Source organism: Trichosurus vulpecula, chromosome 5 (genome assembly GCF_011100635.1).
Source record: "Trichosurus vulpecula isolate mTriVul1 chromosome 5, mTriVul1.pri, whole genome shotgun sequence".
In the NCBI taxonomy this organism is placed as follows: domain Eukaryota; kingdom Metazoa; phylum Chordata; class Mammalia; order Diprotodontia; family Phalangeridae; genus Trichosurus; species Trichosurus vulpecula.
In genome coordinates this window covers 285,023,875-285,095,963 of record NC_050577.1, presented here as the reverse complement: position 1 = coordinate 285,095,963, position 72,089 = coordinate 285,023,875, and the positions used below count along the sequence as shown (strand labels likewise).

Here is a 72,089-nt window from a genome sequence, read left to right as displayed (position 1 = left end):
AACCCTTTTTTTTATTTGACATCTATCACATTACATCTTTGCCTTATTGCTTTGTCTAACCATTTCCTCCTTTTGGAGGATGTTATCTCTGTATAATTTCAATTTTTATTTGGTCATGAACATAAGTTAAAGTTGTAAGCTATTCATTCCTGCATCCTATTATAATAACTCAGAGGTATTCCAATATTCATCTATTACCTAATAGATTTAGCATTGTGCTTACAAAACTTCTTGATAATAAAAATTTGCTATGAAAGAAAAGAGGGACAATGTCATATATCTGTAGCCAGAATGGACTTTGTTTTCTTTGAATGACTCAGCTTGCCTCCTTGAGCTTCCCTGGACGCCGGGGCTTGCTCTTCCGGGGCAGGACCAGAGCTTCCTGTGTGATGAGTCGTGGCGCTGGCTGAGGGGAGATGTGTTAACGTGGTCTACGCTGGGGGAGGGGCCAAGTCAAGAACCAATCTGCCCTGGTCCTTCAGGCGGCGCTTGATGATGTCAAAAACTCTATAAGAGGGGAGAGGACAGCTTGAAGATTCTCCTTTCCTTTTCCGGTTGGAGCCAGAGACACCTACAGCCGAAGCTGAGCTGCCGGTAGCAGAGCTGACTAGAGGCTAATGGGTAATCTTCTTACCGTAGAGGGGAAGCATGTATACTATTTTGCCTTATACCATCTCGCTTCTCTGTGGCCTCCTGGTTACCCTTATAAGGTGGACTTATTGAGCCTGGAAGCTTTTGATGAAAATATCAAAATGGGGATGCTGGTTTGTGGGCTTGTTATTGTGGAGTGTAAATACATGCTTTAGTTCTCCTGCCTTCTGCCTAGAGAATTCCTTATATCCTGCAGTTCCGGACCTTTTAGGCACATATGAGATTCTCTTTGAAATCATAAATTCTGCCCTTCCTAATATAATATCTTAACAGAAGGAAAGAATTTCTTTAGCTCTGTTTGATTCCAGGCATGAGTCATATCTGATAGCCAATCATATAGTCACTAGGTGCTGAAAGCAGAGCTTAGGAGTAATAGGTGGGGATTTTCCTTTTCAGAAAGGAAATAGCAGAATTGGGAAATAGAGTCAAGAAGATCCTACCTAGGCCGTGTCCAAGGTTGTCTTCAAAACTTTTTCCCAGGCACAGATATCCACCTTTAAAGTTCTCGGCCTGTAATGGCTGCCATTCTAATACTGGCTTCATGTGACCTATTCCTGTAATCAGAGCTTAAACGATATTAAATTGTAGTCCCATAAAATCTTAAACAGCAAATAAATATCTTTCAGATAGGACTGTTCCAAATTTCATGAGCTAATAATTATCAAATCAAGCTACATATTTTTCCCATCTTCTAAATACTTTCTCATGCTCTTTTTCAACTTACTTAAACCATCTGAAACTAGTATTGTCTCTGGACAGGAGAGGCTTAGCTAACTCCCATTGGTCCCCACACCTTCTTATCTGCCTTTCATATTTCCAATCAAACCTTTATTTACCTTTCCAATATCTTTCAAACCCATTATTCAGTCTTCCTTTACGTTTCAACCATAAGACAAGATAGCTCATAAATTAATACTTTTTACTGACAGAACCGTCTATACTGGAATCCATTCCAGCTTAAACAAAGCAAAGAGGTTAATGACCAACCTCACAGGTTGATAGATTTATGTCCCCTGTTTACTCATTCTGGAGGAAAGGGACACTTCAGGAATTAAATCTCATACACATTGATAAGCTCTAACTTTTGCTTAAAATCACGAAAACATTTTTCAAAACATTTCTAGAATTATTTTCCTTCCTCAAAAACAGTTTAAAATTTATCCTGATGTTAAAAGGAATACTCACTAAACTTTTCTGAAGACAATTATTTAGAAGGTTTTAAAATGATAGACATCTCCTTCTTTCTCCTTACAGCAAATTAACCCTTAAACACTGGAATTCATTAACTAATTTGGTGCCAAATGTCCTCATTCTGAAATATTGCACAGAATTCCTAGATATTACAAAGTTCCTTAGTCAAAAAGGTGTTGTAACTGTGGAGGACACTTAATTTCTATAAGTTTACCCAATTAAATTAGCCTTATCACAATAATAAAGTTTACGAGGACTTTAAAAACTTACTTCATAGGAATTCCTCTACACAGAAACTTTATACAAGATTGATAAGAATTCATGACTAGATGGTTTCAAAAGTCCTCAATTTCTTAATTAGGCACAGTTCTCAATCTAATAACATCTAGATTATAAGAGTAATTATTTTTCTAACAGCATAGGTAATGCAATGTTAACCAAGTCACATAATATAACAAAATTAGAAATATATGTACACCACAAGCAATTATCATGTATTTAAAATTTGAAACAGACTATAACTTAGTTGGATAAGCAAATCAAATCTGAATTCATAATCACTAATGGTAACATTTTAATATCTAAGGCCCAATACTCTTAGCATTGTAAAAGAAAAGATTATTGTCTATAAAACCCCATTTTTTCAACATTGCTGATACATCTGTTTGCCAAATTACACAATTTAGAAATGTAACAATGCCCTAAACATAATTATGCATTTTAAAACTTGAAACAACCCATTTATCAATTTAGGTGAACGCATTTCTAAATCTCCAAGCACAGAGAATATTTCGTCTCGTCATTTGAAACTATAACTGTAAATCACCAGACATATTCTCATAATAGAAAACTTTTTTACATGGAAAGTCTGTTCTCATGGTTAAATATTATTAATTATTTCTTGTTATAACCACATATAACAGTTCCAAATTTTATCACATCCCTTTAAAAACCCAATTCACATATATCAAAATCAGATTAAAATTGGTATAATATCATTTCTTACCACACAATGGTCTTCTCAGATTTCACAATCTAAGAGAATTTTAGAAATACAAAGCAATTTTAGAAATACAGAAACAATAATTTTCAGATGACATCAATTGTAATTCCAGATTACCACATATAGAAATTAATCAGCTTATTACTTTTGGTATTTGAAAACCACTTCAAATTAACAATTACGTTAAATCAGATAATAATAATGTTGTATCCCAACATATACTAGACTTTATGTTAAACATTTTACAATCATTATGTTTTGATCCCATAACAACCATCATTATTATTTTCCCTTTACAAATCAGGAAACAGGTCAAACAGAGATTAAAACACAGTTTTGCAATTGGAACAAAGAAGTGTGAAGTTACCAAGAACAGAAGCTGGTATCCCAGTGGTGACAATTCTGGGAGGCAGAAAGTCCAAATCCATCTACCTCATCCTTTTCCCACAACTGAAGAAGTTACTGAGCCTAGGGCAGTTTGCAGCTGCTGGGGACAGAGTGGGCAGAATGCATAGGACCTGGATGACATTTCCAAGCTTTGCCAAAAAGGATGGGCTACAAAGGTACCAAGGGGGCACAGGACTGTCATGATACTGTCAGTCTGTAAATTTCTGTCCTTCTCCTCCTTTTGCCAGGTGGGGAAGGGTGATTTAAGTTTTCCCTACAGTTCTCCTGCATTCTCTTTTCCTAATCTGATCTGGGACAAAAGGAGTTTCTTTTAGCTGCTCAAACTTTTGCTGCCACCCTGGCTCAGTCAGAGACAGGACAACAATAGCGAAAGATCTCAATGATTGTAACTCAAGTAAACTTCACCTTTTGTCCACTTCTTAAAAACCTTTTTGCACTTAAATCTAAGGGAAAAGATTCCTTCTTAACTTTGAGGAGGGAGTGGGGAATGATAAGTGATCACCATTAGGAAGAGGTGTTTCAGCAAGAGTGAGCTCCTGGAGTGATTTTACAGTGTCAGGAGTTCTCCCCCAAAATCCAACTAACCAGTTTCCAAACTTTTAATGAATAATCAAATCCCAGAATTTGCTAAAATGTTTTAGCCTCATTTCCATTGCAATTCCAAGTTAGCCAGGCAAGGAACCACAAGGAAAAGAGTCTTTGTTTCCCTAACTGCAGCCTTAGAATTCTCTGGCTACCTGCGTTTCAGATTTTACATGGTATAGACATAGAGCACACGCTGTCACACAGACAATTAACAGACAATTAACAAAACAAATACAGAACAAATACAGACTAAGCTCAGAGTTTCAACAGCAGAGAATTAGAAGTTTTCAGGAGTTGGCTATTAGCACCCCTATGGTCTTTGGGGAAGCCTTGGTGTTCCTGATTTTTCTGACTCTCCATATCCTGTCCCTTAGGAAGGGGGAAAGGGGAGATGGAGGAGCACTAGGGCAGGTGAGGGAAGGCTAGGAGTAAGGATAAAATGCATTTATCCTCCCCATAATCAGAGCCTTTAAGGGAAGGAAGCAGGAGTAGGGCAAAAGGCAAAAACAGACCCCTTAAGGGAAGGGGGAAAAGAGTGGGGGGAGGGAAGAGAGAGAGGAGGCAACAGTAGCAGAACAGAGTTACCTCCCTCTGGATCAGAGCCTTTCCTGGGAGGCAGAGGGGGAGGGGGTAACAGCAAAGTGCAGTTTTTCTCCCCTGGCTCCAGGCCTCCAAGGAAAGGAAGGGACGGAGGGGGTGAGGAATAGGGTGGAGGGAGTGGAAGAATGGTTGGACTTCTAATTCTAGTTTTTGACTGATCCATAGCTAATTTTCTAGATCAATCAGTGTTTCCAGGGGATCTATGTGCGTTTGCCTGAAGATCTGTGTTTTACCACAGATTTGATCCATGCCCCCAGAGCTAGCTTAAATGGAATTTTCGAACTTCAACCAATTTTATGGGAGTCCTTTTTGGAAGCTGGGAAGAGAGACAATTTACCCCCACCTTGTCAAGGCCAAAATTCCAGGAAAAATTAGTCCTATGGCGCCCAAAGTGTTGGCAAGGTTGGGCTGCATTTTCCCTTTTCCATCATTTCCATCCGAGTCACAGTACCATAAGTGTTAAACCTGAAAATTTGGTTGAAGGAAACAACAGAGCTAGGTGATAGAAAAATCCATGTTGTTTATTATTCTCCCTTAAAGCATAGCTAAGCTAGCTTACTTGTACGTACAAGGAGTCAGAGCATAAGCTCTGGCTGTCTGAACAAAGGAAGGAGAAAACTTATATACATTATTTTAGCAGACCCAGCAAGCCTGTATTACCTCATGTTTATGACCCCCATGTATGTTTAACCATGATACAAGAAGAGGATTTTCCTTAGGGTTGTAAAGAATGTTGACAAAGTTCAGTTAATAGTCTCTCTTGGGGTTTGGTTGTTATCCTTTAATGGCTAACAGGGGTAAGAATGTCCTTAGGTCAGTCTGATCTAGCCTTGTTGACAGAGATAAGGGTATTTCCTGAGTAAACGTTTAGAGAACAAGAAGCCCAGGTCCTGGATCTTCTTCCAGTTACTCATTAATTCAGGCTCTGGGTCTGGTTGAAATAAAAAATGATATAAAATGATATAAAATGATCCACAGCCAGAAGCTCAGGAGCACAGATGACTAGGCAGGTTAGAGCCAAGAGATCAAGATGCCTCTTTACCTATTTACTTGAAGCACAGGTTGGTGTTAGACAGCCACCACCAGCTCTGGGACCTTCATCAATACTCTGAGCAAAACCTGTCCCATCCCACCTGAAGGCTGGGTGTCTGAATTCAGCCCATAGTGATTTCTGATTGCATCTTTGGAGCAAGACACAGGGCAGGATATTAAGTTTTTCCTACTGTCAGCCTCCCATCACTAGCTCAGAATCCAGAATTGGATTTACTGTAGCATGTTACTCTACTAAAATTTTTAAAATCTATATGTTTACACAAGAGAAAATTTCAAACCATAATTCCAAGCCAGTGTTTGGGGTGGATGAACTCTGGAAATACAGAATATGGCTGAGATAGTAGGCAGTAGGCAAACATGCTAGGGACATTGGAACTCAGATTCTCTTGTTTGAATTGCTTCCCTGCCTCCCCACATACATGATATCATTTAAGAAGGACCATAAAGCTGGGCATCTTTAGCATCCTCCAATATAAGCTGGGGCTGAGAGTGCTTGGTTAGTACTCCATGAGGGAAGGGAGACATGGAAGGAACCCTCGGACTCAAGTCCCTTACAAGGCAGTTGGTGTGAGGGTTCCACTGGAAAAGTGTTAAGGGAGATTAAGAGAGAGAAAAAATACATATAGACCAGCTTATTTCATTCATTTTTTAAAACAGGTTTATAATAAGCCTAAAAATAAAGATAATCACTTCCTTTGAGCAGCCCTAATTCTTTAACAAATGTTACAGATTTAATTTTAGTGTCATATGAACTGGAAAGAAAGGGATCTTTGTGAACTGTCTTGTCTTCCAGTAGAACCATCCCCCTGTGTCCCTCCCTTTCTTAAGGCTCTATCCCCATGCCTATGTATATCATGCCCCTTGGGAGAGGCTGTTTCTGCCATCAGATGTCTACATGACAGAGAAGGAATGAAACCACAGCCACCAAAAGAAAACACACTTCAGATCCAAAGGAGAAAAACTGGAAAGAAGGAGAGAACAAGAGATATGGAGAGAGAAGGGCAAAGTCAGGACTCTCCATACACTACCTGGAAAGAACAGTAGAGAGGGTAGATCAGGAGAGAGCATGGATGGAGCCAGACCATAAGAAGAGGAGAGTTCGGTGAATACAAAATCCTTGCAGAGATCAGGGACCTTCCTCTCCTGGCAACAGAGCACACCAGACTGTGGAGCATAGAATGTCCAATATCAAACTCAGGCAAAGGCCATTTCTGCCAGGGTAGTCAAAGAGATCAGTTTCTTGGGATAGAACAGATCAATCTCCCACAACCTAGGTCCTAGTCTCCCTAAATTGACAGCGGAGGGTGCTATGGCCTCAGCTAAGGGTGGGAAAGGGAAAGTGGTCCAAAAAATCTTATTGTCTGCACCTTTCAGATGCCTCCACCAGCTCAGCAAAGAACAGACTCATGGAAAGGAAGAAGAAGGAAGAATGGTAAACAGCATAGGAGGTCTGGTTTGGGGGTAGAAGGTTACCTTTGTTGTGATTTTCAGGGGCTCCTAGTTTTTCACCTCTTTGAACAAGAAAGAAAAAAGCAGGGCTGGGGACGCTCTGATTGTGTCGTTGAAGGACCAAAAGTGTCCTTAATATGGTGAAGGCTTTGCCTGGGTCAAGAAGCACAGCAAGGTGTTGGGCAGAACATCCTTCTCCAGATTATCAGTGTTGGGGAAGGAGACAGGGGGGCCAAAGGAAAAGAAACATGCTATATATACCTGTTTAGTAGGATCCCTGGGATACCAAGCAGGCATCTGTGCTTCCACACATGTACACGTACACACACACACACACACACACACACACACATTCTCATCCAATCCTTCTTCAATAATAAGGCTATTGGAACTAAAGGATTCCTGGCATTCAAGAAGAAGGGCAGAACTGGCAGGGGGGGTACCTTCTTCTTTACCTACCCAAAGGGATAAAATATTTCTGAGTTGGACCAAATGATCTTGGAGATCCTTCTAACTCAGGTTCTATTCTACGATTTGGCTTAACAGTTATTACAAGAATCTTTGGTTAAGCCCACAGAGTGCCAGTCCATGAATTTCTGATTCCTTGCTTAATTGCAGGTACCATCAGAAGAAAGCACACTGGGTTCTGAGACACAACCCAGAGAGCATGAAAATGGCTCCCAGGATGTTAGGCTGTTTCCCCTTCACAAAATGTTCAGACTCTAAAGGTTCCTGTCCAAAACCAACCAGAAAAGACACCAAAACTCAGGACCCTCTAATACCATAGCACCCTGGAACCTACCCCTGTTACCCAACGCCCTCCCCATAGTCTTAAACCTCTCCAGGCAGACTCTTTTCCAGTATGTTGAGTGTGAATGGGATTTCTAAAAGAGGCATGTGAGGTCCGGTTTCAGTGCATTTTGAAATCCCCTCCACTGCCCCACCCCCCAAATTTTTTTCCCGTTGGAATTAAGTGAACTCCAGAGAGAGAAGTGGCTCTTGCTCTAGGGATAAAGGCCACCTTGCCTTGGTTCCCTGCTTCTGATCTGTCCTGACAGCCTAGAATGCTTGAGTGCAGGCAGTTCCTTTTTCCCCTGAGTTTTCGTGAGGCCTGGACGGTTCATGCTGAGGCCTGGCTAGGGAAGAAGGACAAAGGGGATGGAGAAAAGAAGGCAGGCAGCAGAGGCTAGAGCCCCCAGCCAACTTTGTTCCTGGTAATTGTTAAGAACCTATCATCTCCACCCACCTGCATGGTAAATCAAGGCCACAGAGCAACCCATTTGGAAGGAAACCTATAGGCATGATCTGGTCTTCATGAATGTTCCCTAGGGAGTCCGAGATGGCTATACCAAAATGATTTCCCACACTAACTCCAAAAAGGTCTTGGGCTTTTTAGAGGGGATGAAGTTTGAAGATACCTGCTTGTGTCTCTCCATATCTGTAGAGTTTGCAGACAGTCCTGAAGAGAGGAAAAGGGGTAGTTAAAGAAGAAATAAAGATGCTAGAAGGAATTATAAGAAAAAAAGGCTCTACCTTCCCCCAACTACCTCTCTTCCTTGACCCGTACAAGTTACAAATTTTCTGGGTTGGAACATTCTTTAAGAAGTCAGTTTGGACTATCACCCTATTTCCTCCTAGACAAGGGTGCCAAGAACAGGCAAGGCCTACTCTTCTTGGCTTGGATAGATTAAAAAAAACTAATAATGTAAATAAAACTAATAATGGGGTTTCGTCAGCGCTTTCCAAAGGTGTATATCCAAACTGAGAGCACTGTGGCATCAATGGAAAACTGGCTTCAGAGTCAAAAGTCTTGGGCTCTAGTCCCAAGCCTGTCCCATTCTGGCCATGTGACCCTAAACAAGATATTTACCTTCAGTGCCCCCAGGCAACTCTTTTGGACTGAGCTGCTGAGCAAGTGTTGATCTGTATTGGTACAAGGTGCTTACTTAGACAATGAAGTCACAGTCCAAAAACTCCAAATTATTGTTTGCATCTTCTCAAATGTCCTCCTGACAACTCTGAGGGGACACAAGAAGCGGGGGGATATATCCTGATTAGGGCCTAGGGTTCCTTCCACTAGACTTCCAAGGATATTAGATGTTCTGGCATTTTAGGTTCTAGTTCTGGTCTTTTCTCTCCTCATAGTGGTCCCCCTTCTCTCTTTGAAGAAGATCACTGGGATTATTTAGGTAGAAGTGAAAAAAGGAGTAAAGGAAGGAAGAAGGGGTAGTTTGGGATTGGAAGGATCCAGGCAATTTCCTGAGGCCAGGTAGCCAAAGGCAGAAATTTTCAGTCCCTCTTCCCAATGTCAACAGCCCCAATGCCAGGATGAAGTGGGGAGGGGGTGTTAGAATTTAACGTGGCAATTAATGCCACTTGGTGTTCAACAGTTTATTTATGTACCACATCATATAAACAGCTAGCCTTTACAGTTTCCCTGAAGCTGAGTGTGGGGGCAACAAAGGTGTCCAAGACAGCACTGAAGCACAGGAAGGGACACCAGTGTGGGATGAAGTCCAAGCAATTGTGGCCAGTAGAGAGCCCTTGGTATAAGGCCTCTGGAGAGAGTAAGGGGCAATGATGAAAGTCTACACATGAATAGCTCCACTAAGATGTAGGTGACTCCTAAAAGCATGTAGGTGGATGAGTAGCTGGTCATTTCTACTGAAAGAATCAAAGGAAATGATCTTAAATTTGACCTAAATATCTCCTACTACTGAGAAAGAACTTTGAGAAGGAATTTTGCAAAAACATCAACTCACCAAAACACACAAATTAGGGAAGAAAAACCCCAAACCTCTCCATAAGGGGAGGCTACTTCTAGCTGTGTGACCCTGGACAAGTCACTTAAACTCTCTGTCTCAGTTTTTTATCTGTAAAATGAAGATGATGATGATAGAACTTACATCGCAGAATTATGAGGATCAAATGAAATAATACAGATGAAGCACTCTATAAATTCTGGGCTATTATTATTATTGTTGCAATCATTAGTTATCACAAACTAGATTAAATCTGATTTGGCTCTATGACGTTGAGAAGCTGGTGCCAAGGAGTAGTGAGAAAAGTTAATAATAATAATGATAACAGTAGCTGGCATGATAATCTTTAAGGTTTGTAGGCATAATCTCATTTTATTTTCACAACAACTCAATAGAAATGCTAGCTATTATTATAAATTCCTTATTGCTTCAGGTCAAGAAGCATGGGCAGAGTGGGATTTGACTCACAGGATAAGTAGAGAATGTGGGTGTTTCCCTGCAGGCTCCTTGTCTCCCTCCCCCTGAGAGGTCCAGTTCCCAGTAGGAAAAGAGGATATCAGCCTGGGAAAATAATGCTGAAGGCAGAGATCCTACTGCCAAAAGGCAGAGCCTAGCTGAGTCTCTCCATGGAGGCTCTGAGATAGTAGAGCCCTACGAAGTGGACTCAAAGATTTGGAGCTCTTCTGATGATCCTCAACATACAGGGCTCACAGGATAAAGGGAAGTGAGTGACACTCACAGATCACCAAGGATAACCAGAATGTCAGACACTTGTTCCTAAAAGGAGGAAGTCCAGAGTCATCCATTGTCTTAAGGCCACCTAAGCTGGTCTTGGTTGTGAATATGAAGCCAGAGAACAACAAAGAGAATCTAGCTACCCAAAGAGTAGCCCCAGAAGAAACTTAAGGGAAGTTGAACCTGTGAGAATTGGTGGAAGCAGAATGTAAGTCAGGTGACTGATTACAACTAGTTCTAATCGGAGTGGTCATCTAGGAGAGATCAGGCTTCTGGTCAGGTGAAAGGTTAGAGGCTTATACCCATGCTTAAAGGAGCCATTTGAGAAGGGCATGATGTAGGTAGTCAGGGAGTCGCCAATGAAGAACCTGGCAGGAGATTCAAATTGGGAAACAATAAAAGGACTGGTGGCCCTCTGAGTCCTCGTACTCCCCTTACTCTGTTCAAGGTACATACCCATTTATTCAGACCGAATAAATGTAAAATATAGTTAAAACATTCTCAGCTTCTCAACAAGTATTGTTTATTCCTAGACAATGTGAGTATATTTATAACAAACCCATCTGAATTGCCCTCATAGGAGAAGAGACCAAGATGTGTACTGCATTCACTACCTGTCTCTGTCCCTCACTTTAAAACCAAAAAGTGTTTCTCTAGCAGAATAAAGATGGAGGGATCAGAAAAAATAATGAAGAATTCTAGAACACAGAGTCTTGTAAGAGACTTAAGAAGTCATCTGATCCAATTCTTTCAGTGTTGAAATGGAAAAAAAACTAAGAACCCCAAATATTCCTGTTACATATTTTAGGAGGAGCAACAGGACAAAAGTCCCCATGAGAGACCTAAGACCAGAACTTGCTGGTGCTCCCCTTCACGATGTACACAACCCTACTTCATCTCTAATTCCTGCTTTATCATCTCCATTGTTAAATCACCTTGGGTTTCTACCTTAAAGAACCTAAGTGGATTTTCCAGTTCCCAGCAAGCCCAGTGTAGGGGGGAGGGGAATGCTGGAGTTGACTTGGGAACCATGTGGGATTAGGAGCTGGGCTAGTCTCTGACTTTGGAGTTTCCATTTTAATTCTTCCTTCCCCAGAGAAAGTTTTCAGTTCCTGATCTCAATAGCTATAATTTCACACACACTCTAACCAGGAGCAGATTTTAGCTTCTGATCTCTGCAGCTGCAAAATGCACCTTCACCCTCATCCACATCCACACACATGGTCCTCGAGAGTAAAGGAAGGGAGTTTTTCAAGGGTCTTTTTTGCATAGGGAAAGGGTTTCCCCTGGATGAACACAGAAAGAAGGAGAGAAGGAAAATCTCACTCCCAAGAACCTTTGGAGAAAGAGCCCTAGATCTGGATCAGAAGTGCCACTAGCTCTGAGAGTCACATTGAGCACATGGGTTGGGAGAGACAAAAAGAATGTGTTAGCTGTGAAATCATCTCCCCTACCCCATCTCTTCAACAGCCTTTGTGTAGGTCCCTGATGAACTGGGAGAAGGTTAAGGCACCAGTATAAAATCTGTGTCTGCCTTGTTGGTACTCAAAGGCTGGAAAGGAAAGCTGGAGCCCAGCCATAAATGGCCCATCCCCATCGAGGAAAGGCTACTCTCCTTCCCTCCTCTTGCCTCCCGAGAACGAGCTGCAGAAATAACCCATTCATACTGGTTAGGCCCCCTGCAGACATGGTGTTAGCATAGATATCATGAGGCACTTCCAACTGTCTGAGTTAGAGCATTTCAGATGGCCTTAGCACGGGAGGCAATGGCATCTATTCCCCTGGGGATTTAAGAAAGGTGCCTGAGATGGTTTCAAGTTAGTCTTATTTGCAAAGACAGGGAAGACCAGATCTCAAGATCTATAACCGAGCAAAGTATATTCTATTGTTTTTTGTTTGTTTTTATGAAGCAATCAGGGTTAAGTGACTTGCCCAGGGTGTTAGACACCCAGCTAGTGTCTAAGCCATATTTCAACTCAGGTCCTCCTGAATCCAGGGCCAGGGCAACACCTTGCTGCCCCTCAGCAAAGTATATTCCAAACTGGGAAGTAGGTAATAGATGTCTTCCTAGTGCATCATTTGAAAGTTTCAAGGGACATTTCACATGGAGGAATGATAAGCAGTTCTAGGCTCGGGTCTTCCTTTGTCAGTTAAGAAGCAGAAAGGAGGTGATGTGTTCAAGGTCACATAGCAAAAAATGGCTGGGGTGGGGTAGGGGTGGGAATGGTTAGTAATCTTTCTTTTCACAGTGTCCAGAAACTAAGCCCTGGGAGTTACATAAGACAACTTACCCTGAATTTGAAGTAGTGAATCACCTTTTACTTCTTTTTACCACTATTTCCTAAAATCCCAAACAGTGCCTCAAGAAGGAAAGTGGTTCCTCCCACTGGAGGTCTTCAAGTGGAAGCCAGATGGATAGAGCAAGTTGTTGGGGAAGCTGTGGAGAGAGTCTTGGTTAGGTGGTGGATGGGAGGGTTGGACTAACTGGAGAACCTCTGGAGTGCCTTTCAGATCTGACATTCTGGGAATATGTGGGTATGCTTTTGCATGTTTGTGGGAGCTAAGACCAGTCACATTCTGTAAAGCTGTATGTGTATATGTGTATATACATGCGTGTTCTCTCGTACTCATGTATCCACTGACTTATTTTGTTATAACATTCCCTAGTACTTGAGCTTGTTTAAAAAAAAACATTTCCAAGAGGAGCAGAAAGGAAGTCTTCCCTTATTCATGATGTAAGAAGATTTGCTAGTCCAGAGATGTGGCCCTTGGTCATAACCCAAATGTAAGGAAGCAGCAAGAGAGTTGAAAAAATCTGCAGAGATTTCTACTGGGACTCAAAGGAATGTAGTTTGCAACATGTCTAACTCTGGGGCTAGAGATTGAGAATTATGGTAGTAATTCAGGTGGGTAGGGTAGGTAGGAATTCACAGTAGGCTCAGGAAGGCCTAGGCACAGCCCTGTTCCTCAAGGCAACAAAACTCCTATAACTCAAGAGTCCTTATGTTGAGGGTTAGGGAACCATATGTTGAGGTTAGGGGTTTAGGGGACCCCAAAATACCAACGCACTGAATCCTGCCAAATGAATTTGATCCAAGCCTTCTTACAGCCAAAGAAAAACAAAGTTTATTAAAAATTCTCCATATTGGGTGCACTCTAAAGATTCTGAGCATTTGTGATGATTTTAATACAAGCAGGCCAGATTGAATCTGAAGTAGATTGAATCTGAGCACCTTTCTGGAGGCAAGATGGATCTTATATACAGAAAGGTTGTGGGAGGAATCTAGGGTGGTCAAGTAGTCTAGGGTCACTGATGGGAGGAGGGGTTTAGGGAGTTCTGGGGTGACTGGAGGACTGGGGTGAGGTCAGACTCCGGGAATGGGAATGGAGAGCTAGGGTAAAAGACTTGGATATAGATATTTTGATATGATCAAGGGTTGGAAATGGCCTGAGGCAATCTAGAGGTAAGCAGACAATGGGGGTAACAGGCAAGGTTTGGGCATGAAAAGCTGGACCAAGTGGGAAGATTTCAGGGAAGGTTCAAGGGGGTTCCCACAGTCTCTACCCCATCAGTATCAGTCACCTATACCTCATCACTAATCCTTAGCAGTTTGAGGATTTTTGGCTGGGCAGGCAAGGAAGTGAAGACAGAAAGGAAGGGATAGGAAGGAAAATACAGAAATAGGTCACTCAGCACCCCAGGGCAAGGAGAGAGAAACTGTTCAAAATCAGATACCTTAGTTTCAAAGCTAATCATATATGATTTTGGGAGTTTCCAAGATCTGGTATGGAGTCTCTTTCAGAGGAAAGGGAGGTTTAGGGTATAAAAGAAAGAAGGAAAGGGCTGTTTAACTCTCATTTAGGACTTAACTGACCTTTCCTATTTTTTCCACTCCATCTCTTCTCCATTCACCACTGCATTGTCTATGCCAACTTCCCCCTTATGTTTCCCTTACCAACTCTAAGCCTGTTCAAGTTATCCCTGCCTCATTCATACAACATAGCTCCTCATGCTGTTGCAACCAATCTGTCTCTTCCATTCCTCACCCCTCTCCCCCACCCAAGCCATTGTTTTGGCCTGAGTCTCCTTTACAACTTCCACTATGTCTAATAAATGCCTTGTTGGCCCAGTTGCCTAAGACCCCAGAGTTTCATTCTCTTTTCTCCTGCCACAAGTTCTCTTTCTTCTCCTGGAGTATTGAGTAGAGTATGGCATAGGCAGGACACTCTTCTCCCTGATAATTCCTGTAGCAAAGCCTCAAATGAAGTCCTCAGAGGAATCTGAGGGAGGAAGTGCATGATGGTAGAGGGCATGATGAGGAAGGAGCAGGTAGCAAAGCTCAGTGCCTGGCAAATCTAAAAATGCATAGGGTTCTCAAGAACTCCCAGCCAAGGTCATATCCAGTCTGTCTTTACTTGTCCGGAACATTAGCTATTTCTCGTCTAGTGTGCTCTCCACCAAATATTCATTCCCCTGGGGACTAACCATAGCAGAAACTCCCACAACTATCGAAACCATGATATGTGCCCAGGTCAGCATTCACTCTCCCTGTGGAACCAAGAATAAGGGGTGGGGGAAGGGAAATAAGGCTAGAGAGCGCAATTGACAGATTTAGCTCCAAGGACGTAGAGAAAAACAACCAAAAACAAGAAAACAATCCCCCATATCTCAAGATACCAGACTTGATTAAGCTTTCTTACTTCCTGTGTCCTACTTCTGAAGGTAAAGTCCCTAAATCTTGTAAGGTTGGTGCCCAAAAATGTCAAATGCCTTCAGCCTGCAGGGTACCCAACATTCCTGATCCCTTTGGATCTTTGCCTCACCAGATAATAACTCTCACACTGATGTAACACACCACAGGGTTACAAAGTGCTTTTCTCACAACTCTGTGGGAATAAGGAATACAAACAGAAGCATCCCTATTTAACTGAGGGAGAAGCAGAGACTCGGTTTTTAGGTGGTTTGCCTAGTGTTGCATAGCAAGTAAGTATCAGAGCCATGTCTCAAACCCAGGCCTTCTGACTCTGAGTCCAGTATTTTCTCTACTTCAGGGCTGCTGGAGACAAGTCACGAAGAGGGGAGGAGGCGCTGGGGAACCCAAAGAAAAAGTTCATTCCACAAATAGTCAACTCCAAATAAAATGGAAACATTCTTCTCTCTTCTGAGGGGAGCCTCAGTGCTACTGGATTACACTATTTATTAAAGGTTCCCCCTCTCCATCCTTTCTGGTTCTAGCCCAGGATACCCTAAGGGCCTGGCCCAACTCCTACTCCGAAAACACCATCCTTAACTTTTAAAGAGGTAGTAGGCAGTACACAGATGGCTCACAACAGGTGAAGGAAACTGGGAAGTTAAGGAAGAGGAAAAGAAAGAGGAAGGGCTGAAAAGAAGAGAGAGGGAGAGAGAGGGAACAACAGGCCTGATGTCATTGGCAAAGCACTTCCATTCTAGGCATCCTGGACTTGGCCACTATTTCTTCTCAAAGCAGGGTCAAAATTTAAAAAGGAGGATTGAGCTGAAGCCTTGGGATACTCTGGAAAGCCTTTGAACTTGGAAGAACAATGGAAAGGTGCATCTAGCTTCCTACTTTACTTTTGGTTAAAGTGGGTATGGGAAAGGGAAGGGCAGTTAATTTAAGCTTTTCATTCCAAAATTCCATTTTTTTTACAGGAAGTTTTCTCTAACCTCTCTTAATTCCAGTGCCTTCTGTCTGTTAATTGTCTCCTTTCTATCCTGTATAAAGCTTGCTTTGTATTTATTTGTTTGCTTGCTGTCTCCCACATTAGACTGTGAGCTCCTTGAGAGCAGAGACTCTCTTTTGCCCCTTTTTGTATCCCCAGAGCTCAGCACAATGCCTGGAACATAGTAGGAGCTTAATGTTTATTGACCGATTAAAAATAAAGATGGGTTTGAGGGATTACCTATGTCACTGCACATGACATAGTGCTGGAGTACTGAACCTTGGCAGCAAGAACCTTAGGGTCTTGGGTGTATCTGAGAATCAGAACCTTTATGTGAAACTGGACAAGTCTCCTTCTCTACTGGGGCTTCTTTCTCTGTAAAATAAAGGGATTGAAGTAAGTGATATCCAAGGTCCCCTTCAACTTGCAAAATTTGGGTGGAGTATTCTTATGGGCTTCCGAAGCCTCGTAACTATACTCGGGGTTCCCCCCAAGCCCCAGGCCTTTGCCTAAGCAAAGGACCTGATCTCGCGAACAATGAACGGGGCAGGAGCCGAAAGATGGTGAAGGACTCCGTTTATTATTTCAGCAAGCGGCACATTTATATCTTTAGTGATGTAGGTACATTCTTTGGTTACGTGAGTGAAGGACAGGTAAAACTCTATACATCTGGGTCCTAGGACAGCCCCGACTCCGCCTACTCTCCTCCCCTTCTCTTCCCGCGCTACCCGAAGCTCCCTGTGGGCAGGCAGTTCAGGCAGCCAGAAGTTCCACGTGGTCAGGCAGCCGAACAAAGACCTGGAATTGCTAGGGAGGCAACAAAGGCGAGACCCCTCCTCCTGGCTCCACCCACATCCCAAAGCCCTGAGTTTATCTCAGCAGGCCCCTGGGGCTGGAGGTCCGAGGAGGACAGGGCTTGGCTCTAACTCGGCCCCTAACAGAGTATTAGAACACTTTTGTGGTTCTACCAGGAGCTTCCTACAGTGGAAGTCATGTATCTGTTATGATGTATCCTAGAGGGTGTTCGAACAATTAATTCTCCTCATTCCATGATAAGTTTGGTGAGAATAGAGATACAGGGAAAGGTGGGGGGAGGGGAGAATTTCTGATTTTTAATTTAATTTTAATTTAATCCCAAGATTAACCTTTTCTACCTTATCACACTCTAGAGCTCCCAAAAAACAGACTTCAAAAATTAGGTAGGTTTCTCTATTGTTATTATTGGTCTACAATGGCCTCCCACAGGTAACACTGGACACCTCAGCTCCATCTTCTGTGAATGAGACAGGCTTTTTATAGCCTCATCTCGTTGGGACTCATGAATACTGATGTTCTCAACTGTCAGCCCAACTGTCAGCTGACAGCTCAACTGTAGAACAACATTCCTTTTTGTTTCCTCTTGAGAAGAGATCCCTGCTGCCTGGCTTCTCTTTGTTTTCTATTCCCACTCCCACCCTTACTAATAGAGGGCTTAGGAATCTTCTAAAGGCATCTTTTTTTATGGGATGTATAGAACACATCCTTTCTAATTTGGGCTGATCAGCTTTACTGTAGGCTCTAAATTAAAGCAAAGTGAACTCTTTTGAACCTAGGTAGGCTGAAAGCTGGTAGTAAAATATGCCCGATAAAATATGCTCTTTTTAGGTGGAAGCCCTATACGTCAATGTTCTGTTGCACTGAGGGTACTACCTGGTGGAAATAGTAACTTTCAACAATGAGGGTAAAGCCAAAGTGAAAGAAAGTCACCCACTGGCTTTAACTTGGTCCTTAATTGTTTAACATCCATTGTCTTCTGGCTTTTGGAACAGGACCTCTTTGGGAATCAGATAATAGGCAGTACTAGCAGTGAGCAAGGCTCTGTAGAAAGTTGGAGATGGAGAATCTTATTCTATTGGGAACTCAGGAGAATTCTAGCTGATCTACTAGGCCTACCATGGCACAAAGGAAAGAAGCCAGGATTTGGAGTCAGAGGACCTAGGTTCAAATACTGTCTCTGCTAATTTAACCTCTTCATCTGTAAAATGAGGGGATTGGACCAGATGACCTTTAAGCTTCCTTCCAGCTCTGATCTTTGTGAAGAATAGGTAGTCAAATATTTGCCGAATGAAATTATCAAGACTCCCACAGTCTTCTTTGTGATGGGAGGATCTGGTCAAAAGATTCAAGAGTGGTGTAGGTAAGACAAAGCACAAGAAGAATCCCAAACCCTAGAGTTTTGCAGAGTAACTTTATCTCCTTGAGAAAAGATAAGAATAGTGTAGTAGGGGGTGAGGAAAAAAACAGAAGCAAAACTTTGCAGCTTTCAAAACAACACAAGCTAAGAAAAGTCAAGATGATGACTGGTGAAAGGGAGAAGGAAGGCAGTAATGCCCCAAAGTGCATCTCTGCTAGGCAATGAGGGTGAGGACAAAAAACAATTGTCAAAAGGGAAAATGGTCCATAGCCCCACCAGTTGTCTGCTTAATAAGAGAAAAGATTTAAAAAGCTGATAGTAACCCAATCAAAGGCACCTTTCCCATGCCTGCCAGGCTCAACGTCTTCCAAGTACTTCCAGAAGTAGAGGCATGGGCAAAGTAACAGCACAAGGGAAGGAGTCAGCAAACCTTGTCCTATAGAAAAGAGGCATTTAGGACATCTCAGTCAAAAAATAGGAAAATCCTAAAAGCAATAAGAAAATAAGATCTAAGGATAAAAAGAAGTATGTTAGCTTTGATTTTTACCCCTCCAAGGAGATCTGACTCTGAAGTCATTAACAGTGGCCTGAGATCCAAAATTCTTGTTATGGAATTTGTGGCCTCTCAGGAAGGCTCAAAAATGAGGAAGCTTAGGAGACTCAAGATCCCTGTAGAAGAGAGTGAAGATCTTGGCTCTTTCCCCCCTTCTCATCTAACTCCACTTTTCCCTGGACATTCAGGCCTGATTACTTAAGCCTCTTCAGAGGCTGCATTCTAGGCAGAGCCTTGCCCTATCCTCCATGTCTCAATCACACAAAACCTCTTATAAGGCAAATGTTTCCTAGTCTCAAGTTTCATTGGGCATTGGGATCACATAAGCAAGAACAAGCTGAAGTCTATCCTAGGAGGGGTTTGAGAAGAAAAATGCTGACAATTAAACACAAGAACGTGGCATAAAGAAAAATTTCCCACTGATCAAAGGTGGCAGAGAATGGCCCCAATACACATTATGTAGTAAGCTATTCATCAAATTAGGGGCAGCTAGGGGTTACAGTGGATGGAGCACTGGGCCTGGAGTCAAGAAGACCTGACTGAGTTCAAATTTCACCACAGACACTTACTAGCTGTGTCGCCCTCAGCTGGTCATTTAAGCCTGTCTGCCTCAGTTTCTTTATTTGTAAAATGAGCTGGAGAAGGAAATGGCAAACCACTCCAGTATCTTTGCCAAGAAAATCCCAAATGGGGTCATCAATAGTTGGGCATGACTGAAACAACCAAACAACAACAATTTTCCAATTGTCTTTATCCAATCATTTACCTAGAGCTCCTTACTTGCTGACTGTTCAGTGTCTCTCCTCAATTTCCCCACCCCCCATCCCCCAGCCAGGGCTCTAAGCTCTATGTTATGGGGTAATGTTCTTTTGTGGCTTATAGCCAAGCCAAGCACACACCAGGTGCTTGAAGAGCAGCAGTGAATGCATATGGATTTGGGAGGGGCACAGAATTAAGTGCTAAGGAAATGCTTTACAATCATTAGCTCATTCAGTCCTCACAACAACCCTGTGAGTTAATAATAATAATAATAATAAACAACAATAGCTAACAGTTAGATAATACTTCCTTTGTGTCAGGCACTGTGCCAAGTGGTTAATAATAATAATAATAATAGTAATAGCTAACATTTAGATATATTCCCAGAGTCCTTGGCCATGGCCGTAGCAACCACTGAGTTGGTGAGGTGGCTCTGCTTGCCCTTCCTCATATTTCTGGAGGTTGTTATTGTGTTTGTCCTTCATTCTCGAAGAGGACCATGACGTCGGGGAAATGATGACATGACTTGCGGTTGACTTGGATTTGAGTGAGGGTGGGCTGTGCAAGGTCATCAGCCTCACTTTCTCCTCCAGAGCCACCTGGGTCCAGGAGCCAGATATTCATCAGGATGACTGGAGATGCCCAGGCTACAATGAGAGACCCTGGCCCTTTCAGGCTAAGGTCTTTTCAGACTGAATGCCCAATGGGCCTCTTTAAGAAGTTGACCAAGGGACGGCCCCTTTAATCAAAACTCCAAAAAAAAAATCAACCTGGGAAGGGAAGACCCTCAGGGTTCCTGGCCAAAAGAGAAACAGTTTCTACTTGGTATTTACATTCACTCTGTGCTAGGAAGGCAGGAATCTATTGTCCAATCTATGAGCTATTTCTAGGGGACATGGCCCTGGCTGGGGTATGGTAGTAGCAGGGGCAGGACACAGGCTTGGCTCAGACCCAGGGTCCCGGACCCCCTTCCTGGCTGCTGGGGTTGGGGCTGGGCTCAGCTGGGATCTGGGGTGAGGGAAAGGGAGAGGTACTGGATAGGCCAGTGTTGCAGAGATTGGCTTCCCTAGGCTTCCCTAGGCCCAGCTGACTTGACTTCCTGGGAGCCAGGTACAAACAGGGTGTACATGTTACTGTGGAGGCATCCTTGGAAATGTTGCAGTCCAGCCTGGGATAGAGGGATGGGGGACACAGGTAGGGGAGCAGATCAAGATGAAGCAACCCAGGACCCTAGAGGTCATCTAGTCCAACCCTTTCAATTTACAAATCAGGAAATGGGAGTATAGAGCAGGCAGTGAGTTGCCCAAGGTCACACAGCTATTGAGTAAAAAAGTTAGGATTTGAACTCTGGTCTTAGCAGTCCAACTCCAATGTTTTTTGCTACTAAACTCCACTGCTATTTGAAGCAATCAAAATATTAGCTCAGAATCGTGGCCTGGTCCAGCTAAGTTCCTTCATTATTTTAGGGACTATCACCTTTTTCCTCATCAAAAGGATTCTTCCAGTCTAGGAAAAAGATAGCCTCTCAGTTTGGTGCACTGGCCTGTTTTCCTCCCCTGGCCCCCTTCCCTAGTCTGCTAGGAATCAGGAAAAGTTCTCATCTCTTGATGGTATCTCCCTTTTCCCCCTGCCTCCCTGCCCCACACATACACCCCACTTTCCCTACCAGAAGGTTATTGAATCTGGTTAAGATTAGAGGTGGGAATGTAAATGGATGTGGGGAGAGGGAGCAGCAGGACACAGGGAGCTAGGGCTCCAGGCTGATATAGTGCTGCAGACAAGCCTGTATGGAATAATGAACAGCTATATTCCACCTCTGGCCTCCCAGCAGCAGGCATTGAGGGGTTTGGTAGAGGAGAGGGCAGTAGTAACCGCAGGCTTTCCTACTCATTGGCCCATGCACATTCAGCCTGGAACTTCTTTAGGGGCAAGCTGGACATATCCCCGAAAAGCTCCATGTCATCAGGCATCTGTCTGTATATCATCGTCTCTGCCATGCTGAACATGAATAAGGAAGGAAGAAAAGGCAAGAAGGGTATCAAGCCCTGTTTCAACAACCCAGCTAGCAGCTGTTGTGGGGGTGAAAGACCAACCCAAGCCCAACAACAAGAATGCTACCAGCATGCTGCAAAAGCCCAGGTTCTTTTAATCTGCTTCACCAAGCAAAGCGATGTTAAGGGGTTGACAAGCTTACTTTAATTCAGCATACAAATACCTTAGTTCAAGGGAAAAAGCCAGCACCCTGAGCTTTGGAACAAATACAAACAAATCACAAACATTGACAGACAGACCTTGTCTGATTCAAATCCCAAACCAGAGTTTAACAAAGTCTCAACATCCAGGTTATGAGCTGGAGGACTCTTAGCTACACCTGCCTAGAGTCTCCATGCCAGCAAGGGTGAGAGCCCTGTGCAAATGGCTCTGTCTTCTCTTCTTATAGCATTTCAGATGTCATCAAACATCATCTGAATGACCAGAACTTAGGCTCCTATGATTGGCTCTTGAGTTAGCACCTCTCCTTAGTACCTTGGGAGCTTCACACCCACATAGGCTTACCCTAATAGGGGTCTGGGCCTGGGGCTTAGCACCTAGTAAGACTCAATGAAATACACTGAATTACTCAAAGGAAACAAAAGCCAAACTCTTCAGGGGCACTTGGTTGGACTGAGTGCTAAGAGCCCATTTTGCTTACCAACACAAGCCCAAGCCAGATAGATGAAACCTGACATCTGTATGCTTCAGGACTGCTTTTAACCCCATTCCTTTTTCTCATTTGTGCCCATAATGTAGCCCTGTCCTCTGTTAGGTGTGACCACTCGTGTTAATCCCTAGATGTTTCTACCATCTGTTTTGGGCAGAGAGATAGAAGGGAAGAAAAGAGGAGGCCCTAGAGGTTGCACTCTTACAGCTTGTTAGGAAGGAAGGCCCAAAGAAAAACTGTCTTATGGAGATCTTAGGGGACATACATAGTCCCCCAGATTATTCTAAAGGGCATGGTCACAGCCAAACCTCTCCTTGCTCTTTCTGGAATTCCAGAAAATGTAGCTTCTTCCTACATCAGAAGGCACTTGGCCCTTCCTACACAACCTATGCAGGATGCCTAGGAGAGATTGCCTGGGATGTTTTAATTTTACTCATTCTCAAATGAGCTACCCACCACTAACCTCAGCTTGGAAAACCTCATGGATATAGAGAAAGTTTCTTTCACTTGATATTCAACAAGGTAGCTTGGAAAATCGCAACCTAGATCATCTCCACCATGATGCATTACTAGTGGTATGTCCTAAGCTCTTACTTGGAGGTTCCAGAGGTTTATTCTGGACATTCTTATACTTCTAAAATGAAGACCTTCCTGAGGACAGGAAGCTTATAACCTAGAGACAGGTATACCTGTCTCTTTGCAGACATTTCAGTGCAATGCCTTTCTTGGACACAGCATGTCAGATTTGAGAGTTAAGGGGCTGGGAATTCCTCATCAAGAATTAATATTTTGTTACAGTGATTAAATGATCCAGAATGAATGTATGCTGCAGTATCAACCACTCCCCTTCCCCCCCATATGAAACGACTCATATCCCATAAATAAGTGGAAGTAGGCTACGTAGTCTCTCTATTCTTTGATATGGTTTTGCTTATCCTCCTTTTCTCTAGGCACCTTTGGGCATGGTTAAGGAAAAACCTTAGTGCCTGACCATAGAGGGCTGATAGAAGAAACAAATCCACATCATCAGTGCCAAACAGCAATCGGTCTACTTTGCTCTATCCCATGTCATAGTGGATTCATTGTCCAGGCTCACACAGAGTTTTTGTGCTAAAGGCCACCCTGACTCCACGGAGATGACAATTTTACTTTTAGTCCTCTGAGATTTTGCACCCCAAAACAGTAGACTCCATCATTCTGTAGTTAAGTGAACACATAGCTGGGACAAGGTGACTTCTGGTGACCTGATATATTGGACATTAAGCTTGCCTGGGAACACTTCCAGAGTGGCAATGCCCATAGCTTTTCCATATCTGTTAGCAAACAGCAGCAATGACCATGTACGAGAATTCTGTTCGATGGTGCTAATGCCACTCACTCGTTTTAACTTTTATGTACCTGTTTCTGGGCACTGCAGGTATATTTGTGTTTGACAAATTTAGAAGCAATAAATGGTTTGTATATTTAGACCACAGAGAACCATTTCCCCTAAAACTGTAGATCCATATTTTAAATTAGGTAATGCCTGGAAAAGGGATGTTAATTTGGTAGTGATATTTTAGGATATTTTAGCCTTGAAAAAAACTCTATTAATATAGGAAGAATTTATAAATTTGGATTCTCACAGTCAATCAGTTTTTTGAAAGGGTTTTCTCCTTAAAGCCAAATTCCAAACATAGTAATCATCACTGCCTATGAATATAGAAATGACACTTAAAATATATAGCATTCTTTTCCCTTCCAAGACAGGATGTTTTCTAAGTAGAAAGCAAAAATTCACTAATATGTGCATTTGCAACTTATGCCCACACATGGCCCTCACTGTGTGATGGTGCTTCATACCACCATGTCAAAGTATCCTGTCATAGAACAAGAGGCACTTTGAGATGAACAAGACAAACCAATGTTCATTTTCCTTTTTTACAGAAGAAACCACTATTGGTCTTCCTCTGTGCACTTTCACACAAGAGTTTGAGAAAAGGGACCTGAAAGCCCTGAGCATCAGCATCTGAGATCCACAGGAAAGCACCACTTTTAGCATTTTTTCATGACTTATTCATATGGGTCAGATCCCACTCTATTTGGAAGGTGATGACTGCCAAAAGATGTACTCCCCCCAGAACCCACAAATAGCCTCAGTCCTTTTCTTCTGCACTGGAGTCCAGGCTGGAGTTTGACTTTGCAAATTTTTTTCAACAATATCATCTGTCATCCACTCTGGTAGCATCAATGCATGTTTAGTTGAGATTCCACAGGAATCTTGCTTCAGAGGGTGCCTATTGAATTTCTCTTATGATTCATCACATCTTGTTTAATGGGTGTATCAAAATTAAGATCAACTACTTTCTGTTCAATGTCATCACATGGCTCTGGGATACTTTCAATACCTGTTGATGTACTTTCCACTGAAACATTTCTCTTGTGGCAGAGGTCAGAGAAACTAGATGACCTGGAGTGACATGTACTATAACCTGACACTTTTGGTTGCTGGCTTGCACAGCTTGATGTTCTGGAATGTCCACAGGCATCAAGTTCATCTGGAACCAAGGCACTCTCTGCTGATAGATATGACAGCCCAAGGTGGATTTTGAGAGACTCTCCACTCTTCCAATCCTCATGTAGAGATTCAGATTCACTGGCAACTGGTATATACATTGATGAGGATGGAGGACTTTTAAAACATGGATCACCAGACATGAGCCACATACTGATTAAGACTTTAAGAATAGAATTATCTTGTCTTTTATTTTTGGTATCATAACCTTCTAGCAAACAGCAATGAGTAGTATTTCCTGGTCCAGCAAACTCTGCTAGGTTTAGATCTGCAAAGCCCAACTTTGCATAAGCCTTTCCTCCTTTTAATTCCTTCCTCACAGAAACCTTGTACATGCAGGGATCCAGAACACCCTTAGTAGAGCTTGCACTCATTTTACACATAAATGAGAACTTCTTTCTCCAGTGAACACAGTTTGCTTGTACCACCTCCCCGGAAGACTCAGCACTGAAGCTGTCCCTGTCCAGTAGCCGCATCTTGCAGAAGAGGATCTCATTGCCAAAGGGCACCAAGGAGAGCTCCTCCAGCTCCAAGTCCACCTTAAACTTGAAGTTCTTCATCATCATGAAAGTATATGCGTGCCCAGAGCACTGTCTGGTGTCAGTATGTAGCTTCTTAAAGTTCAGAGGGGTTTCATGGGATGAGAGAGCCTAGCAGATCATGCACCAATCCTCAGGGGGCACTGGTATGCCTGGCCGCTCCAGCTACATCATGACTCTTCAGCCCCTTGCACCTCCCCCAACACTGCAGCTATTAACTTGTTAGGAGCTAAGCACAGGACTCTGGGGCCTAGTTACAGTTCTCTCCATTTAGTTGGTGGGTTGAAGGTTCTGGCAGTTAAATATACTGGATGGGTCTTTCTTGAGAGGTGATAGAAAAATCACGGAGTTATAGAGACAGTGAATTTAGACCCTCACAATAGGGATAAAATGTTTATCAATTTCAATATGCATGTGCAAAGGGCCAAACTAACATCAGCAGGGGGTGGGGGAATGGGTTGGTCTCAAGTGCTTTGGAATGAGCACACCCAAGAATTCTCAAAAAGTTCTTAGTTCAGTAATTCAACCATAGGACACAACCATGGTATGTGTATGTAAAGAGGGCACTGCAAGTCAGGAGACCTAGGCTACGAGCTCCAGCTCTGTCACCTGCTAACCCCATGTCGTCCCCACCCTCCCCAAGGCAAGTCATTTCACCTCTGCATCACAGTTTATTCCTTTTGAAAAGGAGATTAATACATACCCTTCCTACCTTTTAATGTTGTTGTGAAGAAAGTGCTTTGTAAATAGGAGACACCTATGTAAATATAAGTTATTATAATAACATAATATTTTTCTCCAAGAGACAGGCAGAGTAGCAGACTTCCCCAAACACCTAAGTTAAAAATTGGCCATGGGATGGAAGCCAGACCTCCTCAGCCTCGTTCTTGAAGCTGTATTTTTCTGCTGGAGATGTTGCCACACATCAGTCATTTAAAGCTGAAGCTGCTTCCCTCTTGCAGAAGGGAAGCCCTGCCCCAATTAAATGATTCTAGGCTGATTACAGTTCAGACACTGGAGAAGGAAGCCTTGCTTACCCTTTCTCTAATAAGGCAATTACACCTTCATAAGAATAAAGTGATGGGATGCCTGTGCTTGGACCCCAGTTCCAAAAATCACAATTTTCCCTAGCCTCAAAACACTGTCTCAGGAAGTTTCTCTCCAACTCAAGGGCAACATGCCCTAGCAAAATACTTATCTCTCTTCCTGACACAGTAGCAGCTACATCTATAGGATTTATTGGTTTGAACCAGCTGTGTACTGGCTGAACGGGCTGTGAACTGGGTCATAAAGATATTTACTACTCATTGACCTAGCATATGTATCCTAGACTTAGATCTTTGTAATACTCCCTTACATTTATCTTGTCTAACAAGACATTGATGGAGGCAGCCTGGATATTTCTCAGTCAGCCCTGACCTTTTGTTGACTTAGTGACTTTTCAGGATTAAAACCACACCTCCATGTAGCCCCTCTGTGTGCTATTTCCCAGTGAACTCTGGGTAAAATACCTACTTGGTAGATACAAAAGGTGCATGTTCCTTTACGAACTGACCACTCCTTAACCACTCCCTAATCCCACCTTGAATCACCTAATTGGCATACTTTATTTGGTATTTTATTTTATGATTTAAAAACACAATTATAACAAGAGGTTCATAGGCTTCATCAGACTGCAAAGGGGTCTATGATACCAAAAAGGGTCAAGAACCTTTGGTTTTATTGCCATCTTTCAAACCCTTGTGTCTTACCTTACTTTCTTTTTCAGTGCCTGATGGGGGTGGAGGGTGGGATTGTGTATCAGCAAGGCAATAATCACAATAAAGATGATGATTGTCAAAATGCTTATGTGGTTCTGTATTGAAAAATATATGAGACTCTCCACGTAGAAGGTAGAAGAAGTAAGCCATTTATTCAGACGCCAGAGGACCAGATACCATAAACCATCAACCCAATCCATCACAGCAGAAAAGAATTCAATATACAATATCACAGCATGGAGCCTTTCCATCCCCAAACCATCCACTCCTGGGGCTTTCCCAAAAAGCTCACTCACAGTCACCACAGCAAGTCTGCTCTTTCCCTCAGCTCTAACTGGCATAACTAGTCTCTCAGCATTTCCTGTGACACAATTTCCTTTTCCTCTCAGCAAGCTCCTCCCACCACATGTGACTTAGGCTTCCTGTGATGTAAGCAGGGTACAGGGGCTATTAATGGATGGGAAAGATCTTCAAATCTAAATTGCTAATACATTCAGCCCCAAGATCTTTCTTATCCATTACATAGGGCAATGGAAGTTTTGAGATAACTAGTGTCAACAGAACTTTAAACAACAATATGACAGGAATAAAATAAGATAAGCATAAAAACAATGTCATCATTCCCCCTGTGAACAAATGGGGCTCAATACCTTGGGGTAAGGGGTGAAGGTCTCCTCCTCCATAGCTTCTTCCTGCTGAAATTGGACCTAGAGCTGTCCCTGTCACAAGAGGCCAAGAGTCTTATTCAAGAGGTCAGTTCCTTAGCTGATATCCAAAGCTCAGGTGACGCCAGGTCCAGGGATGACACATCACAGTCATGGACAGGTCCAGAAGTGACATCCGAATATATCAGAGGGTGTTATTTGGCTTAAGCAATCAGGCATCTGCAGGTGTGAGAAACACATCTCACAAACAAATTTAACAGACAAAAATTAAAACAGAAACAAAAAGACTATCATAGCCTCATTCATGATAGAATACATGAATCAGGGATACAGTTTCATAATCATTTTCTTCTGGATGAACAACTGTTACAGTGTTATCTTTCCCATGGGCTATAATTTCTGCAGCCTTTGGAACATCTTCCAGCTTCTGCTTTACCCGTACTTTCGCTCCCAATTTTATTCTATCAGTAGAACCAAATCCTTCCTTTCCTCTGCTAGTTATTTTGGAAGGAGGGTCAGTTTTCACAAGTGGTATTGTTTCACAAGGAATAATAATCAATTGAACTATTCTATCATTTTTACAAAACTATATAGGTTCTTTACCCAAATTCTGGAATGTTATAATAATTTTTCCTTGATACTTAGGATCTATCACTGCAGACTATACATATACTCCCTGAGCTTGTAATCGTAATTTGGGTAATATCTGTCCAAAATGATTCTCAGGGATTCTCATACATATCCCAGTAGAGATTTTTCTCATCTCTTTTCCATCCAACCAAAAGTCCTCTAAGCAATGTAAATCATATCCTGCTGAACCAGGTATTCCTGGATATGGAGGTGGGACATCTTCCCTCACAGTCCAATACTCAATATTTTGGATCTTATGTGTTTGCTGTTTTCTGATTTGCAGATTTGGGGTCATCATTCTGGCTAGAGGTGTACTTCCTCCCAATGGTCTATTTTTCAAATTACATGAAGCAGAGGACAAATTATTCTTCCAATGTTGATATGAATTATTAGAACTTAAATTTCTTAACAATCCACTCATACATTCTATCAACTCAGATTCTTGTGGATAATATGGAATATGATACATCCACTCCATACTGTTTAACAAACAATATCTCTTCATTTCATTTCCTTTGAAATGTGACCCGTTGTCACTTTGAACCTGCATTGAGGTTCCATAATATAGACTTATAATATATATAGTTTTACAGGTGTTTTTCTGGGTTGCATTCTTATAAGGATGAGCCACTAGTACACCTGAATAGGTGTGAACACAAGTACATATGAATTTGTGTCCTTTATCTTGGGGTAGTGGTCCAATATAATCTGTCTGCCAAATCTGGGCTGGAACTTTTTCCCTTGCTATTTCCCCAGTTACTAACCAAGAACAGTTCATTTCTTTTCCAATTGACATATATAACATTCCTCTGCTACTTGCTTTAACAATGAATAAGTGATACTAATACCTTGATCTTGTGCCCACCAATGTGTGGCCTGGATTCCTAAATGGCCAGCAGTTTGGGGGAACCATTTTGCTGGTGTTAGGTCATCAGTTGGTGTTAAGAGTAGGGACAATACGTTCAGTAGCAGTCTTCCCTGACAGGTCAGCATGTGCATTGTACACACATTCTGGGGTAGTGAAGGCCACATGAGGGTCTACATGAAAAACTGACAAATTAGTAACCAAAGACATGTCCCATATATCTTCCAATAATCCTTTGTCCCAAACTTGTTTACCATGAATTTCCCAATTTTGATTTTTCCACATTGGCATTCTTGTAGCTAACCCATTAGCTACTGCCCACAAATCAGTGAATATATGACACTGTCCTCCTTTCTCTGTTTTAATAGCTTGATGTACTGTCATAAATTCAGCATATTTACTACTTCCACCAATCCCAGTACTTTCCAAATTTCTCTTAGTATATGGGTTATAGGCTACTGCTTTCCAATGTCTTTTATGGCCCAAATATTTTGCTATTCCATCAGTATACCATGCATGTTTCTTCTGCTATTCAGTCAATCCATCATATCCATCATTCCATTTTGCCAAGGACTGTACCACCTGTTATCTTCATTCAGGGGATTTGTCATTTCCATCGGGGTCTATGTTTGCTATAGATTCATGTAGAGCAGAAACTCCACTTTTGCCCATTTTCAATCTATTCTGAATATACCATTTCCATTTAATTATGCTAGCCTCTTGTGCATGTCCAATTCTGTGAGACACTGGGGTACTCATTATTCAAGTCTTAATAGGTATTCCAGACCTTAATATCACTTCATGGCCCAGCGTCAGTTGTTCAGTCTCAATATACAATAACTTGAGTGGTTGCAGGGACTAACACTCCTACTTCAACATATTCCTTGATACTATTGGCAATTTCATCTTGCCCACCTGCCACATGATGCTGCTTCAAAGTAATTTCTTTAGAAGGTTCAGGTAAAGTCATTGGGTCTATTTTTATTTTTCCCACTAAAACTGTATTATTTCCTATCTTCCTTACTGCAAATTGATATCTCCCCTCAGGAAAATTCAGTCATACCTTTCAATATATCTATTCCAATGATGTATTCAGGAATGGGTACAATGACCAAGGCATATTCTTTCTTATGCAATTGCCTAATTTTCATCATCAGTTTGACTTGTCTGGCTGATATTTTAGCCCCTGTTAGGGTTGTGATGGTAATAGGAGTTCTATGCTTAAATTTTTCAGAACTTATATAAATCAAGTTGGCCTCTGCCCCAATATTGATCAATGTCCTAATTATAGTATTTGATCCATTTTTTCCAATATATTGTCAGATTAATCTGGAGTCTGTAATCCATTCTGTGTGTTTCTTTAATCTGAGCTGGGGCGGGGCTTATTTCCTAGTTTCCCTGAAGGTGTGACTCACTTGGATACAAGGTTTCAAGATCTGTAAGATTTGTAGGGACAGTTGTTACTTCTCTATTCATCTTGGTACATTTTGTATAGCTCGTTAGTTGCAATACCATCTATTCTTCTAAAATCTACCCCTGCTCTGAATAGAGTAGTAAACATGTCTTTCCTTGTCACCCTGTTCTGACGTTGAATCTGCTGATTTTTTTACTCTTCTCTCTTGAGGAAATTTATCTTTTCTCCAATCTCCTAAGTCACTTACCTGTGAAATCTTATCCAACATCTCTGAAAGAGGGTTTGTTCCCTACTTCAGCAATTAGGAGAGTCAGAATTAGGTATTTATAAGCAGGCAGAGCCATTTTAATGATCAAATTTCTATGATAGACTCTCAAGGGGGTATTAAAATGAGCCTCAGTGTTCCCCAAAATAATAGCAGTCTTCATTACCTACTCCTTTAACTTTCTCATGTAGCCTCTAATTGAATACCAAGGTCTATCTGCAGCTGGCCACACAGAATCAGCAGGATATTCTCTATTACATGCTGATGCAGCTAAAGCTAAAAGATTAGTTGTTTGGTTACCTTTTTGCAAATGATAATCCCTAAAAATTTGCTGTACAAAAAGATTCTGACCAATGCTCATGAATCTCATACAAGCCACAGTATCTACAGACACTCCTGTGGCCCCTTCATCACTGATTCCCACCGTCCAAGATATTACCAATTCTCTCATTCTCTGGGTGAACCTACTCAAGATATCTGTGATTTCCTGCTGTGTAAAATCTCCCAACATCTCTCTGAACACTGTATTATTATCCTGGGTTTCTGGGTTTCTTGTCTCCTTTGCTGTATGGGTCACACTGCTGTTTGAGGAGCCTGGTCTGATACTGTATCATTCTGTGCCTCAGACATTTTGTGCCTCAGCTTCTGATACTGTATCAGCCTCTCTAGGCTCTCTCCCCTTGTCACCATGGTAACTAGACTGGTTCTTAGATTCCACCTGGCCTGAACTGAAATGCATTGTTCACCTCCTTGACTCCCTCAGTCTTCTAGCCGAACTAACAGCAAAATCAGTAGATTTCTGAACCATAATCTCTTGTTCTGCCACCTGTCCCTGATTTTATATATGATATGATATGCTGTGAGTAAAACCCAGCCTTTCCTAGAGACTGCTGTTGGCAATTCTCTCCCTGGCTTAACTGCAATTTCTTGCAAACATTTTTCCAAATCTCTAGGTTCTCCCCTCTGTAGCTTCTGTTTCCAATCCTCACACAGTCCTGTGCCTTTAGACCATTCCTTTGCTAGGAAGGAAGAAGGTACCTCCTACCATCCTGGGATAACCATTTCTTCCTCTAAATAGAGACCTTATTTATACCTTGTGAGCCTGTTTGTGACAGCAAATGTATCTGCAAGGCAATAATCACTGTATGTGTGTGTGTGTGTGTGTGTATGTATGTATTTTATATATATATATATATAAATATATATATATGATAATTGTCAAAATGCCTATGTGGTTCTGTATCACAGAATATATGTGACTCTCCACATAGAAAGTAGAAGAAGCAAACCATTTATTCAGACACCAGAGGAATAGATCACTTAAGCCATCCGCCCAATCCGTCACAGCAGAAAAGAATTTGATGCACAATGTAACAGTATGGAGCTTTGCCATCCCCAAACCATCTACCTCCTGATGGACCCTTCCCAAAAAAACTCACTCACAGCCACCACAGCAAGTCTGCTCTTTCCCACAGCTCTAACTGTCATAATGGTTCTCTCAGCATTTCCTGTGACACAATTTCCTTTTCTTTTCAGCAAGCTCTTCCCACAACATATGGCTTGGGCCTTCTGTGACATAAGAAGGTCACATGGCCTATTAATGGGTGGGCAAGATTTTCAAATCTAAATTGCTATTACAGGTTGTGAGAGGAGGGGGGAACAATAGGGAGGACTCTCTCCATTGAACAGATGAACCTAGAGAGGAACAGTGCCTTGAAGTGACCACACACCACTTTGGCATGGAGAGAGTCAGGGTAGAGATTGCTGCTGCCCAAAGGCTAGGATAAAGCTCTGTGGAAGGTTTGCTGGAGGGAGGGCCTTTTCAAGTGGACTATGGGATGGCTCACTTTTTCAAGGATCATCTCTGAGGCTCCCTTGTACATTTGTAAAGTCCTGGATTCTGGAAAACCGTGTTCATGGATTTGCGTGATGAATTGAAGGTGTAGATTTTGTAGAATTTCTCCTCTGGTACCTCATTCCTCATTGCCTTGTAGCCACGTTTCAGGTCTTTGCCAAAGCACAGTAAGCCACACTATGTCTTGTTGCCCACCTGCCGAGGAAGCCCTCCTCCCTTCTCTGGAGGATGAAAAAGAAATAATGTGGAGCCTAAATGAGAAGCCTCAAACCAAGGGGGCCAATTAAGGAGGGGAAAAAAGGCACTCAAAGACATGACTTTCCTAGCAGACCTAGTAGCAGGGGCTATTCACTTCCAAACTATGTAACATTTTACCTGTGTAACATACTACCCTGTTTCGAGGGCAGTGAGGGATGGGGAGGAGAAGGAGCCTGAGCCCCTAGACATATTGCCTCACCTGCTATGGAAAAGGTCACAGTCTTATTCTTTGAGTAAAGGGGAGTGTCTACTAGTAAGACTCTGCTATAAGCACAAGTATCTCTTCCCCAGAAGGTTGCTTCTGTTTAGGAATTGAGAGGTACCTAAAGGGCCCATGACTCCCCTTATACATCCATATTTCCTAATTTCATCCCACAAATCTTCACATGCTATGCTCAAGGGTGACATATTGTAGTGCAGTGAGAAGCATGCTGAATTAAAATCAGAAGACCTGTGAATTCTGATTCTGCTACTTACTAGAAATATGACCTCAGGCAAGTCACTTAGCCTTTTCCTGGTTTACCCTGGAATTTAGAGTCCCTTCTCTTATACATTTAAGATTGTGGATGTGTAGTCACTGTTGATGGAGATGCCATTGACAATGTGAGTATTGGGAGCAATGACATTTGGGCTGGGATCTCCTTGAAGTAAGTGTCCCCTATGAAGGCCTGCACCGCTGTCATGTTGTCCAAGGTCAGTGTGCCTGTCTTGTCTGAGCAGATGGCCATCACATTCCCCATAGTCTCACAGGCCTCCAGGTGATGCACAAGGTTATTATCCTTCATCATTTCCTGACAAAAGAAGAGAATAGGAGAACTGGCAGGACTTCTCTAAGTACAGAAATTGGGAGACAGATGACTTCAAGTTCAAACCGTATCCCCATCCTCTCCCATTCACTAACCTCTTCCTCTGAATAAAAAAATCCAAGATGAATTCTGTGGATTCTATTAAAAATCAAAGTCTTTTGGGAACATTGAAATGATGATCAAATGGGATAGGGGTCCCTACCTATCATGGATGCTGTATTTCGTCTAGTGTTCTAAGGGAAAGTGAGGTAGGCATGTTCTCTGTCAGGAGGGAACATGACCCATCCCCTTAGCTAATCCATGCTGTTAGAATCTTCCCTTCCCCTCAAGTGTTCTACAGGAAGGAAGTATTGAAGACCCTACTTCATCTTGACAGAATAGGCCAGTAAGATGGTGACAGTTAAAGGCAACCCTTCTGGTACTAACACTACAAGCACAGTGGTCCCAATGACAAAGAACCTGAGAATGTACTGGATATACATGGGTATGTATTCTACATTCCAACTCAGACCTTGCACCCCAAATGTGGCAATCACAAAGGGCAGGACCAAGATGAGAACTGTGAGAATAGACATGAAAAGACCTGTCCAGGGAATACAAGCAACATTAGACTGGACTCAGAGAGCACTACTGGGAAATGAGGGAGCCTGAACTTGGAGATTAAAAACTTTGTTCTGTAGAAAACTGCCTAAAATTCATTCCATTCACTTGGTAATGCAGCAGTCAATTCCTAGTCCTTCCTTTGGACATACTGGTCTTTGACTGCTGTTTTCCCTGTTTCTGTTCATTACAGGTGGCTCATTCATTAGAGTAAGTGCCTAGAGTATAAAGACTAGTAGCTAGTGCAGTGCTCTGAATGCTGCAGGGGCTGTTTTAATGGTTACTGGTAAGAAGAGCCTAATTCCTTGCTCATAGCTCTGTCCCTTAATTCAGGATTTGAGTTTATGGGTACTCATCACAAAACTAACTTGCCTAAATAGAGCTAATCTCACTCTATGCCTCTAAACAGGACAACAGGTAACTATTGTTTATGTAGCTGTAGCTCTTCTCCAATAGTGACTGTAGACTGAAGAGTAAAATACAAGATGGAATTGGCAGTAGATGAAATTTTAAGCAGGGGTCTTAAGTAGGCCAGGCTGAACTTTCTTAGAAAAAGAAGGTGGATATTTTTTACACTTTAATTTATTCTTTAAGTGATTCCATAGCAAGTATATATGGTATTAGTAAGGCAAAGAAGATGGTCCGAAGCCCCTCACAGGCCATCTTCTCAATCACTTTGCATGCCATATTACCACGTTCTGTAGGGTACATCAGTGAGTTTCCATTCCTGTCAAGGATCCAGAGGCACCTGGCAAAAAGGTGGAGTCGAATGGTAGCATCCCATAAAGTTTGGCTCTATGGCTATTTATCCTCTACAAAAGGTTTATTCCAGTTTCCTCATTGGGACATGGAAGTAATCCTAGGTTCTCAAAGCCATTGCCAGGATGAGAGCTCTAAGTTTTACTAAGCTGGCCAGCAGACAATGGGCACAGACCAAGAAGAGTCCACACAACAGACTGTACCCATTGTCTGCTGGCCAGCTTAGTAAAAACTACTTATCATTAGCAGTTTGGCTATGAGGTGACCCACAATGGCCAGTTCACAATTTGCACTGGAGGAGAGAGTAGCTGACATCACCGCTATTCAAGTATGGCCATCTGTATCAATAAGTGTCACTCTCTGTCAGTTCCGCACTTGGACACCTCTGGCAGTCTGGGGAAGCCTATGGACACTTTCTCAGAATCGAATTTTCAAATCATTGAAGAAAGGATCAATTTTAATTAGAGTATCATGAAAATAAAGATGGAATTGTGTATAAATATATATGTATATATACGTATATATATTTCAAATTTGAAATCCTCTGTATTTTATGATTTAAGAGCATAATTATACCAAGAGGTTCACAGGCTTCTTCAGACTTCCAAAGGGTCTGTGACACCAAGAAGCATCAAGAGCCCCTTGTTTAGTTCCTATCTTTTAAACTCTTGCATCTGACTTCCTTTTTCTGTGCCCTGATGGTGGTGGAGGGTGGGGTTGTGAGAGGAGTGGGGAACAGTAGGGAGGACTCTTTCCATTGAACAGATGAACCTAGAGAGGTACAGTGCCTTGAAGTTACCACACACCCCTTTGGCATGGAGAGAGTCAGTGTAGATACTCCAGCTGCCCAAAGGCAGCTTCCATTATAAAGCTTTATGGAAGGTTTGCTGGAAGGAGGGCCTTGTCTAATAGACTATGGCATGGCTCACTTTTTCAGGAGGATCTCTGAGGCCCCCTTGCTGTACATTCAAAAAGTTCCATCTGGGATCTGGATAACTGTGCTCATTGATTTGCATGATGAATTGAAGGTGTAGACTTTGTAGAATGTCTCCTCTGGCACCTCATTCCTTATTGCCTGGTAGTCGTGTTTCAGGTCTTTGACAAAGCCCAGGAGGCCACACTCCGTCTTGTTGCCCACCTGCCAAGGAAGCCCTCCCTCCTTCTCTGGAGACTGAAAAAACATGGAGGCTAAATGAGAAGCCCCAAACTAAGGTGGAGGGGGAAAAAGGCAACCAAAGCGCCTGGAATGATCATGACTTTCCTAGCAGACCAGCTGGCTGGTCACTTCCCAACTATGGAACCTGTTTTGAGGGTAGTGAGGGATGGGAAGCAAGAAGACAAGTGGCCTGAGCCCCTACACAGATTGCTTAGCCTGCTCTGGGAAAGGTCACACCCTCCCTTATTTTTTGGGTAAAGGGGAGTATCTATTGTCTGCTAGTGAGACTTTCTCTGCTATGAGAGCAAGTATCTGTTCCCCAAAAGGTTGCTTCTGCTTGGGAATCGATAGGTACCTAAAGGGCCCTCCCCTCATACATCCATATTTCCTAATCTCATCCCATAAGTCTTCACATGCTATGCTCAGGAGTGATATATCATAGTGCAAGGGAAAGAATGGAGGATTTGGAATCAGGCAAGTCACTTAACCTTTTCCTGGTTTGCCTAGGGATTTAGAGATTCTCTTCCTTATACACTCAAGACCTAGAGTCAGGGGAGAGCATACCAAGATCTAGGATGTGTAGGCACTGTTGATGGAGATGCCATTGACAATGAGGTCCAGGGTATTGAGTGCAAGGACATCTGGGCTGGGGACCTTCTTGAAGACCTGCACCACTGTCGTGCGGTTCAAAGTCAGCGTGCCTGCTTTGTCGGAGCAGATGGCCGTTGCATTCCCCATGGTCTCACAGGCATCCAGGTGACGCACAAGGTTATTATCCTTCATCATTTTCTGCCAGAAGAAGAGAATTGTGAGAATTGGCAGAACTTCTCTAAGTAGAGAAATTGGGAGGCTTATGACTTCCACTTCACCCCTATACCCTTCTCTCCTATTTACTAACCTTTTTCTCTGAATAAAAAAAATCCAAGACAAATTTTGTAGGTTCTATTAAGAAACAAAGTCTTTTGGAGACATTGAAATGATGACCAAATAGGATAAGGGTCCCTCTGCTATATTTTATCTAATGCTCTCAGTGAAAGGGAGGTAGGTATGTTCTCTGTCCTGAGGGAACAGGACCCATCCCCAGAGCTGATTTGTATTGTTAGAACCTTCCCTTCCCTCAGTGTTCTACAGGAAGGAAGTATGAAGAACACACTTCACCTTGACAGAATAGGCCAATGAGGTGGTGACAGCCAAAGGCAACCCTTCTGGTACAGCCACTACAAGCACTGTGATCCCAACGATGAAGAACTTGACAAAGTACTGGAAGTAGATGGGGATGCATTTCGTGTTCAAATTCTGACCTTGCAACACAAATGTGTTGATCACAAAGGACAATATCAAGATGAGAACTGTGAGTACAGATATGAAAAGACATGTCCAGGGAATACAAACAACATTAGAATGGACTCAGAGAACCCTACTGGGAAATGAGGGACTCTGAACTGGGAGATTCAAAACTTTTTTTCTTTAGAAAACTGCCCTAAAACTCATTCCATTCACTTTGTAATGCAGCAATCTCTTCCTGGCCTTTCTCTTGGACATACTCTTCTATGACTGCTGCTTTCCCTATTTCTGTTCATTACAGGTGGCTCATCTATTAGGATAAGTCCCTAGAATACAAAGACTAGTAGCTAGTACAGTGCTCTGAATGCTGCAGGTGTTTTTATTAATGACTGCTGAATAAGGAGAAGAGCCTAATTCCTCACCCATAGTTATTTCCCTTAGTTTATGATTTAAGTTTATGGGTATTCATCACAAACCTAACTTGCCTAGATAGAGCTAATCTCACTCGGTGCCTCCAAATGGAACAATAGCTAACTATCGTTTACATAGCCCTAACTCTCCCACAACAGGGACTGTGGATTGAAGAGTAAAATCCAAGATGGAAGAAATTAGAGGTAGTCAGCAGGAACTTTCTTAGAAAAAGATAGTAGCTATTTTTTCCATGCTAATTTATCCTTTAAGTGAGTGATTCCATGGCAAGGGTATAAGGTATCAGTAAGGCAAACAGTGAACACTAAAGCTCAAGGATGATGTAAAGGGATGTGGGTTGGTGAAAAGTCCCTGAAAGTATCTATTTAATGTTTTATACTTATGTGTAATCATAAGGAACAAAGAAATCTGTATCCCCAGCACCTAGTATAGGGTCCTGCACAGAGAAGGCCTTTGGGAAAAGCTGAAATAAGAAACTGACAATAAATTATATACAGACATGTTCAATTCAAACCAATAATTTTCTTTCAACAAGTATTGATTAAATAGATGCCTTCTCTGCACTTTTAGGTATTGAGGATACAAAAATAAAAGTGAGACGTAGATTCCCTCATTCTATTGAAAAAGTGAGGGGCATTGTTGTTGTTATTCAGTCATAGGCAACTCTTCTTGACCTCATTTGGGGTTTTCTTGGCAAAGATACTGGAGTGGTTTGTCATTTCCTTCTCCAGCTCATTTTACACATTAGGGAACTAAGGCAAATAAGGGAAAGTGACTTGCCCAGGGTCATACAGCTACTAAGTGTTTGGGCTGGATTTGAACTCAGGAAGATATCTTCCTGACTTCAGGCTCAGAACTTCTATCCACTACACCACCCAGTTGTTCCCGTCCCCCCTCCCCCCCTCCACCAAAAAAACCAGGGAGGGATAAATAGCTACCCTGTTGATGACATAGTCATGATCAAGACCCCAAAGGGTATAAATGTTAGAGTGACAATAGTGTAGATTTAAGAAGTTCAAATGTAACCAGGATAAACATAAAAATATCTCACATCTGAGTTTAAGAAAGACAGATTCAGTTGGTGGGGTTATTTAAAACCGGCCATATAATGGTCAACTGCAGGAATAAGGCTAATATGTAGAAAAAAAAAGACTGGTGCGGAGAAGCACATATCAGTTGCCCAAAGATATTCGGATAAGTTAAACTTGTTCTCTCTGGCCCTAGAAGGTGGAACTAGTAGCCATGGGTAGAAGCTAAAGGGAAGCAGATTTTGGCTCAATAGAAACGAACAACTTTTTAACAACTAGAGCTATATAAAAGCGGAATACGCCACTTTGGGAGGTGGTGAGTTCTCCATTACAGTGGCATCCTCAATGGATGACCACTTGCTGAGAATGTCACAGATGGGATTCTGTTGAAGTACAGGCTGGATTAGATGTTTAAGATCAAACAATCAATAAACATTTGTTCAATTGGAGTCAGGAAGACCTGAGTTCAAGTCCAACCTACCTGTGTGCCCTGGGCAAGTGACTACATCTCTCAGTTCCACAGTTCCCTCATCTCTAAAAATAGAGACAGTAATAGCACCTACCTCTCCCAGTCACTGAGAGGATCGAATGAGGTATTCGAAAAGCACTTTGTAAGCCTTACAATGTTATATAAAGGCTAGCTATTGTTATTATCAAAAACAGTAATAATAAAAACAAGTTAATTTTCAGATGAAGGTATTAGCAGCTGGGAGAACAGGAAAGATGTCATGTGGAAGGGGTCCCTGAACTAAGGCTCAGTAGACGGTGAGAAGGTAGTGCTTTCCAAGCCAGTGCCAAGGCATAGAGATAGATTCCTTCTATCTCTTCAGTTTTGTTGACTCCTTGAGTGGACTGGATGAGGTAGAGAAAGGAACATGGGGGCAGTTAAGAGGCACAGTGGATAGAGCACCAACCCTGGAGTCAGGAGGACCTGAGTTCAAATCCAGCTTCAGACACAACACTTACTAGCTGTGAGACCCAGGGCAAGTCATTTAACCCAATTACCTCGCCCCCCTACCAAAAAAGGCAGGAGTGTGGCCAGAGAAAGAAGAAGAGGAAGGAAGAAAGTATTTATTAAATGCTTCCTATGTGCCAGGCACATTACAAAGTGCATTACAAATATTATCTCATTTGATCCTTATAACAACCCTGGGAGGCAGGTGCTATTATTGTCCACATTTGACAGTTGAGGAAATTGAAGTTAACAGAGGTTGGGTGACTTGCCTAGGGTCACTCAGCTACTAAGTGTCTAAGGCTGGAGTAGAACTCAAGTGTTCCTAACTCCTAGTCCAGGGCTCTGCCCACTGCACCACCTAAACTCCCTTCAGGCAGAGAGAGAAGTGGGAGGAAAATCTAGGGCCAGGACTTTGAAGGAGAAATGTCTTTCCTTTTGATATACAGGGAGGCCACAGTAGAAAGTCAACCAAGGTAATGGAAAGCCAGCTGGAGAAACCTTCTCCTTGGGTACTATCTCAAATTCTATCGCAGACAATTTATTTGGTAAAAATATCCTTCAGACATCTCTCTCCAAGTACTCTGTTATCTCCCTCTATTCATGATCATGTACCAACCAAAAGAGTCCAATCTGCTAATTCTTCACCTATGTGATTAGAATTTGCTAACTGAAGAGTGAACCTTATCTTCAAGGATTTTACAAGCTATATCCAATGGTGCTGACAAGACAGAAGTAATATTTTAAAGACTTCATGTTAGCCTAAATCCCTGACTTCAGCTCACAACAGGGTGGGGGGGAGATATTTCCTAACACAAAGAACTCTACCAATGCAGAATGGGCTGCTTTGGGACATAGCGACTTCTCTATCACATGAGAATGTCAAGTCAAGGCTGGATAATTACTAGGGGTTCCATCAGCCTTCTTTGGGCTGAAGTTCTATGAGCTGTGAACTTTAACTTTTCTTCAGAGGTCACATTCTTTGGTTCTCAGGTTTGGCTCTGAGGGCTCAGATGCACTCCAGAACCTTCTTTATTGGTGACAATTGCACCTCAGGGGAAGTGATGTCAATTGCAAAGGGCATTGGCAGTAAAGCCGGGATCTCATTGCTTTGTTCACAATAGACATTCAAGTTTCTGAGTTGGCCTGTCTGTGGTATGTGGGTGGGGAGAGCGGTAGAAGAAAGACTCATAGGATTTTCTTCAGTTTTTCCTTTTAGCGCCCTCCTGCCCCAGCTGGCCCCCAGCCAGCTCAACCTACTCACCACCTTTCCCAATCTGAACAGCCAAGCATGTCAGCTTGCGCTGTAGCATGGACTTTTCCTTGGGCCCCTTCTTCCTCTTCTTCTTCTCCTCTTCTTCCTCTATGCTTTCTTGGCTCTTCAGGGGCTGGATCTCTGGAGGCACACCATCTTCAGTCTTAGCTGAAGCACACATAAATAGCAGGTTAACCAGAGTCTCAGGAACACAGGTGACTAGGCAGGTTAAGGCCAAGAAAGCAAAGTGCCCTTCTGCCTGTTTTGTTGGAGCACAGGTTGGGGGTGGACAGCCAGCACCAGCTGTGGGACCTTCACCAATTCTCTGAGGCCAGCCTGTCCCTTCCCACCTGAAGGCTGGGTGTTTCAATTCAGCCAATAGGGGTTTTTAATCAGATCCTTTGGAGCAAGACACAGAGCAGGGCATACGTTTTCCCTACTGTCAGCCTCCCATACTAGCTCAGCATCCAGAATTGGATTTATTGTAGCATACTACTCTATTCATTTTCAAAAATATATGTATGTTTACACACATTAATGCAATATAAAATTACAAACCATGCTTCCAAGAAGTCAGGGTTCAGAATCGATGAACTCTGGAAATACAGAATATGGCTGAGATAGCAGGCAGTAGCCAAACATGCCAGGAACATTGGAATTTGGATTCTGTTTTGAAATGCCTCCCTCCCTCCCCACATACATGATGTCATTGAAAAAAACAAACAAGAAGCATCATAAAGCTGGGCATCTCCAGCCCCTTCCAATACAAGTTGGGGCTGGGAATGCTTGGTTAGCACCCCATGAGGGAAGGGAAACATAAAAGGAACCCTGGAGCCAAGTCCCTTACAAGGTAGTTCGTGTGAGGGTTCCACTGGAAAAACATAAGGGAGATAAAGAGAGAGAGAAAAATACATATGGACCAGTTTGTTTTATTCATTTTTAAAAACACATTTATAATAAGCCTAAAAATAAAGATAATCACTTCCTTTGAGCAGCTCTGGTTCTCTAACAAAATGACAGCTTTACTTTTAGATATCAATGTCATCTGGGCTGGAAAGGAAGGGATCTTTGTGAACTGTCTTGTCTTCCAGTAGAACTGTCCCTATCTCCCTCCCTTTCTTAAGGCTCTACCCCAGTGACCATGTACATCATGTCCCTTAGGAGAGGCTGCTTCTGCCATCAGATGTAGACAGGACAGAGAAAGAGCAAAAAAACAGCCACCAGAAAGAAAACACACTTCTGACCAAGAGGAGAAAAACAAACTGTGGAAATAAGGAGAGAGAGTGAGAGATATGGAGAGAGAAGTGCAAAGATGGGCTTCTCCACATACCACCTGGGAAGAACAGTGGAGAAGGCAGCCCACATCAGGAGAGAATGTGGATGGAGCGAGTCCAGCAGAAGAGGAGGAGGGTGTAGTGAATGCATAATCCCTGCAGGGATAAGGGATCATCCTCTCCTGGGAATGAAGCACATCAGGCTGTAGAGCATAGAGGCCTAGTGTCAAACTTGGGAAAAGGCCATTGGGATAGAACAGATCAGTCTCCCACAGTATTCCAGCAGCTAAGTCGTGGCCTCCTCAAATTGACAGCAGAGGGTACTATGGCCTCAGCTCAGGTTGGGAAGGGGAAGGTGGACCAGAAAGTTTTAGTCACTGCACCCTCCAGATGCCTCCACCAGCTCAGCAATGAACACACTCATGGGAAGGAAGAAAGAAGAATGGTGGACAGCCTGTGAGGTCCGGTTTGCGGGGAGGTGGGTGGATGGTGGGGTGGGGGGGAGCGGTGAGAGAAGGTTACCTTTGTTGCGATTTTCAGGGGCTCCTTGTTTTTTTACCTGTTTGAACAAGAAAGAAAAAAAGTGGAGGTGGAGACCTTCCAGTTGTGTCATTGAGGGACCAAAGGTGTCCTTGATATAGTGAAGGCTCTGCCTGAGCCCAGGAGCATAGCAAAGGGTTGGGCAGAACATCCGATTATCAGTGTTGGGGAAGTGGGCAGGGAGTCCACAGGAAAAGTAGGATCCCTGGAATACTGAGCAGGCATGCTTGTATCCACACACACACACACACACACATCCTCAGATAATCCCTCTTCATTAATAAGGCTATTTGTAATATGGGACTCCTGGCACTCAAGCAGAAGGGTAGAACTGGCAAGGTGGCCCCATTCTTCTTACCCCCTAAAGGGATAAAATATTTCTGAGTTGGACCAAATGACCTTGGAGGTCTTTCTAACTCAGGTTCTATTCTATGATTTGGCTTTATGGTTATTACAGGAATCTTTGCTTAGGCCCACAGAGTCCAGGCCCACGAATTCCTGCTTCCTTTCTTGATTGTAGATGTCATCAGAAGAAAGCACATTGGGTTCTGAGACACATCCCAGAGTGAAAATGGCTCCCAGGATGTTAGGCTGTTTCCCCTTCACATCCAGAATCTAAAGGTTGCTGTTCAAAACCAACCAGAAATGACCTTGAAACTCAGGATACCATATCAGCCTAGAAACCCCCTCCCCTACCTCCACGGTCTTAAACATCTCCAGGCAGAGCCTTACTCCAGTATGATGAGTATGCATGGGATTTCTAAAAGAGGCACGTGAGATCTGGTTTCAATGTATTTTGAAATCTCACCCTGCCCCCGACTTTTTCCCCTTTGGTGTTAAGTGAACTCCAGAGAGAGAAGTGGCTCTCCCTCTAGGGATAAAGATCACCTTGTCTTGATCTCCTGCTTCTGATCTGTCCTGAGAGCCTAGAGTACTTCAGTGCAGGCAGTTCCTTTTCCCCTTGAGCTTTCCCTAGGCCTGGACAGTTCATGCTGAGGCTTGGGTAGGAAGAAGGACAAAGGGAATGAGGAAAAGAAGGCAGGCAGCAGATGCCAGAGCCCCCAGCCAATTAGTTTCATGCCTGGTAACTTTAAGAACCTGTCATCTCCACCCACCTGCATGAGAAATCAAGGCCACAGAGCAACGTGCTTGGAAGGAAATCCATAGGCTTGGTCTGGTTTGTATGAATGTTCCCTAGGGAGTCAGAGATGGTTGTACCAAAATGGTTTCTTCCCTCATTTTCCAAAGTGTTTGGGTGATCTGTCAATCTTATTTCAACTGGTTCCTTGTCCAGGGGATGCCCTTTGGGCTCCAGCTTTCTACCAGCACGAGAATCTTCAAGTCACTTGACTATCTCACCAGAGATCCCTAGTCCATCTAGGGAAGAGGCAACAAGGGGATTGGGGGACCTGGGTGGGACTTACCAGTTTTTTCTTTCTTCCCCTCATCACTCTCTGATGCCCCCAAAAGGGTGAAAATTATTCCAGTTTGGGAATTCACACCCATTGTAGTCACTATTATCTGTCCGGACCCTTCCATCACATGGGTCCCTGGAAAGAGTGAAAGAAGGTGATATTTCTGTACTCCCAGCCTTGCTCTATGTAGCAACCTAACACTGAGGCTCCACAGGAGTCTCTTTGATATTCTTGCCCTTAGAGGGCAAAAATAAGCTAATCCCAGGGTTCATCTTTGGACTCCACAGGAATCTTTTTAGAAAGTGCTCAAGTCATCTTAGGACCAGAGCTTTTAAAGGGCCCTCAGAGAAGAGCCGGCTCAGTCCCTTCATCTTATGAAATTAAGTGACTTGCCAATGTTCACATGGGAAGTAAGCAGCTGAAGTGGGGTCTGAACCCAAGCACTCTGCCATCAGAGGGAATGCTTTTCCATTGATTGTTTAGGATACTACTTGGTAGGGATATTGCAGAAGGGAGCAGCCCGCAGGGCAGCTGGTATGAGAGATGACTAGATAACCTCTGCACACCCTTGAAAACTGAATCAAAGAAGGCCCATCTAAGCTGCTGGATTTGCTGAGACCAGAGGCAGCTCAGGAGAGCAATGACTCTGAGAGCATGGGCCTGAGGTCAGGAAGACCTAAGTTCAAATCCAGCCTTAGACACTTACTAGCTGGGTGGCCCTGGGCAAGTCTCTTAACCCTGTCTACATCCAGTTTCCTCATTTGTAAAATAGGGATAATAATAGCACCTCCCTCCCAGAGCAGTTGTTGTCAGGATAAAATGAGATAATAATTGTAAAGACCTTAGCACAGTGCCTGGCACACAGTCAGTGCTTTTAGCTATTAATACAAAGCCGTCTGTGTGGCACTATTATAGCAGTCCAAAGAAGAGGTAGAGTTAGGCCAAGGGGGACATCTTCTGTGATGAGGAAGAATGAGGGGACCATGGGGGAACAGGTGGAAAAGCCAAAGCTTCACCTGAAAGTAGCATGGTCAGACTCTCCAGTTAGGGCACTCTCATCAGTTTTCAGATCATTCCCTTGGATTAGGACCCCGTCTGCAGGCAACGAGTCACCTGGAGAAAAAGAGGGAAGAGGGAGGAGGAGAAAAAGGAGGATGGTAGCAAGAGACAAAAAGACAATGTGGGACACCATGATCCTATCCTACTCTAGTGCTCCTCCCATGGAAGTACCCTGAAGGGCATTAGACAAGTAGGTACCACAGATAAGCAGGTACCATGTGGATTGACAACATCCCTCCAAAATATAGGATAATCTCCAAAGGCTCTGGGTATTACTATTTCAGATGACTCCCCCCTGGGACCCGGAGAAACATGCTGGTTTTTCCATAGAGCAAAAAGGTTGTACTACATTGCACCATAGGAAATAACCATAGGAGAGCCTCAGACTACTCCTTTCCGAAAGGACTAAGAACTTACCTAAACTTGAACCCAGAAGCTGAAAATGAAGAATATAATTTACCAGCTGCCTTCAATAGTTCTCAGACCCCTCCTCATACTAGGAGACCAAGGAGAGAACTATCTTGCCCACCAAGTGTAACCAGAATGGACTTTGTTTTCTTTGAATGACTCAGCTTACCTCATTGAGCTTCCCTGGACACTGGGGCTTGCTCTTCTGGGGCAGGAAGCCCAGCGACCATGCCAGGAATCAGAGAACTTCCTGTGTGATGAGTCATGGGGCTGGCTGAGAGGAGGTGTGTTAACCTGGTCTACGCTAGGGGGAGGGGCCAAGTCAAGAACCAATCGGACCTGGTCATTCAGGCGGCACTTGATGATGTCAAAAACTCTATAAGAGGGGAGAGGACAGCTTGAAGATCCTCTCTTCTTTTTCCGGTTGGAGCCAGAGACGCCTACAGCCGAAGCTGAGCTGCCGGTAGCAGAGGTGACCCACGTGGAGCGAGGAGCGCTGAGCAAGGACTGGAGGCCAGTGGGTAATCTTCTTACCGTAGAGGGGAAGCATGTATACGATTTTGCCTTACACCATCTCGTTTCTCTGTGGCCTCCTGGTTACCCTTGTGAGGTGGAATTATTGGGCCTGGAAGCTTTTGATGAAAATATCAAAATGGGGATGCTGGTTTGTGGGCCTGTTACTGTGGAGTGTAAATACATGCTTTAGTTCTCCTGCCTTCTGCCTAGAGAATTCCTTATATCCTGGGGTTCTGAACCTTTCAGGCACGTATGAGATTCTCTTTGAAATCATAAATTCTGCCTTCCTAATATACCCTCTCTGGGAGAGGAGGGATAGGGCGGGGAGGAAGAAGGGAGGCAGACTCCCAGGAAGAGGAACCACCATTGCTGAGAAAACCAGGCTTAGGTATGCACTCTTCACCTGCACCACCACAGTATTAACCTGAAAGGAGCCAGAGACTCAATAGTTGAGACTGTGTGCCTATGAAAATGATAGGCAAGTCACATGTGAATCACCACCTGAGTCCAAAGGGGTCAGACTACTTCTGCTCAACAGGTTGAGCAACCTCCCATGATGCCAAGCACTTGGGCTTACACTTTGAGGAGCAGGGCTTTGGAGGACTGGCAATATTCTATTTGTCACTAGACATGAAGGATGAGACCTAGAGAGGAATGCTATGGTAGAAATGGACCTCACTGGGTACTGGACAAAATATCCAAATGCAGTCTGAATTAATTAGCCCTGTTCTGCAACCGATCATTCTGGGTAGATGGGAAAAACATCTAAGTGGAGATAGTTTATCAATAACCAATATTAAATGCCTACTGCTAGGACTGAACTAGGATATTGCTCAGTTCTAAGACACTCACCCTCATTTTCATCACCAGGAGGTCAGTAGAAGGATAGGCCCAGGGAGACAACTGCTGCCACCTCCAAGATTATGAGTGTAACATCTTGTAGAGTCTCCCACACTAAGTCCAAAAAGGTCTTGGGCTTTTTAGGAGGGGATGAAGTTTTCTCCAAACACCTGCTTACATCTCTCCAGATCTGCAGGGTTCCCAGACAGTGCTGAAGAGAGGAAAGGGGGTAGTGAAAGAAGAAATAAAGATGTTAGAAGGAGCTCTAAGAAAACAAAAGACTCTACCTTCCCCAAATACCCCCAACCACCTCTCTTCCTTGACCTATACAAATTACACATCTTCTGGGTAGAAAGATTCTTCAAGAAGTCAGCTCATTTATAGCCTATTTCCACCCAAAGGTGCCAAGAATAGGCAAGGCCTACTCTTCTTGGTTTGAATAGAGCCAAACTAAAATTAATAGTGTCTTAGGGGTTTCATTAGCACTTTCCAAAGGTGTAACATCCAAACTGAGACGTAATGCAGCATCATGGGAAACTGCCCTCAGAGTCCTCTATCCATTCTGGCCATGTGACCCTAGAGAAAATATTTACCTTCAGTACTCCCAGGTAACTCTTTTGGACCAAGCTGCTGAACAAGTGCTGATCTGTATTGGTAGAAGGTGCTTATTTAATCAATGAAGTCACAGTTGAAAAACTCCAAATTATCCTTTGGCTGCATCTTCTCCCATGTCCACCCTGAAAACTCTTAGCAGACACACAAAAGTCACAAGAAGCAGGGAGGTTATGTTCTCATTCTCAGCCTAGGGTTCCTTCTACTAGACTTCCTGTCCAATGTACAGGAGGATATTAGATGTTCTGCCATCTCAGGTTCTAATTCTGGTCTTTTCTCTCCTCACAGTGCCCCCCTCCCTTCTTCAGGAAAAATCACTGGGATTATTTAGTCAGAAGGGAAAAATAGGAGCAAAGGAAGGAAGAAGGGGTGGTTTGAGGTTGGAAGCATCCAGGCAATTTCCTGAGGCCAGATAGCCAAAAGACAGACATCTTCAGCCACCCTTCCCAAAGTCAACAGCCCCATGCCAATAGCCCCAATGCCAAGATGAAGGGTGGAGGGGGTGTCAGAATTTAACATGGCAATTAATGCCAGTTGGTGTCCATCAGTTTGTTTATATGGCACAGCAAATTAGTCAACAGTTTGGTACTTAAGACTGCCAGATACAGTCCTTTATAGTCTCCCTGAAGCTGAGGCTGGGTCTCCAAGACAGCACTGGAGCACACTGGAGAGAACACGTGCGTGGGTTGAAGTCCAAGTAATTGTGGCCAGTCGGGAGGCATTGGTAAAGGCCTCTGGAGGGAGATAAAGGACAATGATGACAGTTTATACTTGACTAGCTGCACTATTCTATGCACTAGATGGCTATTCTACAAAGATGGAGGTGGAAGAGTAGCTGATCATTTCTACTGAGAGGAGAATCAAGGGAAACGGTCTTAAATTTGACCTAAACACCTCCTGCTAAAGCTTGAGGAAGAACTTTGAGATGGGCCTTTACAAAAATGTCAACTGAACCAAAAAACTCCAGAACCCAAAAAAACCAATTTTTTTTTAAAGCCAGCCAAACTAGGATAGATATACAACTAGACTAGAGGTTGGACTCTGGCTGGAGGCAAAGCTATAATAGCAAATATGAGAAATTTAGGATCTGAGAGTACTTTTAAGTAGGACATGCTTGGTCTTCAGGCTGTAGAACAGACAAACAACACATAAATTAGGGAAGAAAAACCCTAAACGGCTCCATAAAGGGAGGCTACTTCTCGCTGTGTGAACCTGGGCAAGTCACTTAACCCCAATTACCTCACCTGCCTCCTCCTCTCCTGCCCTGCCCCCCAAAAAGAACCCAAGTGGATTTTCCAGTTCCCAGCATGCTCAGTAGCAGGGAGGGGAAAGCTGAAGCCCATTGTTGACCTGGGAATCCTCTCTCTCTGGTTTGTGAAATAGGAAGGGGAGCCATGTCTCTGACTTTAGAATTTCCATTTTAATTCTTTGTATCTCAGAGAAGGTTTTCAGTCCTTCTTCTCAATAGCTGTAATTTCACACACACTCTAACCAGGAGCAGGTTTTACCTTCTGATCTCAGCAGCTGCAAAATAAATGTGTGCATATTCACACACATACACACACATTCTCACACACACACATACACGCATGATCTCTCTCTCACACACACACACACGCACATGTGCACACACACGCATGCTCTCTCTCACACACATTCTCATACACATACACACAAGAGCATGCTCTCACACACACACACATGCACACACGCATGCTCTCTCTGTCTCTCTCGCTCTCTCACACACACATACACACACACACATATGCGCATGCTCCTAGAGAGTAAAGGAAAGGAGTTTTCCATGGTCTTTTTCCATAGGCAAAGAGTTTCCCCTGGAGGAACCCAGAAAGGAAGAGATAAGGAAAATCTCACTCCCAAGAACCTTTGGAGAAAGAGCCCTAGGTCTGGATCAGAAATACCACTGGCTCTGAGAGTCAGACTGAACACATGGGAAGGGAGAAACAAAAAGAATGTGTCATCTGCGAATCACCTCCCCCACCCCATCTCCTCCACAGCCCTTGCCTAGGTCCCTGATGAACCGGGAGAAAATTAAACCACCAATATAAAATCTGTGTCTGCCTTGTTAGGACACAAAGACTGAAAGAAAAAACTGGAGCCCAGCCCTAAGTGGTCAATCTCCATTAGGGAAAGGCTAATCTCCCTCCCTCCTCATGTTTCCCAAGAACAAGCTGCAAAGATAACCCACTCATACTGACTAGGCCCCCAGCAGAGATGGTGTTAACATAGATATCATGAGGCACTTTCAGCTGTTTGAGTTAGAGCATTTTAGATGTCCCTTAGCACAGGAGGCAATGGCATCTTTTCCCCTGGGGTTTTAAGAAAGGTCCCTAAGATGGTTTTAATTCAATCTTCTTTGCTAAGATAGGGAAAACTAGATCCCAAGATGTATCACTGAGAGAAATATATTGTTTTTTGTTTTTTAGGAAGCAATCAGGGTTAGGTGACTTGCCCAGGGTCACACAGCTACTGTCTGAGGCTGGATTTGAACTCAGCTTCTCCTGAATCCAGGGCTAGAGCTCTATCCACCGCACCATGTAGCTGCCCCTTGGCAAAGTATATTCCAAATCTGGAAGTAGATAATAGCCAGATATCGATCTAGTGCTTTGCTTGAAAAGTTCAAGGCAGGGTGGAGCCAAGATGGCAGCTGAAAAGCAGGGACTAGCATGAGATCCCCACCGAGTCCCTCCAAATACCTATAAAAAATGGCTCTGAACCAATTCTAGAACTGCAGAAACCACAAAAGAGCAGAGGGAAGTAGGGCTCCAGCCCAGGACAGCCTGGATGGTCTCTGGGTGAGGTCTATCCCACACAGAGCTGGGAACAGAGCAGAGTGGAGCAGAGCCCAGTGTGGGTGGCATGGACCAACCAGACAAGGAGCCGGGTGGAGCGTGCCCTAGCACCCTGAATCAGTGAGCTGAAGCAGTTACCAGACTTCTCAACCCACAAACACCAAAGACAACAGAGAAGGTTAGTGGGAAAAGCTGCGGGAGTGGAAGGAGTTTGTGGTTTGGCTACTGCCCTGGGGGCAGCGGAGATGGGGCAGCTACAGAACTACAGCTGCAGTTGCTTCTGGCCCCAGGCCCACCTGGTGGGAGGAATTAAATGGCAGATCAGAGCAGGAGTGCAGAGTTTGCTGAAGATCTAAGTCCAGTCCGGGTTGGGGGTTCTTGGGGAAGAAGGAGTGCTGGTGTGGCAGAGCTGGTGCATCCCCTCAAGCTTGGAACATAGAACTCTTTAGTCTACAAGCAGTCATACCCCACTGAAAAACTCAAGGGTCAAGTTAGTTGGTTGGGAATATGGCCAGGCAGCGAAAACACACCCAGATTCAGTCTCAGACTTTGGAATCTTACTTTGGTGACAAAGAAGACCAAAACATACAGCCAGAAGAAGTCAACAAAGTCATAGAGACTACAACAAAAGCCTCCAAGAAAAATATGAACTGGTCTCAGGGCATGGAAGAGCTCAAAAAGGATTTGGAAAAGCAAGTTAGAGAAGTAGAGGAAAAATTGGGAAGAGAAATGAGAAGGATGTGAGAAAACCATGAAAAACAAATCAATGACTTGCTAAAGGAGACCCAAAAAATGCTGAAAAATACACTGAAGAAAACAACATCTTAAAAAATAGACTAACTCAAATGGCAAAAGAGCTCCAAAAAGCCAATGAGGAGAAGAATGACTTGAAAGGCAGAATTAGCCAAATGGAAAAGGAGGTCCAAAAGACCACTGAACAAAATACTACCTTAAAAATTAGATTGGAGCAAATGAAAGGTAGTGACTTGATGAGAAATCAAGATATTGTAAAACAGAACCAAAGGAATGAAAAAAGGAAGACAATGTAAAATATCTCATTGGAAAAACCATTGACCTGGAAAATAGATCGAGGAGAGATAATTTAAAAATTATTGGACTACCTGAAAGCCATGATCAAAAAAAGAGCGTAGATATCATCTTTCAAGAAATCATCAAGTAGAACTGCCCTGATATTATAGAGCCACAGGGCAAAATAGAAATTGAAAGAATCCACTGATCACCTCCTCAAATAGATCCCAAAAAGAAATCTCCTAGGAATATTGTCGCCAAATTCCAGAGCTCCCAGATCAAGGAGAAAATACTGCAAGCAGCCAGAAAGAAACAATTTGAGTATTGTGGAAACACAATCAGAATAACCTAAGATCTAGCAGCTTCCACATTAAGAGACTGAAGGGCTTGGAATATGATATTCTGGAGGTCAATGGAGCTAGGATTAAAACCAAGAATCACCTACCCAGCAAAACTGAGTATAATGCTCCAAGGTAAAATATGGATTTTCAATAAAATAGAGGACTTTCAAGCTTTCTCAGTGAAAAGACCAGAGCTGAATAGAAAATTTAACTTTCAAACACAAGAATCAAGAGAAGCATGAAAAGGTAATCAAGAAAAAGAAATTGCAAGGGACTTACTAAAGTTGAACTGTTTTGTTTACATTCCTACATGGAAAGATGATGTGTATGATTCATGAGACCTCAGTATTAGGGTAGCTGAAGGGAATATTCATATATATATATATATATATATATATATATATATATATGTGTGTGTGTGTGTGTGTGTGTGTGTGTGTGTGTGTATGTATATGTGAGTGTGTCTGTGTGTATATATGTATATGTATATGTATACATATATATATATATACACATAGAGAGAAAGAGAGAGAGAGAGAGAGAGAGAGAGAGAGAGAGAGAGCAAGCACAGGGTGAGTTGAAGATGAAGGGAAGGGAAGAGAATGCAGGTGAGGGGGAATGAATGAATCTTGCTATCATTGTATTTGAGCTGAGGAGGGAATACCATACATACTCAATTGGGTAAATTACCCTATAGGAAAAAAGGAGGGAGAAGAAGATTTAAAAAAGGGGGGGATAATAGAAGGGAGGGCAGATGGGGGTGGAGGTAATTAAAAACAAACACTTTTGAAAGGGGACAGGGTCAAGGGAGAAAATTCAATAAAGGGGAATAGGTTAGGAAGGAATAAAATATAGTGAGTCTTTCACAACATGAATATTGTAGAAGGGTTATACATAATGATACACATGTGGCGTATGTTGAATTGCTTGACTTCTTAGGGAGGTTGAGTGGGAAGGGAAGAGGGGAGAGAATTTGGAACTGAAAGTTTTAAAAACAGATGTTCAAAAAAAAGTTTTTGCATGCAACTAGAAAATAAGATACACAGGCAATGGGGTATAGAAATTTATCTTGCCCTACAAGAAAGAAAGGGAAAAGGGGATGGGAGGGGAGTGGGGTGACAGAAGGGAGGGCTGACTGAGGAACAGGGCAACCAGAATATATACCATCTTGGAGTGGGGGGGAGGGTAGAAATGGAGAGAAAATTTGTAATTAAAACTCTTGTGAAAATCAATGCTGAAAACTAAATATATCAAATAAAAAAATGTGAAGAAAAAAAAGAAAGAAAGGTTCAAGGGACCTTTCACATGCTGGCACCTCTAATTTAATAGTAATGATAAGCAGTTCTGGCCTCAATATCTGCTTTTGTCAGTTAAGATGCAGAAAGGAGGTGATCTGTTCTTGATCACAGACCAAAAATTGTCTGGGGCCTGGGGTGAGAGTTTGAATAATCTTTCTTTTCAGTGCCCAGAAACCAAGCCCTGGCAGTTATACAGGGCAGCTTACCCTGAATTTCAAGTCATGAACCTCTTTCTACCACTATTTCCTAAAAGCCCAAACAGTACCTCAATAAGGAAAGGGTTTCCTTTTATCGGAGGTCTTCACATGGATAGATGGATGGATAGAGCAAATGGGGAAGCTGTGTAGAGATTCTAGGTCAGGTGGTGGGTGGGAGGTTTGGCCTCACTGGAGTACCTTGGGAGTGTCTTCCAAATCTGACATTCTAGGAATATATGGGGAAGCTTCTGCGTGTTCATGGGCACTGAGACCAGCCACCTTTTGTAAAGCTGTATGTGTATATATGTGTGTGTACACGTTGTGTGTGTTCTCTCTTATGCTTATGTATCCACAGACTTATTTTAATATTCCCTAGTGCTTGGGCCAATAGCTTTGTTTTAAAAGAAAAACAGCCCTATTTCCAAGAGAAGCCAAAAGGAAGTATTACCTTAGTCATGATATAAGAAGATTTGCTACTCCAGAAATGTGGCCCTTGGCCACAACCCAAGTGTAATGAAGCAGCAAGAGAGGTGAAAAAATCTGCGGTTTTCTACAGGGCCTCAAAGGAGTTTAAAACATGTCTAACTCTGGGGCTAGAGATTGAGAATTATGATAGTAAATCAGGTAGGTAGGTAGAAATTCACGGTAGGCTCAGGAAGGCCTAGGCATAGCCCTGTTCCTCAAGTTTGGGGATTTTTGGCTGTGCAGCCAAGGGGAAGGGAAGGCAGAAAGGAAGAAATAGGAAAGAGAATACAGGAATAGATCACTCAGCACTCCAGGCCAAGGAGAGAGAAACTGCTCAAAACCAGATACTTTAGCTCCAAAGTTAATCACCTAGGATCTTGAGAGTTTCCAAGATATGATGTGGAGTGTCTTTCAAAGGAATGGGAGGTTTGGGCTAAAACAAGAAAGAAGGAAAGGGCTGTTTGGCTTTCATTTAGGACTTAACTGACCCTTCCTACTCTTCCCCTCCATCTCTTCTCCAATCAACACTGCATTATCTATGCCAACTTCCTCCTTATGTTTCCCTTACCAACTCTAAGCCTGTTCAAGTTATCCCTGCCTCATTCATACAACATAGCTCCTCATGCTGTTGCAACCAATCTGTCTCTTCCATTCCCGCCATCCCCCCTTTCTCCAAGCCATTCTTTTGGTCTGAGTCTCCTTTACAACTTCCACTATGTCTAATAATTATCTTGTTGGCCCAGCTGCCTAAGACTCCAGAATTCCATTCTCTTTTCTCCTGCCACGAGTTCTCTTTCTTCTCCTAGAGTATTGGGTGAAGGATGGCAGAGGCATCTGAAAATTCCAATAGCAAAGCCTCAACTGAAGTCCTAAGATGAACCTGAGGGAGAAAGTGCATGATGGTACAGCACATGATGAGGAAGGAGCAGCTAGCAAAGCTCAGTGTCTGGCAAATCTAAAAATGGGTAGGTTCTCAAGAACTCAAAGGCTTTCATAGATCATGAGTAATCCCTAAAGGTAATACATGTCTCCCAGCCCAGGCCATTTCTAGTCTATCTTCACTTGCCCAGAATAGTCAATATTTCTTTTCGAGTATGCTCTCCATTCATTCCCCTGGGAAGCAGCCAGAACAGAAACTCCAAATTCATATAAGGATCAGAACCATGATATGTGATCAGGTCAGCATTCACTTTCACTGTGGAACCAAGAGCAAGGGGAAGGGGGATAAGGCTAGAGAGCAGTACTGACAGATTTAGTACCAAGGATATAGATAAGAACACCCAAATAAGAAAATAATGCCCCAGTTCTCAAGATACGGGGCTTGTGTAAGTTTTCTTACTCCCTGTGTTCTACTTCCAAAGGCAAAGTCCATAAACCTTCAGAGATTCCCCTAAGGTTGGTGCCCAGACTCACTCCTGATCCCCCTGGACCCTGATCACTGATAATAACTATCACATTGATGTAACATGCCACAGCTTTACAAAGTGCTCTCCTCACAACTCTGTGGGACTAAGGGATAGAAATAGAAGCATCCCCAGTTAATGGAGGGAGAAACAGAGACTCAGTTGTTAGGCAGCTTGCCTAGTGTTACATAACTAGCAAGCATCAGAGCCAGGACTCAAACCTAGGTCTTCTGACTCTGAGTCCAGTATTTTCTCCACTACAATTTCATTCCCTCAGGGCTGCTGGACAAAAGCAATGAAGAGGGGAGGGGGTGCTGCGGAACACAAAGAGGAAGCTCATCCCCCAAACAGTCAACTCCAAATAAAATGGAAACTTTCTTCCGTCTTCTGAGAGAAGCCCCAGTGCTACTGGGTTACTTTGTTTATTAAAGGTGTCCCTTCTCCACCCTTTCTGGTCCAAGCCCAGGATTTACCCTGAGGTCCTGGTCCAGCACCCATGCTGAAAACACCATCCTTACCTCCTAAAGAGGCCATAGGCAGTGCAGAGATAGCTCACAACAGATGCAGGAAATTGAGGGGTTGAGGAAGAGGGAAGAAAAGAGGGAGGGCAGAAGAGAAGAGAGAGGGAACAACAGGCCTGATGTTATTAGCAAACCACTTCCTACTCTAGGCATCCTGGACTTGGCCACTATTTCTACTCAAAGCAGGGACAAAATTCAAAAAGGAAGATTGAACTGAAGCCATGGGATGCTCCAGAAAGCCTTTGAACTTGGAAGAATAAGGAAAAAATACACCTTTTAATACATCTAGTCCCCTACTTTACTTTTGGTTAAAGTGGGTGTGGCAAGGGAAGGGCAGTCAGAAGGTAAGTCTCTACTTTTCATTCCAAAATTCCATCTTTTGCAGGAAGCTTTCTCTCACCTCCCTTAGTTCCAATGCCTTCCCTCTGTTAATTATTTTCTTTTTATTCTGTGTAAAACTTGCTTTATATATCTTTGTTTGCTTGATGTCTCCCCAACTAGATTGGGAGCTCCTTGAGGGCAGGGACTCTCTTTTGCCTCCTTTTGAATCCCCAGAGCTTATACCAATGCCTGGCATACAGTAGGGGCTTAATGAATGTTTATTGACTGATAAAAAACCAAAATGGGTTTGCAGGATTAGCTGTGTCATTGCACATGAAATAATGTTGTAGTATGGAACTTTGGCAGCTAGAACCTTTGAGTCTCGGGTGTATCTGAGAATCAGGACTCGTGTTATCTTGGACAAGTCCCCTTCTCTATTGGGGCTTCTTTCTCTGTAAAACAAAGGGATTGAATTAAATGATCTCTAAGATTCCCTACCAGGACCCTCCTAAAGTGGTCATGTATCTGTTGTGTTGTACCCTAGAGGGGTTTGAACGATAATTCTCATCAATCCATGATTAGTTGGGTGAGAGTAGAGATAGAGGGAAAGGTATGGGGGTGGGGGTGGGGAATTTAGATTTTTCAAGACTCTTTGAGATTAAGCTCTTCTACCTTGTCATACCCTAGCTCCCCAAAATCAGACTTCGAGCATCTGGTAGGTTTCTCTATTGTTATTATTAGTCTGTGATGGTCTCTCAGGAGTGACAAAGAACTGTGCTAAACCTTCAGACACCTCAGCTCCATCTTCTGTGAATGAGACAGGCTTTTTATAGCCTCATCTCACTGGGGCTCCTGGATACTGATGTTCTCAACTCTGTCAGCCCAATAAACCAGTCCAACTCTGCTCTTTTATTCTAGTGAGAAGAGGTCCCTGCTGCTTGGCTTCTTTGTTTTCTATTCCCACTCCCACTCTTACTAGGGAGAGGGCTTAGGGATCTTGTAAATACACATTTTTCATGGCATCTCTCTCATTTGGGTATCAGCTTTTTTTCTGTAAGCTCCACATTAAAGCAAAGTAAAAGGAACACTTCCAAACCTAGGGAGGCTGAAGGCTGGTAGTAAAACATGCCAGAATTAGCTCTTTTTAGGTGGAAGCCCTATATGCCAATGTTCTGTTGCCCTGAGGGTACTATCTGATGGAAATAGTAATTTTCAACAAGAAGGGTAAAGCCAAAGTGAAGGAACGTCACCTACCGGCTATAACTTGGTCCTTAACGGTTTAACATCCAATGTCTTCTGGCTTTTGCAATAGGAGCTCTTTGGGAATCAGATAACAGGCAGTACTAGCAGTGAACAAAGCTCTGTAGAAACTTGGAGATGGGGCACCTTGGTGCTATTGGGAGCTCAGGAGAATCTAGCTCATCTATCTTTGTCCATATACCTTATGCATCAGTCAAACTGGACTACTCTCAATTTTCCAATTGATCTCTGGGCTGTCTTGCCTCCTGGCTCTTAATGGCCTCCCCAAATCAACTTGAGTAATTCTATTCATCCTATTCATTCTGAGCCAGGAGGACCCAAAATATAGCCATTAAGTGGAGCTTGGGTAAGGACCTATTGTGGTCCAATCTCTGAGATCCAGAGTGAGATGGGTTTAAGGCTTGGCCTTTGAGAAGAAGGAAGGAAGGAAGGAAGGAAGGCAGGGAGGAAGGAAGGAAGGAAGAAAGAAAGAGAGAAAGAAGAAAGAGAAAGAAAGAAAGAATGAAAGAAAGGAAGGAAGGAAGAAAGAAAGGAAAGAAAGAAGAAAGAGGAAGGAAGGAAAGAAAAAAGGAAGAAAGGAGGAAGGAAGACAAGGAGGAAAGGAGACAGGGAGGAAGTCAGAAAGGGAGGGAGGAAGGAAGGAAAGAAGGAAGGAAGGAAGGAAGGAAGGAAGGAAGGAAGGAAGAGAGAAAGGAGAAAGAGAGAAAGAAAGAAAGGAAGAAAGAAAGAGAGAAAGAACGGAAAGGAGAAAGAAAGAGGAAGGAAGGAAAGAAAAAAGGAAGAAAGGAGGAAGGAAAACAGGAAGGAAGGAAGACAGGAATCTAGCCAGTAAATCTCAAGTTAACTGGGCAGCTTCTGGCCATCAAAATTTACCTTCTTTTGGAGAGGAGAAGGAGAGGGAGAGGTGACTGAATGGGGACCCAGCCAGTTGTGTAACCCAGCTCGTCCTAGGCAGGATATAAATGATTTAAAAATTAGATTAAAAATTACATCTAAGGATAGCAAAGAGTATGTTAGCTTTGATTTCTGCCCCTCCAAGGAGGTCTAACTATGAAGTCACTAACAATGGCCTGGGATGCAAAATTCTTCTTACAGAATTTGTGACCTCTCAGCCAAGCTCAAAAATGAGAAAGCTTCGGAGACTCAAGACCCCTGGAGAAGAGAGTGAAGATCTTGGCTCTTTTCCCCCCTATTCATCCAACTCCACTTTTCCCTGGACATCCAGGCCCAGATTACTTAAGCCACATCAGAAGACATCCAATGAAACAGCTGCATTCCAGGAGGAGCTTCACACTGTCCTCCCTGTCTCAATCCCACAAGACTTCCTGTAAGGCAAATGTTTCCTATTCTCAAGTTTCATTGGGCATTAGGATCACATAAGCAAGAACCAACTGAGGTCGGAAGAAAAATGCTGACGATGAAACACGAGACACTGACATCAAGGAAAAACTTCCCAATTATCAAAGGCAGGAGAGAACGGCCCCAATACACATTATATGGTAGGCTATTCTTCAATTTACGGGCAACTAAGGGGTACAGTGGATGGAGCACTTGGCTAGGAGTCAGGAACACCTGACTGAGTTCAAATCTGGCCATAGACACTTACTAGCTGTGTGATCCTCAGCCAGTCATTTAAGCCTGCTTGCCTCAGTTTCCTCATCTATAAAATGAGCTGGAGAAGGAAATGGCAAATCACCCCAGTATCTTTGCCAAGAAAACCCCAAGTGGGTTCATCACGAGTGGATATCACTGAAATAACCAAACAATAACAATTCTCCAGTTGTCTTTATCCAATAATTTACCTGGAGCTCCTTATTTGTTAACTGTTCTGTGTCTCTCCTCTGTTCCATGCCCCCTCCATCCCCCAACCAGGGCTGTTAGCTATTTGTCATGGGGTAATGTGCTTTTGTGGCTTATGGCCAACCCAAGCACACCACCTGTGAATTGATTTGGGGAAGGACACAGAACTAGGAGAGGGGAAGGAATGAGCATTTTATGAAGCTCCTACCATGGGTCCAGCACTGTGCTAAGTAAGCCCTTTACAATAATCATCTCATTCCATCCTCACAACAACCCTGTGAGGTAATGATAGCAATAATAGCTAACATTTAGATAGTGTGTTCTAGGCGACAGGCACTGCTCCAAGTGCTTAACAATAACGGCAATGACAGCGCTAGGTAACCTTTACCCTGTGCCAGGCACCGTGCAGAACACGTTATGTCTGACCCTTGCCAAAAGCCCAGGAGGCAGGTGGGGAGACCGAGGCAGGGGGCAGCACCTCACCTTTGATGTGTGAGGTCTGCAGCTTCTCACAGAGGCCCAGCACACCCCCAAAACACTCGTTGATCTGGGCCACGGCCTCGCTGATGTGCAGCTCCATGAGCCGCGCATCTCCATCACGGTGCAGCCAAAGTCCTTGGCCATGGCGCCGACTGAGTTGGTGAGGCAGGTCTGTGTGGTCCTCTTCATGTTTCTGGAGGACCCGGCCCCAGCTGTGGGGTGGTGTGGTGGTAGGGGAAGGACTCAGGCCCAGCTCAGGAGGGCACAAGTAGGGGAGCAGGTCAAGATGAAGGTGAGGAGGAACACTTCCTGGAGACTGGAGGCACCTGGAGAGAGACACAGCAATCAGTGTAGAGGCTCTGGGCAAAGCCAGGCCCCATATGGGGCCTCAATTCCTTCTTGCTACCTTGTGTCCTGTGGGAAAAGCACACATTAAGCCCCACATGGCAGCCATCTTACAAATATTATCTCATCTGGGCCTCACAACAAACAAGGGAGGTTGATTCAACAGTTGAGGAAACTGAGGTACAGAGAGCTTACAGTGACTTGCCCAGTGTTCAAGGACAGATTTCAACTCAGGTCTTCCTGACTCCAGGCCCTGGTGGCTCTTAGGCAATGACCCAGCCCTTCCTCCCTTTCCTACTCTTCCCCCATCACTAATATTCCCTAGGCATTCTGACAGCCCTTTCCTGAGATCTCTAAGAGGTGAGTAGGGGCATAACATGGTGTAGCCAGAATGGACTTTGTTTTCTTTGAATGACTCAACTCGCCTCGTTGAGCTTCCCTGGACACTGGGGCTTGCTCTTCCGGGGCAGGACCAGAGCTTCCTGTGTGATGAGTCGTGGCGCTGGCTGAGGGGAGGTGTGTTAACGTGGTCTACGCTGGGGGAGGGGCCAAGTCAAGAACCAATCGGCCCTGGTCGTTCAGGCGGCTCTTGATGATGTCAAAAACTCTATAAGAGGGGAGAGGACAGCTTGAAGATCCTCCTTTCCTTTTCCGGTTGGAGCCAGAGACACCTACAGCCGAAGCTGAGCTGCCGGTAGCAGAGCTGACTAGAGGCTAGTGGGTAATCTTCTTACCGTAAAGGGGAAGCATGTATATGATTTTGCCTTATACCATCTCGCTTCTCTGTGGCCTCCTGGTTACCCTTATAAGGCAGACTTATTGGGCCTGGAAGCTTTTGATGAAAATATCAAAATGGGGATGCTGGTTTGTGGGCTTGTTATTGTGGAGTGTAAATACATGCTTTAGTTCTCCTGCCTTCTGCCTAGAGAATTCCTTATATCCTGTGGTTCCGGACCTTTTAGGCACATATGAGATTCTCTTTGAAATCATAAATTCTGCCTTCCTAATATATTTGGTGACGAGGTGGATGGGATCGCTAGATATAAGATCTCTGTTCAGAAGCAGAAGAACTTCAGAGGAAGAGATGAATATCCCAGGGTGGGAGGATCCATTTTATTCCTCCTTAGCAAAGGAATTGGCTAAAAAAGCCAGACCCTGTGAAAACTGGGAACCAAGGCTACAGAGAGGAGATCCTAAGGATTTGGAAAGGTGTTTACAAGAGGTTGGGATTCAGTCAGGGGCATCACTATCTAGGCAAAGCTGGATAGTGTTATCAGCCTACCGGCTAGTATATGAAAGATTGAGATTAAGTGAAAGAGATGGGGGCATTCCTACCCCACAGCAAGAATGGGAATCTCAGATAGCAGGAGAACAAATTGCTGCTCAAGAACCCACTGACTCAGATGAGAACTTTTCTATTAATGTGGCTAGGAGCAACAGGAGGCCAAATAAGCCAAGAGTGCATCCCAACTCAGCCCAGACCAAGCCTGACTGCCTGCTTTGTCCTTGCCATGGTGGCAGGGGAGGTGAGTGGGGGGAAAATGAGACAGTGTTAGGGGCTGAGACAGAAAACGCTACTAGGGTTCAGGACATCCCTCGCACAGAGAATGGGAGATGGTTAAATACTCAGACAAGCGTTTGTCCCGTAGAGAGGAGGAGGACAGAAACCAGAGGTGGCAATTTAGTTATGAGGGAATTTCAGGAAGATTTCTCACCACAAGAGGTCACAGATATTTTGAGTAGATTCAGCCAAAGAGTAGGAGAACCATTAATATCTTGGATGGTAAGGCTCAGTGATCAAGGGGCCGGTGGAATATTAGTAGATAAGAGGGACTGTATGAGATTCATAGGTATCAGCCACGATCCTCTAGTTCAGCAAGCTTTTAGGGAACATCATCAGCGAGGAGATGATGCTAGCAGGACTACTCTGTTGGCATTAGCTGCTGCGGGATGCAATAAGAGATATACTAATGATTCTATGTGGCCCACTGAGCACAGACCCTGGTATTCACTTAAAGATTGTATCATGAGACTAAAGGAGGAGGTAATGAAGACTGCTATTATGACAGGAACTGCAGACAAATATTACAATGATCCCATAGGAATCCCTCATAGGAATTTAATAATTAGGACAGCTCCCCCTGCTTATAAACAACTAATTTTGAATCTGTTACTTGGGGAAGTAGGGACCCATCTTACAGAGGTGATAAATAAGATTTTACAGTTACATGACTTAGGAGACTGGGGAAGGGACAGATCTCCTCGAGAGAGAAGGGTGAACAGCCAGCAAACTTGGCGCCAAAATGGAGTAACGAGAAAAGAAATGTTCACTGCTCTATTGAGAGCAGGGGTAGGTTTTGAAATGATAGATGGCATTCCAACCAATGAATTGTACAGGATGTACCGAGATAAAGGACTCGATAACAGGAGAGATAGGGAAATAAGAACTGCTCCTGCAAATGCTACAGATGGTGAACCTTTATACCCAAGTGAATCACATGCCAGGGAATACTAGGAAACAGGCCAGGCCCCAGCCCAAATTAAGGAAATATGTAAGCTGGATTGCAGACCTCACATTAACTTGACCATATATTGGAAAAATGGGTCAAGTACAGTAACTAGGGCATTAATAGACACTGGGGCCGAGGCCACCCTTATCTATGGGAATCCAGACAAATTCAGCCATGGAACTCCTATTACCATCACAGGACTAGGAGGGACTGAAATATCAGCCAGACAAGTTAAATTGATGATGAAAATTGGACAGTTGCCCAAGAAAGAATATAGTGTGGTTATTGTGCCTATTCCTGAATACATCATTGGAATAGACATTTTGAAGGGTATGACCTTAAATTTACCTGAAGGGAAATACCAATTTGCTGTGAGGAAAATAGGCATTAATGCAGTCTTAGTGGGGAAAATCAAGATGGATCCAATCACTTTGCCCGAACCTTCTGAAGTAATTACTTTGAGGCAATATCGTGTGCCAGGTGGGCAAGATGAAATTGCCAACACTATAAGAGAATGTGTTGAGGCAGGAGTGTTAGTCCCTACAACTACTCAATGGAACAACCCTGTCTGGCCAGTCCGAAAGTCAGATGGGACATGGAGGATGACAGTAGATTATAGACAGCTGAACAAAGTGACTCCTCCCTTGTATGCTGCTGTTCCAGATATGGTTACTTTAATAGAGAGAATACAAAAACATGAAGGGACTTGGTATGCAGTTATTGATTTGGCCAATGCCTTCTTTACGATCCCAATAGACCCCAAGCAATGGAACCAGTTTGCTTTTACTTGGCAGGGCCGACAGTATACATTTACACGCCTGCCACAAGGATATATTCATAGCCCAACTATTTGTCACAGGATTGTAGCTGAGCATTTGGATGAATTAAAGCTACCTGGTGTACAGCTTACACATTACATAGATGACATCATGATACAGGGAAAGAATATAAAAGAAGTGGAGGAGAGTTTAGCATTATTAACTGACCATATGAAAAGCAAAGGATGGGAAATCAACCCCGCAAAGGTTCAGGGGCCAGCTTAAACTGTAAAATTCTTGGGGATACAGTGGAATAGAGGACTGCGAGAAATTCTCCCACAAGCTCGACAAAAAATTCAGGATTTTCCCACCCCTACTAATAAGAAAGAGGCCCCAAAGTTCATAGGGCTATTTGGTTATTGGAGACACCACATCCCACATTTGGGACAGATTTTAAAACCCTTGTATAAAGTCACCAGAAAGAAATATGAATTCGATTGGGGCCTTGAACAAAGTAGAGCTTTTGAGGAAGCAAAGGCTGCTATACAATTAGCTCTGGACTTATGGCCTATGCAAAATGGGCCAGTGGAGTTACAAGTGACTGTACAAGATGACTATGCAAATTGGAGTCTGTGGCAAAAACAACAGAGCCGAAGTGTGCCTTTAGGCTTTTGGTCAAGGAAACTGCCCTCATCTGGAGTGCAGTATACACCTTTTGAGAAGCAGCTGTTAGCTGCATATTGGGCTTTAGTAGAAACTGAGCAACTAACCCTGGGTCATGAAGTGATATTAAGGCCTGGAATTCCAATTATGACTTGGATAATGAGTACCCCAGCTTCTCACAGAATTGGACATGCACAAGAGGCGAGCATAATCAAATGGAAGTGGTATATTCAGAATAGGTCCAGAGCAGGCAAAAGTGGAGTTTCTGCTTTACATGAATCGGTGGCGAACATTGGCACTGAGAGAAATGAAAAACCCATTGAATCTAAGCAACAGATGGTGCCATCCTTAGTGAAATGGAATAATGGGTATGATGGACTAAGTGTAGAACAGAAGAAACACGCTTGGTTTACTGACGGGACAGCAAAATATTTAGGACAGAAGAGACATTGGAAAGCAGTAGCCTATAACCCCTGTACTAGGCGAACTCTGGAAAGTTCTGGGATAGGGGGAAGTAGCCAATATGCTGAACTGATGGCAGTACATCAGGCCATCAGAATGGAGAAGGGAGGACAGTGTCATATATTTACTGATTCATGGGCGGTAGCTAATGGATTAGCTACTTGGATGCCTATATGGAGGAATCAGAATTGGGAGATTCATGGCAAACAAGTTTGGGGTAAAGAGTTATGGGAAAATATATGGGACATGTCTTTGGTTACGGATTTGTCAGTTTTTCATGTTGATGTTCACGCGACCCTGACCACACCAGAGCGTGAGTACAATGCACACGCGGATCGACTAGCAAAGATTGCCACTGAATGTATTGTCCCTACTTCAACTCCAACTGATGACTCAGCCTTAGCAAGATGGGTTCACCAGACCGCCGGCCATTTAGGGGTCCAGGCCACCCACCAATGGGCACAGGATCGGGGTATCAGTATCTCTCATGCGTTGTTAAAACAAATAACAGAGGGGTGTTGTATATGTCAATTAGAAAAAGAACGAACTCTTCCTAGGATAGTAACTGGAGAAATAGCAAGGGGAAAAGTTCCAACCCAAATTTGGCAGATAGATTATATTGGCCCACTACCCCAGGATAAAGGATGTAAATATGTATGTACGTGTGTTGACACCTATTCAGGTGTACTAGTGGCTTGTCCTTATAAGGACACAACTCAGAAAACACCTGTAAAACCCTAGATATTGTAAGTTTATACTATGGAACCCCAATGCAGATTCAAAGTGACAATGGGTCACATTTCAAGGGCAAAGAAGTGAAAAGATATTGTGTGTTGAACAATATAGAATGGATATATCATATTCCATATTATCCACAAGCATCTGGGCTGATTGAAAGAATGAGTGGATTGTTGAAAGAACAGCTGAGAAAATTAAGCTCTAATAATTCATATCGACATTGGAAGGATAATTTGTCTATTGCCTTACGTAATTTGAATAATAGGCCCTTAGGGGGGAGTACACCTCTAGCCAGAATGATGACCCCAAATTTGCAGATTAGAGAACAGCAAACACATGAGATCCAAAATATTGAATTTTGGACTGTGAGGGAAGATGTCCCCCTACCATGTCCAGGAACACCTGGTTCGGCAGGATATGATTTACATTGTATAGAGAATTTTAGGTTGAATAGGAAAGAGATAAGAAAAACCCCTACTGGAGTATGTATGAGAATCTCCAAGAATCATTTTGGACAGATATTACCTAAACCAGGATTAGCAGCTCAAGGAATACATGTATTGGCTGGAGTGATAGATTCGAATTATCAAAAAGAAATTGTTGTGACACTCCAGAATTTGGGTGAAAAACCTGTACAATTTGGTAGGAATGATAGGATAGTTCAAGTGATTATTATCCCCTGTGAAAAAATACTCTTTGTGAAAACTGACCCTCCTCCCAGAATAACTACTAGAGGGGCAAAAGTGGCGTGCTCCATTGATAGAATAAAGTTGGGAGCTAAGGTATGGGTAAAACGGAAGCCAGATGATATTCCAAAGGCTGCAGAAGTCATAGCCCATGGGAAGAACAACACTGTAACAGTTGTCTATTCAGGGGAAGATAATTACCAAATCGAGCCCCTGAACCATATATTTTACCATGAATAGGGCTATAATATTAGATTCATGGACCCCACAGGTATGGCTGATGCTGGTAATTGACACAAGCCCCTCAGAGGGAAGGTGACTTTGTGTGATTAACGGATGAAAGCTTGTACATCTGGGGAAAGTCTGGGAGGACAATCCTAGTCTATCTAGGATGGGATCCTCCTGGTTTCCCTTGTACATCTGGGGAAAGGCTGGGAGGACAATCCTAGTCTATCTAGGATGGGATCCTCCTGGTTTCCCTTGTACATCTGGGGAAAGGCTGGGAGGACAATCCTGGTCTCCATCTAGGGTGGGATCTTCTTGGCTTAGTTTCCTCATTGTGTTCCGTTTAAAAAAGAAACATTTCCCATCTGAGTTTGGCTCTGATGTTGGATCTCTGCATAACTGAAATTTCAACTAAACTGGAGATGATTTTATTTGAAGGATAATAGCCCATACTTGCCTACTCTTTTTGTTCTCTGTTTTAGTTAACCTTGTCGCTAGTTCTGTCTCCTGCAGGTTTAAGCACCCTGCAGTTTCCGGTGACTGCCTAAGCATGTAGCATTCTTGGAATTCCTGCCAGCTCGCTAAAGAACTGAACTCTGGAATTGGACTCTTTGGGGCAGGGACACCTCTACATCCAATTTCAGCAAGAAGAAGCTATGGAAAATGAGACCTTCACCCCTTACCCCAAGATTTTGAGCCCCAGTTGTTTGAGGGGGGGATGATGATAGTGTTCTGTGTACTTATTTTGTGTTATCCTTGCTATATTGTTTTATTGTTATGATATTATTGATCCTATGTAATGGATATGAAGATCTAGGGGTGGACATTTGAATTATTAATAATTATTTTGGGATGATTGATTGAAGAGATTATCTGGCTGGGATCTAGGGGTGGATCACATTTGAATCGTAAACCAATATTTGGGAATGTCACTGAATGATATGTTTTGCTTTATTGTGAATGATATGTTTTAGTTTCCTGCATAATTGGATCACAATGTTCTAGGATATATAATTTAATTTGAATTATGATTGGATTGTGCATCCTAGAACATTGTGAGGGGTGGAGTGTAGCCAGAATGGACTTTGTTTTCTTTGAATGACTCAGCTCACCTCGTTGAGCTTCCCTGGACGCTGGGGCTTGCTCTTCCGGGGCAGGACCAGAGCTTCCTGTGTGATGAGTCGTGGCGCTGGCTGAGGGGAGGTGTGTTAACGTGGTCTACGCTGGGGGAGGGGCCAAGTCAAGAACCAATCGGCCCTGGTCCTTCAGGCAGCGCTTGATGATGTCAAAAATTCTATAAGAGGGGAGAGGACAGCTTGAAGATCCTCCTTTCCTTTTCCGGTTGGAGCCAGAGACACCTACAGCCGAAGCTGAGCTGCCGGTAGCAGAGCTGACTAGAGGCTAGTGGGTAATCTTCTTACCGTAGAGGGGAAGCATGTATACGATTTTGCCTTATACCATCTTGCTTCTCTGTGGCCTCCTAGTTACTTTTATAAGGCGGACTTATTGGGCCTGGAAGCTTTTGATGAAAATATCAAAATGGGGATGCTAGTTTGTGGGCTTATTATTGTGGAGTGTAAATACATGCTTTAGTTCTCCTGCCTTCTGCCTAGAGAATTCCTTATATCCTGCGGTTCCAGACCTTTTAGGCACATATGAGATTCTCTTTGAAATCATAAATTCTGCCTTCCTAATATACATGGTAGGAAGCTTCCTCTATACCTCTGAACATACAGGCACTGGAGGGCTCAGAGAGGTAGACACAGACAATCCCTCCCTGAAAGCAAAAGAAAAAAAAGGGGGGGAAAAGTAACATGACTTTAAACATCTTGAAAACGAAAAACCACCACCACAAGTTACCTCCCCTACCATCCTGCCATAGACCTTTCCTAAAGACTTGGAATGTTCAGGCTCTGTTGCTCTCCCTGCCTGTTGGGGTGACCTGTGCAGTTTTACATGTGATAAATAGGATCCTATTGGGGGGTCTGTCTTCCAGAGGTTGGAGGGGCTTAGTAATGGTGTCCAGGTTCATATCAGTCCTTGAATATGGAACTCACCTGTATGCCTCGATTTCCCTTTACCCCCCACGACAAGGATGAGAGAGAGTAGCAGATCATGCCCAAATCCTCAGGGGGCACTGGCATGCCTGAACCACTACCCATGTGATGTCTTTTCAGCACCCCACAGCTATTAACTTGTTAAGAGCTAAGCACAGGACTCTGGCACCTAGTTACAGCTCTGTCCATTTGGTTGGTGGATTGAAATTTCTGACAGTTACAGATACTGGGTGGATCTTTCTTGAGAGGTGATAGAAGAATTGCTGAGAAATGGGGACAGTGAATTTAGACCCTCACGAGTCAGAGAGATGTACTCTGGGGCAATATGGACAAAATGTTTATCAATTTTGATATGCGTTGCAAAAGGGCCAAAGTAACATCAGCAGGGGATGAGGGATGGGTTAGTCTCAGCTGCTTTGGAATAAGAACGCCTGGGAATTCTCAAGAAGTTATTAGCTCAGTAATTCAAACATAGGAAACACCATGGTATGTGTAGGGAAAGAGGGCACTGAAAGTCAAGAGGCCTAGGCTAGGAGCTCCAGCTGTGTCACCTGCTAACCCCATATCCCCCCAAGGTAAGTCATTTCATTTCTGAACCACAGTTTATTGCTCTGCAAAAGATTAATACATACCCTTCCTACCTTTTAAGGTTGTTGTGAAGAAAGTACTTTGTAAATCGGAGGTGCCTATGTAAATATAAGCTATTATAAGAGGTAATATTTTTCCTCCCAGAGAGAGGCAGACTAGCAGACTTCCCAAACGCCTAAGTTAACAATTGGCTGTGGAGTGGAAGCTAAATCTCCTCAGCCTCATCCTTGAAGGCAGGCAGCTGTATGTTTCTGCTGGAGATGTTGCCACACATCCGTCATTTAAAGGTAAAGCTGCTTCTGCCTGGAAGAAGGGGAGCAGGGCAGCTAGGTGGCTCAGTGAGTAGAGCACTGACCCTGGAGTCAGGTGGACCTGAGTTCAAATCCAGCCTCAGACACTTGACACACTTACTACCTATGTGACCTTGGGCAAGTACTTAACCCCAATTGCCCTGCCTTCCCCCTCTAAAAAAGATATAAAAAAGAAGGGAAGCCCTGCCCCAATTAAGTGGTCCCTGGAGATTAGAGTCCAGACACTGGGGAAGGAAGCCTTGCTTACTCTTTTCACTAATAAGGAAATTACACCTTCAGACGAAGAACAAAGAGCCATAGGAACTGGCTGCTAATTGAGATCAAGATGGCAGAGTCCTTAATTAGCCTTCCAAGAATCATCGAGGACAAAGAACATCACCCCCACTACTTTCAGCCACCCACTTCCTGGTCCAGTGCTTAGAGGCAGGTAGCCAACCTCACCTCTCAAGAACAGACACCCTTTGCCTTCTTGTCTCTAAACAGGAAACCTCTTGTGGGAACTCTACCCACAGAAGGATCCTGGGGTTGCAGAGGTGTTTTTTTTTCTTTTTCCCCCTCCTCTCCCAGCCAAGTTGTTTCTTTTCTGGGATCCGCAATGTCTGTGCAATTAGGGTATAAGAAAGGAGTCTAGATAATTTCCTTCAGCAGAGATAACAAAGTCACATTTTATAGGGCAGCTTTAGGTTTTCTTTGCCACAATCCTATGGATGTAAGTTGTGTAAGTATTATCCCCATTTTACAATTAGGGAAACTGAGGCTCTGAAGGATGACTCATGGTTAAAAGGTAAGTGTCTAATCTAGGATCTGAGCCACTCAGATGGCTATCCTGTGCTGCCTCTCCTGCTAAGGGCCTTTGAACCTTCCAAGGGGCTAGTATTACGTTAGCTTCAGATCTCTGATTTTGAAGGAGCCTTCAGGGAACCTTGGTGCTTAATATATGCTTAGGAGATTGGAATGCCTGAACAGAGACTGAGCCTATGCAGCACACATCCTTCACACAGTCTATTGTAAGATAGGCTGTGCCATGGGATCAGGTTCAGTTCAGCTTCATTTCCAAGGCTGGTGGCACAGGGTTGGGGCAGAAGAAAGCAGACCATCATGCTAGTACTCAAATGGAGCTCTTGGACCTTTCAGAGGAGGTACTGATATCAATGCTTACTCTAGTGGACAGAGGACTGGACTCTGGATTTGGAAGACAAAGTGTTTCCAGCTCTGACTCTGGACACAGCCGTATCTATATTGTCTTTGATTACATTTTAGCAAAGCTTGTTTTGGGATCACATTTCCCCATCCATCAAATAGGAAAGAGGCAACCTTGTCTTCTCCCAACCTCCTGGGGAAAGAGAAGGATAGAGATGGATGAGATCTTTAGATGGGCAAAAGGCTTTGATCCCTTGGGAGAAAACTTCAGAAAGTGCTAAATTAAACCAACTTATCTAATAAGGTGATAAAGGGAGACAAAAGTTCATTTTGTACTTAGAGCTGTTCACATTTGTTATCTGGCCATCATCAGATACATTCTTGTGGCCTTACATCTTTCACTGCCAGAAGGATTCTCTGTCTTCCAGCCCTACCCCTGCCAGTCACCCATGCACCCACCCTCACCCAAAGCTAAAGGCAAGAGAGATTCCCAGACATTCTCCCTTATAATTGATAATCAATCACAAGGCCCATGTATGATCCATAAAGAAAAGAAACTGAGTCAGTAAAGCAGAGAAAAATCATTGTAAATTCCAGACTGTATCACTTGAAGTTTTTCCCTCCCCAGTGGGTTCACACTCTGGATATCCTGGGGTTTGGTCCCACTAGCAACATTTCCTTATTCTACCTCCTATCTTTTCATGTGGGAAGAGCAGGGTTTATATTCCTCCCTTTCTCTAAAACAAACACAAACATACAAGCACTCAAGCATGAAAGCTTCAGTATATACCTAGTTGTTTTCTTTATTGCTTCTACCTCGGAAATTCTAGAAAACAGTTCCCTCTATACTTCCAGGAGGATGCTATCCCCAAGGTCTAATACCTTCTGGAGAACTCAAGAAGGGTTTGGTGTGGGGAGAGGAGAGTGGAATAGGGAAGGAAAAAAGGATAAGAACGTTGTTTATGTCCCAGTCTGACCGAGAGACCACGATGGAATTCTCCCCTGATATTTGAGTACCTAATGGAAACCCAGGTTCAGAAGGATTTGCAGGCCAACTATGCAGCTGTAGAAGCTTCTTTGTAGCCACACTGGGCAGCAGGGTGCTGCCACTGTCTCATCTCACCCAGTGAATGATGGTCTCAGAGCTCTATACAGCTACCTAGTTGGCATGGCCTCTAACCTAATTAGGGAACTGCCAAAAGAGCAGTCATTTTCAAATGTACACTGCCTTAGCCTCAAAGGAGGACCCAAGCAAGCATTATTATCTACTAGCCCCTGGGGAGTGGAGGAGGAGGATACCATCTCTCACCAGTAAGGCTGCTGTTAATCATCTTCAACCACAGTGCTTTGGGAGAAGTACTCCCTCTACCTCCATTTCTGCCACCACTCCAACCACTTTGGAAAATATCTCATCTCTTCCCTTTAAACAATAACAGACTGAAAAACATTAAACATTTGTATTTCTACAAATGCAAAGGTTTTTCACATCTCTGCTCATGTACAACAGCCCTATGAAGAAGGTAGGATAATATGATCACTACTTTACAGAGAAGATATTAAAGACTTGAGAGATTAAGAGACTTTGACCAAGGTTGCCTGCATCAGGGGCAAAGCTGGCCTGAGAATTCAGATCTC

General features: G+C 43.3%; 1 protein-coding gene and 1 pseudogene across 1 annotated transcript; both read right to left on the bottom strand.

Annotated features, from left to right (window-relative positions):
* Nucleotides 1-24,357: 24,357 nt before the first annotated feature.
* LOC118851353 lies at nucleotides 24,358-25,425 on the bottom strand (annotated as a pseudogene).
* A 9,673-nt stretch (nucleotides 25,426-35,098) lies between these two features.
* On the bottom strand, nucleotides 35,099-60,425 carry LOC118851352 (plasma membrane calcium-transporting ATPase 4-like). The gene is given in 10 exon segments (XM_036760797.1): nucleotides 35,099-35,264; nucleotides 36,205-36,446; nucleotides 36,996-37,220; nucleotides 37,590-37,804; nucleotides 41,389-41,547; nucleotides 43,176-43,196; nucleotides 44,603-44,784; nucleotides 45,625-45,721; nucleotides 59,975-60,297; nucleotides 60,415-60,425. Coding segments are annotated over 10 exon segments (1,641 nt in total).
* Between the last annotated feature and the right edge of the window lie 11,664 nt (nucleotides 60,426-72,089).